The sequence below is a fragment of the Wolffia australiana genome, chromosome 2, assembly GCF_029677425.1.
Source record: "Wolffia australiana isolate 7733 chromosome 2, ASM2967742v1".
Taxonomy (NCBI): Eukaryota; Viridiplantae; Streptophyta; class Magnoliopsida; order Alismatales; family Araceae; genus Wolffia; species Wolffia australiana.
This window is the reverse complement of record NC_135836.1, coordinates 15,076,168-15,148,256: the sequence shown is the minus strand read 5'-3', so window position 1 is coordinate 15,148,256 and position 72,089 is coordinate 15,076,168. Positions and strand designations below refer to the sequence as shown.

Sequence of the window (72,089 nt, the reverse complement as noted above, 5' to 3'; positions counted from 1 at the left end):
TGATCCCCTCTCCTCGCCCTTCCTGGTTCACCGCCTGAATCCTCCCATTCCCGATCAAGCCCGCGCCCCCTCCTTCCCTTTCTTGAATCTCCGCTCTGTCCTACCTGATTCTTGAAACGCCGACCGCGTCCTCCCTCTTCCGATCTACCATCTTTCCCCTGCCGATGGCCTCCGCACGGCGTCGAAGACAAAAGGACGCCCTCACGCGCCGCTTACTCCACGCCGCCCACGGTCCGCGTGGGGTGGTCGTTCTCTGGCCTTTCCCGCTTTCGCGCGCCAGCCGACTTCTCGCCGCTCACCGTCCGCGCGGGGTGGCCCCCCTTCTCTGCCCTTCCCTCATCCGCGCGCCAAGGCCTGAGACTGAACGCCCGCCTCACCAGTCTTGACGTGTGCGGTGCGTCTTCCTGTCCGTTCGCGCAGCGTTCCGGCTGGCCATGCTATGCGCGCTCGCCACACCATCGACGGCCTCGCACCCGCCCCCAGTGCAACGTCGACCCTTTGCCAAAAGTCACCCCAAGCTCGTCGGCTACGCCACTGGGAGTCATCGTCGTCCGGGGCGCCGTCTCCTACGACTCGTCCGCGCCTACGTCACCAATCAGATTAAGAATTAACGCCGTGAACTAAGCGATCCTAAGGTCAGTCTCGTCTCCCCTCCTTCCCAGTATTATTACGTCTTCCAGTCTCATCCTCTGCTATCGCGTCCTCTGCCACAATTTTCATTATAAAATCACGGATAGGATAGCCACTATTGTCGAGAGTAGGGCTTCTTGTGGTAAACGGACTGTCATACGATTTAGACACCGAACACTCCAGGGCCGTTAGACGCCCCTCACCTAGTAGACGTCTAGTAGGTCCAACGGGTCATTGGGAGTCTGATCTTAGGATCATTCCCCTTCGTTGACTGGTGCGGCCGACGTCGTTATCCGACAAGCCCTTATCTGCTCATTCGTGTTTTCTCGTTATCTGACTTGCATCACATTTCACTAGCATCACACTTCTTGTGACGTAATACGGGCCGATCGATCCCGGCCGACACCGTATTAATCACCTACTTAGTATACCATTTTACTATTTAGAGTATTATTTGCCCTATTTCTCTTATAGATTCATTAAAAATATAAAAACAACTCCTCAACTCCTATCTTACTACTCTTCTTTAACATAATATTATAAATCTATTTCAATATTATATTTCCTTAATATATTTAATATCTATAAAAAATTAGTTATATAAAATACAATTTGTATCTTATCTTGTCTTATTTCATTCCAACTCTTACTACTTATCTCTAAGTTATCCATATCATAACCCTATTAATTATTTCCGCCCTATTTACTCGTCATCTTATGTTTCCTTAACCCTTACTCAACATTAGATCAACATCTATAGGCTAGTCCATGTTGAGATGGATTCACTGCTACAGTGCAAATTTTAATTAAAAATTCTATTTAGGAAAATTAAATTTCAAAGACATTAAAATTAACACTGCAAATCAACTTTGGACATGACTTTGGACATGTCCATGTCTTGTTATTTAGCTATACAAAATATTCATTACAACGCACATGTGATCCTTATCATGAAAGATCATGAAGATGTGCAATGACTAAGTGAATTATAAGGAGAACATAATACATTGACATTGAGTCTTTAAAATTGTGTTCTAGATATTCATATTCAAAACGTTCTTGAGAAGGACATCAAAATGTCTACAGAAAAAAAAATTTAGTCCGATCCATATGATGAGGAAAGCAGATTTCATAGCCATTTGTGTACACATAAATGACAACTAGTGGGTGATCTTTGGGCAACAAGTTCACTTACTGGATCCGTATGAATCCTTCAATGATTAACTAATAATATCAGTCCCATAAAGTTAATAGGTTATTGAACTTTTCAACTAGACTGATGCGTGTGCCAGGAGGGCTCATCACATGCATATAAGTTTTGTAAGCTGGTGGATATACACTAAGTTTGGGGACTCTTATTAGACGTTTAGAGAGACAAGGAGTAGCGTAAATTTTTCTAAGAGTCATCTGTGAAAATTTCCCTTGGTAGTATATATAAAGATGGGACGATCTCATTTGAAATTCATGTGAGCCAGTTCGAGTGCCCCATTTCTATTCTTGATCTTTCCAAGTGCTCCTTTTGTGAGATAGAGAGTAAATTGAATTTCCAACATCAAATTCCAAGGATAGTAAAGGAGGTTTAGCACGCTAAAGGTCACGTAGATACGTCTCAAGGATAGACATGTAAATGGCTATAAGATTTGTACTCAAGAAACTTAGAAATCATAGATTTGTACTCAAGAAACTCAAGGATTTTTTTTGTTTTTTCTCTTTTCTACTTTCCAGACCCACCTTCAATTCAATATTCTTCTGTGGAATTGAATTTGAATTTTGTCAATTATGGCCCCAAGGTCTCAGTAATTTTTCATTTAAATTTAAGAGGTCCTTAAATTCAGAGTCCGTCCTTCTTTACTTTGAATCTTGAATCACCCAGCACCAAAAAACACAATTCCAAGTTCTATGGACTAATTTTGATGTTAGAAACACATATCCTCCTGAAAAAATGCTGAAAATGTGCTTCAGGGAGTTAAAGAGCTCTAGCTATATGATTGAAAATTTCAAAGAGCAAGGAGAAGGGGAGCTTGAAATTAGGGCTCACAATTGTATATAGGGACTTAGAAATCTGAAATGGCATAATGGTAACTTTTCAACAGTCCAAAAGTCATATGTATTGATAATTATTAGAAAATATGAAATTGTAATCATTTTAATTTTGAATTTTTATTTGTATTATTTTTCCATAAAATACCTCTCAAGTGTTATGAGTAAAAACCAGCCATCATCCCTAGGATTTCAGTTTGAAAAATCTGAAAATTCCAGGTATGTTCATTACATCATTTTTGTCAAGATATCACCATTGGATAGTTATATCACCATGTAGCTAATCTTCATCAAATTATCAATAAGTTCAGCCTTAAATGTCCGAATGTAGTAAGTAGGAATTAGAGGAAGTTATTAATCCAATCAAATGAGGTCATATTTTGACAAATATTTGAACAGTGATATCGAATAAGTTTATCTTCATGTCATAAAAGCTTAATGTCCTAAATCGATGATTTGACCATCTCACGATATGGTCAAACTAAGTTGCTTTTATATAGAACTGTGGATTCTATTTTATCTTCACTTACAATTAGTACTTGTCGACTGAGGACTATTGTGCTTGATCACAACCCCTTTTAAGGCATGCATTACTATGAACATTCATAAAAATCATATTAAGGCATGTCACCAAATTCCTTAAAGTTTAATCTTCAACGTAAATTCTAAAAAATTTAATTATCTACATCTACAATTAAAAACTTTAATTCAATAAATTTTGAGTGTGTTTTGGAGGTTAATTGATTCTTTGATGTAAATATTAACCAGAAATACTGGTGATTATGCTTGATCTCAAAAGTCCATTTTGCCATAAACTCAAGATTATTGACATTCTTGTCTTAAGATGTAGTTTAATATTTCCCACAGTTGACACTTACTTGATGACTAAGAACATAGTCAAGGTACTAACCCATTTTGATTAATATTAAAGAAATGGTGCATAAGGAAACTATTCGATAATAATTACATGGGGTCCACCTAAATAATGATGCATTAAGCCAACCAAATATTCAATTGTAAAATCTTCCTTAAGTGTGTCTCATATTATATTAACGACACATAATCCCACCATGAATTCTGAATTATCTTCCTAGATAGGGTTCTATATCCATACTCTAATACCATATTCATAATACAATCATCCATCCAAAAGACTTCACTAGTGTTCCAAGTATGGTGATCACTTGTATGCCCAAATAACCATGTAAAGTATGATTTCATGGTTCTCATTTAAGAAAGAAATATCATATTAGTTTCATAACTTGCATAGGATAAGGCGCAAACCACATAGGACATATGGTATATTTTTCGAGAGTAAATTTTTAGTAAAAAATTAAACTCATTTACATGGGAGCAAACTAAGGAAAGACAAATTCAAAAATAATTTAAGTACCATTGGAAAGTGTTATTTTAATTTTCTATAGTTGATATAAAGTATTTTGATTTTTTTGGGAATGATAATAAATTTAGAACTACTTAATATACATTTACTGGCGCTTGGTGGCATTACATGGTAGAATGTAGGTACAGAGAAAAGGTAGTTAAGAGTGACAGACATGCATGCATATGCAGAGTGGGTGGAAGATGCAGTCAGGTTTCATTTGATACGGTAAGGCAACTGAGTTAATTCCATATCAAGCAAGTCAACCCATTTGTCCTGCTTGCCTTAGTTAAGAGTGCCGCTGCTACTTGTACTGTGAAAAACCTATATTGGCTAGCAAGGAATGAAGTTGGGAGGCAGCTTCCAATCAATAAAAACTTTCCTAAGTCTTGTTATAATAGTCATTTGGCTGCTCTTGGTGACTTTCCAAAGTTCTATATATAAGTTTCTCATATAGAGTATAATCAAACAAAAAGCATAGACAAATCTAAGTGAAAATGGTTGGAGACCATAAGGATATATGTAGAGACAGTGTCTTGATGAACTTTGATGCTTCTTCTCCATATCTCCTCCAAGCTTTAAAACAATTAGACCTCCATGCTTGATGATTCAAGATTTGTTCCAAAAAGGATGATGATGAGGTTTGTACTCTAGGAATAGAGGTCAAGAATAACACCCAAGACCCTACTATGTGGATCAGTTATAGAGTTTTTAATGTCAAGAGGTGCGTTGGGTGCACATTCTAAACCTCCTTAAAACTTTCATTTGACTCTAGAGTGGACAGATGATCCTGTAGTAATTTGTGTGGCTCTTGAGAGAAAAATCTTTCATATGCTCCCCCTTAACTCTGACCAGCCCCCTCTCTCCAGACATAACATGGTAGTTTCCCAACCTGCAGGTTTCTATGTATAGACTGGGTCATTATCAAAGATAAAATTCCAAGTTCACTCTCATCCACAAAAGTGAAAGGCATGTCATATCAACTCTTGTTTTCCTTAAGCGGAATATCTCTTATTTCCTTGGAAAATCTCCAACTTCTGTCTTTCTCCTTAAGTATATCTACTTGTAACTATTGAAATCATATAAATCATACATCTCAGTTCAAACTTAAGAAGATGTGAAAATATTTTTTTTACTCCGAAAGTCATGTGGAATTATGCTTAAAAACCATTAAAATTTTCACCAAATAATATAAATAATAATTCTTCTATCTAATGGATTAGTATTTTCAGATTTGCATTCTATCCATCTTGATCACCTAACTATTTAATGATATTTATTTCCTAGTTTACAATTCTATCTAATTTTGTCAAATAGTTTTTAACGAGGTTAGTTTTTTAATGAGGTTTCTCCTTTACTTTATTTTTCTCGAATCATCTCCATATACAGATACCAATATGTCATATATCTCTTAATCAAGATACATAAATTCTCAACAATATTTTACATTTTTATCTCTCCACATTTCAGTTGATAATTTTATCAATCATCATCTGTTTATCATTAATGTAAGGCCCCAAAGTATGTGGCATGCTCACACACAGGCCTGTGCGCCAAGCGCGCAGAGTGTGCTGGCAGCCAGCCATGGACATACCCAAGAGGAATACCCAGATACTTAGAGTCAAGATCATGGAGACCAATTCTGTTGTGTAATCACAACACACACCATGGGAGTTGATGCATGTGCCTGATGTTTAAAGGGAATGCCCATATGGTTCTTGTGCTTGTCGAGACACATGCGTGATGGATCAAGGGGAGGCCAGGGGCACACTTGGAGCGTCAGTGCTTGCAGACGTGTGGCTTTGAGCCCCAGGGTCCTGGAGTACTACTACCCAGCGGCACGACCTGCGACCCCTCTCTACATTTCTGTGATGGCCTAGTGCCCATGTAATGACTTCAGCCAGAGATATACCTTTACACTTGTGGTAATAAAATCCTAAGATGTTCTGCTAGGGGCCTGACCCAACCTCCTTCAAACCGCAAGCAATCTCACGCATTCCCATGAGACTTCCACTGCTTGAGAGAAAGCTGATCAACACTTCTGCCCCATCATTGAGGCCGGTGCACTTTCAATTTGAGCATTGTTCTTAGGTATGGATTTGATCACATGACATTAAGCACATCTCAATTTGAAATAATATATCCATCTTTCATTGATGATTACATTTCTCTTTTTTTAATACTTATTGTATGCTTCATGATTGCAGATTTATTTAGTTTGCACTATTTTAATTATTCGAGAAAACTCCTAGTCAAGACTATCTTAGTGAGCCCATTCAAGGTCAAATCCCCTCGAGGTCAACCCTAGTTAAGGTCAACCCAGTTATCTTCTGTACATTCAATCTCAAGACAGTCCAAGATCAATCCTACCCAAGGTCAACCATGCCAATATCAATATGGACAAGGAAACAAATCAAACTGAACCTTATCAAGGACAACATGATCAAAGTCAACCCTGTGTAGAAGTCACCCCAAGTCTAAATCAATGATAAGTTAATGGTATGGAGATACAACCTTTATTCAAGTTCACAATGTTATTTCTGCATTTACTTGTCTCTAGGCTAAATCATGCGTATACTGAATCTAGGTGCAAGATACATAGTATGTGTCATTTTAGTGACTCATTGTAAGCAGGAGGATCCGTTTGGATCAAATGCCCAGTAAGTACAAGAGACACGCTTCAAGCAGGGAAGCACTATTTCATCTCCCACTCTATGTTCCTAGTTAAGAGGAACATTTGGACTATCTGTATTTTCAGAGCGCGGGTTTCATTCTCTTTGATATTTCTCCCTTCTTCTCCCTTGTTCTCTCCTACCAGAACCAGCGCTGCCAAGCAGTGGCAGCGGGAATTCTATCCCAACAAATAGTTCCACAGTCAATGTGGATAAATATTTGATTCCCTAAATGATAAGACAACTTATTAGAAGAAGATATATTAACTTGATATTGTTACGTGATAATCCTTATCTTAATATCGTTGCTATTTACATAATACTGTTACTCTTGAGAGACCATATTAAACTATTTATGTTTTCGCCGCTCTTGTATTGATGACTTTCCCGTGTTTTACCGTTTTTATTACTGGGGAGGGGATGTGGGATGCGTTCCGTCAAGCGCGCAGCTTGGTCTTGAGAACGGACATAATTATGAAATCATGTACAGTGTCCCCCGTCATCAATTCAGTGAATTTTAGTTTGTCCTCTCTATCACTACTGCTCGGCATTCGAATACTTTGATAGATATCGTCAGCGAGGAAGCAACGATTTACCAAGACTGGTGAGGGCCCAACCGGGAAAAAAATTAACGCGAAAATGTGAAAGAAACTTTTCGACAACAAAATTACAATCCATCACGAAGAACGTGCAACTTATTCCATCATTCAACCGGAGCACACAACAATAAAATTCGTTGGGAAAGCCGCATCAGGCGGAGTAGTGTATTGTATGAGGAGGGACGGGAGAGAGAGGAGGCACACAGAACAAAAATTACTCAAAACTATCACACTTATAAGGGGGTGATCTCCTTTGCAGCAATTGCTAAGCCGTTCGGCGAGGGCTACGAAGGCGTCCTCTCCGCAAGGAACCTTGATGGCCTTCGCCTGGTGATCAACGCCGAGCTCCTCCTCCGCAAGTTGCAGCAGACTTTGAAAAGAAGGGTGTTTTAAGTAGGCGACGGGAACAACGAAGCGCTTGTTGTCGTCCCCGACATAGATTGGAAAGTGGCCCTTGGGCACGTCGGTGGGTGAGGAAGGCCGCCCACTGCTCAGAGTGCGCCTCAAGATCTGCCCGCCGACCTTTCCGAGCTGCCGTAATCCCATCGTAGTACGATTATCGTGCAAGAGTTTTCCGAAATGATTCCGAACAACGGGAACTTTAAAGCTGGCCATACTTACAGAAGCTTGACGATGGCAGGATGGATTGTCATCGGGTAAAGGAGAAAGCAAGACAAATCTGTCGCCTTCAGAGAAGCATATTCCGTACTCCAAAACCGGGTGCCCCGCCCCATGCTTTTCCTATCTTTCTTGAACTTGCTTTTTGTATAAGACAGGGAGTTATTGTAAGGGAGTTGGTGCGCACCAGGGCATTCCTGAGGACCACCTTATCTCAAGTACCACGTGAGAAAGAACGATAATCGATGGTCCATGACGATTATATTCTGGTACTTTATTATTTTCGTTATTTGAGATAACTAAACTCGGCATCGGCTCCATCTATATTGGAATATGCTCGTCGAAAAGTCTTCTGGAACATTTATCAAGTGAGCGTCTATGAAATATTTCAAAAACTTAATATGTAATTTATGATAAGGAATTAGATAGATTTTTTCAGGGAACCGTTTATAATAGAACGATTTGCCAATTTAATAGTGGAATCGGTTTCAGAGTTTTTCGCAATAACAATAAAAAATAGCTGGTAATATCTTGTAATGGATTACAGATGATGTTTGTTTAGGTGTTGGAGAATATTTCTGTTATATAGAAAGATGTTCAAGAGAGGAGAATTTTGTCGATATATTGATTTAATGAAGCAGATAGAAGGAAGATAAATCGAGGGCTTGGATTGAAGTAAGATTTTGGGAACATTGAAAATAATTATGCGGAAGAAATCAAGAATTTTGGAAGAGATAAAGAGGATTGAATTGAGAAAAGAAAGGGGGAGAATGAGAAGTGACATAGTGAGCAAGATTGGAAACAAGAAAGGATAAAAAGTCTCAGATTGAAGAGAAAGTAGAGAGAGATTACTGGGCTTTTTCCTACAACCTATTGGACCAACTTAGTGGACTAATTGGAGTACTTTGTGGTCTAGTCTTAGTGGGTTGGTTTGTAAATCTTAATTGGGCTGATTGTATTGCATTAAATTGGAGAAGCGCCCTAACTTACAGTATCACTGGCCTAATTTAGAGAGAGCAAATGGGATAATATTACTCATTGAAACTTTAAAAATTGGAGTTCCACGGTTCATCTGAATGATTATTTGATTCCCTGATAAATAAGACATTATCTTAATTGAAGCGCATATATTCTCCAATCTGTTATAATCCTACCCTTTTCTCCCCAGCTTATTTTAATGATCTACCACTTATGCACTTCTATATATTTTTATATAATTTCTATTATTTTAAATTCCATCTTCTCCGTTTTCCCATAATTACCGTCATCGTAATCTAGTCATAGCTCTGTTATCGTACTCCCTATCTCCATCGTGTTATTGCTTACATAATATCCTGTCTGGGTCCATCGTATTATAGTATGTGAATGAGTTTTTCAACTCTTCTTTTGACGACCCTTGTTATCATAATAACTACTAAGCACTATTTATGATCTGGGAGGAGGCATGGGAAAGCGTCCCGTCATGCCCACAGGGCCCAGCCAAGGCGTGAGAACAGAGACAGTCGCAGCCGTACTCTCTCGTCCGTCACCCATTCAGTTTATAACTGCTATTGGAACTTTCAATTGCTGCACAGATATGGTCTGCAAGAAAGCACAGCTTTAACGGGGAAACAACATACCGCGACGATGTGAAGGAAACGTTCAGACAAAACAAAGAGATGTGGGACAAAATGAAAACCGTCCATCACCCACAAGGAGCTTACAACACCAACAATGGTCAAGGAAGCTGCATCACTAGGAATAGTGTACGACAACGGATAGGAGGAGAACGGGAGAAAGGAGGCACAAAGGATAAGAAAACATAGAGAGTGACCTCTTAAGAGAGGCATATCACTTGGGAAAGGTGCTAAGCTGATTGACGAGGGCTAGGAAGGCGCCCTCTCCACAAGGAACCTTGAGGGCCTTGGCCTGGTGATCAACGTCGAGGTCCTCTTCCGCTTGTTTCAACAGATTTTGAAAAGAAGGATGCTCTAAGAAGGCGATGGGAACGACGAAGCGCTTGTTATCGTCGCCTACATAGATCGGGAAGTGCCCCTTGGGCACGTCGGTGGGTGAGGAAGGCCGCCCACCGCTCAGAGTTCGCTTCAACAGCCGGCCGCCGATCGCTCCGAGTTGCCGTAATCCCATCGCAGCATGATTATCCTGCAAGACTTTCGCCGAATGATTCTGAGTTAGATCTTCACAAGGTGGTCGGCTTTATAAACTTTAGAGCAGAGCAGGTTACACACGAATGCGATGGAGAAAGACGGAACAACAAACTTATGTCGCCTTCAGAGCTACACAATTCTGTTACCTTCCGATCAGCATATTCCGGTATATTCGTACAGCAAAACGGGGGGCTCGGCCCCGTGCTTTCCTTATCCTTTTTAAGTTCATAAGGTGATGCAGGATGACAATGACAGACACAGGATAAGACGACAAAAATAAAATATAGGGGTGATCAGGCCAGAGCTCCAAACGATCAGTTCAAACCTTAAATTTCACCTGTATTCGTCGGTCTAGGACAGGAGCACCATCTAACATCTAACGGCATTTACCCTGTTTAGTCATGAGCATATTTCACTTGAACTGACGGCAGTGGAAAATCACACGGTGTAAGAAAATCAATCACTGCAAGGGAAGAGATGACCACTGGCATTATAGTACGTCTGTACCGTGGTGCTGAGTCAATGGTTGCACGTTGCGGCGGAGGGTCGCGATTGGGTACCTCTCTAAAGTATCTTACGCCTTGAATCAACCTCTTTGGAAATCCGAGCATGGATTAAGGGAAAGGGATAATCGCCATGGTCGTAGTTCCAGCGCTTAACATACGCGAAAAGTCTGCGTGCAGAGCGGCAGCGGACGCCACGCCCCACGATACAAGTAAAAGGCAGAACTAATAGAGTGGCAAGACATGACGGGTGGCCGGTATTCGCGAGCTGCGGCCCATAAGGATTTACAGACGTGCACGAACGGCTCCACAAGTGGGCTTAACACGTTGGGGAGGGTGAACCAGAAACTAAGTTAATTTCTTTTTGATGATATGTTTTACACAATATATTTATAAATTCCAGACTCTGTAAAGTGATAAGTAAGGGTCAAACCATAGAGGTTAGGTATTGAGACGATGCATCTTTTGCTAATTTTTTTCAACACTTTCAAAATGTTATATTTCTTAGGGTTTAAGAAATTAGTTTGAATAAATCAAAAAATAAACTACATAAAAAAGTTAAATGAAGCAAAGTTATTTTATTTTTATTAAATTCTACCAATTTAGTCTACTTTTAGAAAAATATAAGGAATTTTCTGGGAACTTTTATGACAAGAAATGAGTCAAAAAATAGCTGTAATATCTTAAGTGTCAATCCAAATAAACCAGGCCACAAAAGCGGGTGGTGAAGCAAAGTAAACGGTGCGCATGCATAGGCCAGCTGTAAAGAATCTCGCAGAGATGGGAAGGAAGAGAGAAGAAAGAAGTAGAAGAAGAAAGAAGAAGAAGAAGAAGAAGAAGAAGAAGACACCAAGAACGGTGATTAGAAGATTGTTGTATTTCTCCGCGAAGTGAAGATTACATTTGATTCATTTTATAAGACGTATAAGTGGTAAAGAATAGTAAGTATCCGTTGTAACAGATTGCAATGGATATATTTGTTTAAACTCACATCTGATCTACACCGTTATAACAAAACAGGTGCACCGATCACGACCGTTGATCGGTGCAATGAGCCCTTTCTCTTATAACGTTGAATTGGTTAGATCTGGACCGTTATAACTAAATGTGTGCACCAATCACGACCGTCGATCGGTGCTGTAGACCCATTATAATCCTAGCCATTATAATCCTGTCTAGATTTAATCCTATTCTATGTTTAATCCTATCATCTAAATCTCTAAAGAGTATAATATTGATGGCGAAGCCCTCAAGCTATCTACGTCTATTTTTTTTCTTAGGTATAGTTAACTTTTTCATTTTTAGGTTAGAACTTTCCTTTAATTTTCCTCATGGGTCCTATATAAGGAACCCCTATGTACTAGAACGACAGATTTTTCCCTTTGAGAAAACAAGTTTTTGGAAGAAGAAGAGAGGTCCGAGAGACCTAGAAGAAGGCGGCTCCGCCGCCGCCGGCGCTGACACCTTCCGGCCACTCCGCGCGCCCGAGCCCCGCGTGCCCGCGTGACTCTTAGCGCGCCGCCCGCGCAAACGCCTGCACACCCTGCGCGCCCCGCGCGCCGCTCGCGTCGCCCGCGCGCCGCTGTGCCGCCAGCTCCGCCTGCGCGTCGCCAGCGCCGCCTGCGCGCTGCTGCGCTCCACGCCGCCGCGGTGCCCAGCTGCCCGCGGCGCCACGGTGCCCAGCTGCCCGCGCCGTGCAGCTCCTCGCCGCAGCCAGCCGTGCCGCGCCGCCGCGCCCAGTCTCGCTGCGCCGCCGTGCCACCCGCGCCAAGCCCAGCCTCGCACGCAGCCGCGCGATCCCAGCCGCGCCGTGCCTCACCGCGCCGCCCGTGCAGCGCAGCTCGCGCGTCCCACCGCGCACCGCACCACGCCCATCCGCGCCGCCCCGCGCCGCGCCCAATCGCTGAGCCAGGCCGCGCCACCGCGCGCCTCGGCTCAGTCGACCGGCCCAATGGGCCATTCGGCCTAATGGGCTGTGTCCAGCTAGGCAGGCCCCTCAGGCCCAGCCGCCGACACCGTGCCCCGAGGCACCGTAAATCCGTACCCCGAGGAGCCGCAAGCCCCGCACCCCTAGCCGCCCATGCACGCAACCCGAGGCGGCTACGTCAGCCCTAAGCCCTTAAGTGGGCTGGGTTAATGGGCCTTACAAAGCCCACTAGGCCTCTAGGCCTGCTCCTGAAGGACCGTGGCCCATACCGGGTCACCCGTGGCCCAAGCCACGGCCCAGCCGCGACTCAAGCCACGGCCCAGCCGCGGCACTAGCCGCGACCCAGCGTGCTGCCCCGATCGCGGCCCAGCACGCGCCCCAGACCGGAGCCCCAGACACGACCAGCCGTGGCCCTCTACGGCCGCCGCCGCCATCTCCGGCCACCGCCGCCGCCTCTGGCCCAGAGAAGCCACTCATAGCCGCTGCCGCCGCTGCCGTCGCTGCTCGATGCCACCGCCGCTCAATGCTGCCACCGCCGCCGCCGCAGCTCGATGCCGCCACTGCCGCTGCTCGATGTCAGTGCCGCCGTTGCTCGATGCCGCTGCCGCCGCCACCACCACCGCCACTGCCGCCACCGCCGCCGCCGCCACCGCCACCGCTCGATGCCGCCGCCGCCACCACCGCCGCTCGATGCCATCGCCGCCGCCGCTCAATGCCGCTGCCGCCGCAACTGCTCAACGCCGCCGCCGCCGCTCGATGCCGCCGCTGCACTGTTCGCTGCCGTTGTCGTCATTCGGCCGGTTAAATCGCCCCGCCCATCCGTAGTCGAGCCCACCAGCGCCTCGACGACTATCCGTGGAGCGTCGATCACGTGAAGATAGAGACATCCTTCGGCCCCTACGAATTGAGGACCCCCGCAGGACCATTCCAGGATCCCCCCCCCCCCAGCGAAAGCGGGAGGATGTGCAATCCAAGATGAACGTCCTTGAGAAGGACGAACAGATTGCACTCTCCGCCGCAGGACGTCGACAACTTCCATCCTGAATTAAGTATATACGTTGATTTTTACTATCTAATCTGGATTAGGTCCTAGCTGAAGGTCGCCAGGCATGTTCGTTGACTTGGCGAGTTGGCGCACTGGTCTTCTGGCGCTGACTCATTAACACCAACATGGAGGACAGGCGAGTATAGTGCACATACATGAACGAGATGATTAGTTTGTCTATGGATGAAAAAAGGGTCCCATCCAAGAGATTGGACAAATGACAAGACATAGAATTATCCATCTGGAATGGACAGTTTTTTGAAATAGGATGAAAAAACCATCTTGTTGAGGGTTCTTGGATGGCAGACAAAACAGTTTTTTCATGTTGTGGGAGTCAAGCAGGAGTCAAGAAGGAAAGCTGATCGGGAGCCTAGAGGCTGAGAGGGAAGCCAATCAGGAGCCCAGAGGGAAAACTGAGTGGGAGCCGAGTGGGAGCAAAGCATTCTAAGGATGACCCATTTTTTTCATCCTGGATGTCAGACAAGACGAGAATGTCTTGGAAGGGATGATTTTCGGAGGGACAGGACATGGACCAAAATATTGGGGACGAGACAAACTGCTACGACTGTTTGGATGAACCTCTAAACATTGGGACGTGGGACAGGACAACCATTGTCCCATCCTGTCTGGCATCCATGCCCTAATGAGTGTGTAATATACTGGAGAGTGAGATTCATGTGCAATTTCACAAGTCTAAGACCAATATATCATATGCCTAATTTTAACACGAAGCTCACAAGCTTTCACAGAGTCTAGGCTTAATGCCCCAAGGGCATTTTATAGGCAGTCCGACAATTTCATAAATGATCAATGAAGGGACTTATCCAGACCTTCTCACCTGGTTTTATATTATCTTTAGCGTAATTAAATACTTATATTACAAGCTCATACTTGTTCACTGGCTTGGGGATGCTAGGTCATGGAATATATTTCAGCTTAAGAATGCATTGTTTTAAATGATTTAACTTATGCAACAATACTTTTACATACTTCCCTTACATTTCACGAGGTAAGGGTTGAATACATTCAGACGAAATTAATTTTAAATAGCTTTAACCTAATTTTATAGGTTTTTATAATTTTGTGATGTTATATTTTGTTGGAAATAAATATATAAATGTTTATATTTTTATTTTTATATTATGACAAACACAAGCTAAAAAATTAATTTAGCCAGGGCATACTTATTTTTTCTATAAATTATTATTATAATTAAATATATTTTTTGATATATTAAGAAATTTTGAGTGCAAGAAATCAATTAAAATTGGTTGGCATATCATTGGATCGGATACCAAGGGTGGATTGTGTGGTTGGCTGAGTTAGGCAGCAGCGTGTAGAGGACAAAGAACACTATAAATTTTGCTACACATGCATTTTTTGGTTGAGGTTGATGGAGTTAAAACCTTATTTTCTAGGATATCTACTATGTTTTTTACCAAAAAGGGGAGAAAATTCAAATGAAACTATGAAAGATCACACAAAAATTGTTGTCACTTCCCGCTCGACCCTTCATAAATCATCCCCCATCCGACTCATTTCCTTCATTTTGAGAGGTCCTTTAATTCTTTCTGTTATCACATTAACCCTCAGTTACCTTAATTAAAATCATCATCATTAGCCACATTTTTTAGGATCACAATTTTTTATTATTTGCTCAATAGCAGGAGCTAATTATCTCCCTTCTAATTTCAGGTCGGAGGATGGTTGGTGATAGAGATTAAACACCAGGTAGTGGCTACCTGAGACATAAGGATCTTGATATGAGAGACATGAAGTACACCAGTCATAGAAAGAAGTGACACACCTAAGGATCATAATGTCATATATATCGAGAGGGGTGGTTCAACATTTCGTGAAAAAGATTGAATCCAAATTCTCATGGGGAGTTTTCATTCTTAGCATGTAATCGATATTTCTAACACTTCATGCAAATGTCTTCTGGTTTCATGGATGGAGGAGTGAGCGGTAGATAATTAATAATATATTGCTACAGAACTGGAATGATTTAAGTAGGGTGATATCATAAACATGTTGTCCTTGTGACACTGAAATCGGTGTCACAAAGGGTGGTAAACTGTTTGTTTTTTAAATTTTGAATATTTTTACCTTTTTTATTAATGATGAAACCCAGCGCCAAACCGTAAGTGGAGAAAGAAAGGATAACACCAATATCCAATCAGATCAGCATTCCTGATACCACTAGCAATGCATGATGGAAAGATAGAAATATCCAACAACTGGGATGAAACCAATTTCAATCATGATATTTAGAGATTTAGTTGTCTAATTCTGCCCATATTTTGAGGGTAAGATCTTCATTTAAACCTCTGTGCACCATAGTCCTGGATTGGTTAAAATGTGAAGAAGAGAGAAAGACATCGTGGAAGCTTGACACAACCTAGTTAGCCAGAAAGGACACAGCATCTGCTTCAGTCAAATTTGTCTTCCTTCTTCTATTCCAACTGTAAATTTCTTATTCTTTTGATTTTATACGTGAACGTTTCCAAATGCCAAGGCATGGGTAACACATAGATGCCGTTGAAGTTTTTTTTTAGGATTAATAGCACTTCATTGCATCCAAGATCAATATTCAAAAGCATTAAAAATGGTCTCTGATATTCTTAATCTTCATCATTTACTTAGATTCACATAAATGTTTCAGATGAACTCGAAAATTTAATCTGCCTAAAATTTTCCCTACTTTCTCTATATAGAATGATTTTGATATTTTATCTCTCTAGATTTAGAATTTTCCGATTTCACAATTCAACCATTTATCTAGCCTACATCTTCCCAAAATTTTACAAAAAAACACTCTTTCATCTTCTCCTTCGACTTCACACTCTAATTTTCCCCTTCAAAATTTTGATCAGACATCGTTAAAATTTAAAATAATCCATTTTCCATTCTACAATGTTTTTTTCCACATCAGCTGAATTTGGGCATACATTGAAGTTCTGGATATTTCTGAACAATTTCATCAAAATCCATAAAATTCCAATTATCTTTTAAATATCCTTAAACAAAACTATTTCATTTAACTTCTGTATTCAAAAAATAGGTGCATATTTTGGTGGATAATTGCTTTCCCGTGGATTCATTTAAACTTTAAAAAATTTGATTTACATGGTTCCTATAAATGACTTTTTGATTCCTAGAAAGACGGTACCTTATCTTAACTGAAGTACAAAAACTATTCAATAATTTATAATCCTACCCTTTTCACCCAACTTACCTAATTTCATGATCTCGTATATGCCCTTCTATTTGCTATTTTTTTGTAATTACTTATATTTTCACGCCATCATCTCCATTATCCCACAATCACTGTTAACCGAGTCTTAGCTCTGCCGTCATACTCCACATCTCTGTCGTGTTAATGCTTTCATAGTACCCTTTGTCTTGATCCATCATAGAATAGAATTTATACGAGTTTTTAAGTTCTCTTCTTTTGAAGAGCTTCGTGTATGTCTGGACATCTGGAGAGAAGACGTGGGACGTGTCCCGTCATGCCACGGGCCACAGCCAGATATCGAGAACAAAGACAATCAAAGCCGTACTATCTCGTCCCCCGTCCATTCAGTTTATTTAGTTTCTCATCTCTATCGCTGCTATCCCACCTTTTAATAGGTTCACAGATCTCCTCAGCAAGGACCGGTGACGTTTCGACCAGGAAAAAACCTGAGGCGACAATGAAAGGAAACCTTTCAGACAATAACAACAATCTAAAAGATGTTCTGTGGGCAGTTCCGTACTTCCCACCGCAAGGGGAATTGAATCATGTCATTACGAAGTACAACATTTGCAATGGTCAAGAAAGCCGCATCACGCGGAATAGTATATGACAACGGGTGGGGAGAGACGGGAGAGAGGAGGCACATAGAACAAAAATACGTAAAGAGTGACCTTACGAGAGAGTCATATCAGTCGCGACAGGCCCTAAGCTGCTTGACGAGGGATAGGAAGGCGTCCTCTACACAAGGAACCTTGACGGACTTGGCCTGGTGATCAACGTCGAGTTCCTCTTCTGCTTGTTTCAGCAGACTTTGAAAGGATGGATGTTCTAACAAGATGGGAACGACGAAGCGCTTGTTATCCTCACCTACATAGATCGAAAAGTGCCCCTTGGGTACGTTGGTGGGTGAGGAAGGTCGCCCACTGCTCAAAGGTCGGTTCAAGAGCCGCCCGCCAATCGCTCCAAGTTGCCGTAATCCTGCAAGACTTTGGCCGAATGATTCTGAACTGGAACTTCATAAGGTGGTCGGGTTTTTAAACCGTTGAGCAGAGCAGGTTAGACAAAAGTGAGATGGAGAAAGACAGAACAACAAACATACGTCGCCTTCAGATCTAGACAATGCCGATACCTTCCGACCAGCATATTCCGGCATATTCGTACACCAAAACGGGGGGCTCGGCCCCATGCTTTCCTTGTCTTTCTTTAACTCCATATGGTGATGCAGGATGATTATGACAGGTACAGGATGGGACGACCGAAAGAAAATCTATGGATGATCAGGCCACAGCTCCAAACGATCAGTTCAAACCTTTAAAATCCGAAGATAAATGAGGGTGGAGGCCCGTTTCTCAGTTGAGGGTTGGGAGTACTATCAAAATCCCGATTGACAAGTTAAATCATTAAACTATTCCACAAACTCTGACCGTGGTGGAAACATACAAGGGAAACACTGGATGAAATAGTGCAAATCACAAAACAGGGAAGAGAAGACCTTTGGCTTTAGAGTTACACAACACTGGATGAAATGGTGCTGAGTATCGGGTTAGGCTTTGCGGTGGAAGGTGGTCATTGGGCACCCCTGTAATGAATCTTTGGTGAGCCATGTGTGGAATGAAGGGTGACGGATGTTCAGGTGGGTCATGGCTGGCGACGCTCAACAGATGTTAAATGGTTGCACGAAGAGGGGCGAGTGACACCTAGTGTTCGCTCGTCCTGTACCTGGTATCAGATGATGGTATCGGGACGGATGCTGAGTTGGGTATCAACAGTACTGTTCCAATATCCGTTTTTACCGATATCCGGATATCGAATGACAATATCGGATATCGGTTGCTGCAGTAACAGTATCCATCCGTCTCCATCTCTCTGAATGGATGACGATATTGGATCTCAGAGTTGGATATCGTAGTTCAATATCCAACAAATTAATCCTTGTAAAAATAGATTACTTCGTTGAAACGTGTTAGTTAGAATGGGTTGGAGAGGAAATCCTTCGGTCAGCAGGTAACAAGTGAATTTTTAAAATACATTATTACATCATAAAATATATACACTTCAAAATTTATGTTTTTTTCCATATGGGAAAATAAGATTCGAAGTTTAATTACATCTATATACCCGAATCCTATTATCCCGTATGGAAGAAAACAAAACTTTTGAAGCATATATATAATATGAATTATTTTATATTTAAAACATTTGGGTGTTGTTTACGTTTAATATCTAAATTTGTGTAATGTTATACACTGTTGGCTTTTTCTCTTGTGTCCGAGTCCTATTTCTCCATATGGAAGAAAAAAAAAACTTTTGAAGCATATATAGAATATGAATTATTATTGTATTTAAAAAATTTGGGCACTTTTTATGTATATCACCTAAATTTATGTTTACTGTTGGCTTTTTTCTCTTGATACTGGATATCGACATCTGGATATTGACATCCAAGATCCATCACGTCCCTAGCCTAGTTGATATCCGTCCGATATCCGTTACATATAAGAATGTTGATATTCGTTAGATATGAGAAATCCGGTATCAGAAACCACCTTGTCATTTACCGGATATCGGATATCAGTTGTCCGATATCCAATATCGGACAGATATCGGACGGCCGATCACTAGTGACACCACACGGGACGACACAAGTGGTCGGCAGATGTACCTAAATGGTGGCACATGAGGGGCACCATACACACAAAAGGCAAATGTGCAGTTGAGAAGCAAATTGGATAAACTGATATTGTATCCAGGGAGCATGTGTGACTATTTTAGTAAAATTTATGGCTATTTTGTGACTTTTTCTTAGTGCAGAACTGCGATGAAACCTGGACATCATAGTGATATTCTTTCAGTTCACCTAGGGATGGGAAAAAAGTTTCATCCGCTCGCGAACATGCCAATGAACACGAACGAACACCCTGCCCTCTCACTCTCCCCTCCCTCGCTCGCTCTCTTTCACTTACTCACTCTCCCCACTCCCTCTTCCGTGCCACCTCTCTCTCTCTCTCTTTCCCTGAACCCCTTTCTCCCGTGCCCTGCCCTCCCTCTCTCGTGTGACAGTGCCCCCCTCTCTCTCCCCCCCCCACTCTCTCTCTCTCTCTCTCACACACACAAACACACACACACACACACTCTCTCTCTCTCTCTCACACACACACACACTCTCTCTCTCTCTCTCTCACACACACACACACACTCTCTCTCTCCTCTCCTCTCTCTCTCTCCTCTCGCTCTCTCTCTCTCGCCTGCTCCCTTCTCTGTCACTCCCCACCTACTCTCTCGTGCCCCTTTCCCTTGCTCCCTCTCTCATTTCTCTCTCTTTATCTCTCTGATCATAAAGTTTTTTTGACCATTTTTAAAAAGCGTAGAGTTCATGAAAGGTTTGCGAACAAATCGGAACAAACTGAACACAAACACAAACAATAAATTTTCCCTGTTCTTTCGTCGACAAACAGCGTTTGCTCGATGCCGAACAGGGAATTTCCCATCCCTAAGTTCACCTTTTATCATTCGGTGTTTTATGAACGGTACTGGATCTAACAAACCTGAATATGTCACTCATGAATTTAAAAGTAAAATCATTATTTCTATGAAAAGACCTTGGGATATTATGTCTGACATGATGAAAATATTTCTCAATGGAATGTGACATTAAAACATCATTATGAGCTAATTAGGAATATAAGACCATATTACTCCATGTACTCTTAGGAAATAATGTAAGATTTAAAGTGGATAACACATTTTTGGTTTCTTTGAAAGATTTCATGGTTTACCTCCAGAAGATTTATTTCCTTTTGAGATAATTTTTGTGTGAAAGATGTTTATTATATCAACTTATATGGAATTATAGTGAAGTAATGATAATAATATATTTTCTATTAAAATTGGAGGTTATAGCAAAAGACTGCTATAGGAATTTGGGTGTGACATTTGAATATTAGAATGATATAGAGAAAATAATCCCTAGAAATTTTTATGTATCAAAATTCATACTCTTAAATGAGCCATTCTTGATTTCATGGAGGGTGATGAGTTATTTAGTAGAGCTTGTGAACAATTAAAAGATTCAATTAAGAAGTGACGGCATTGCGAATATGAAGATTATCAGTTTATGTCAAACATTCTATCAAGGTTTGAATGATAAATCTAGTAATAGACCGTATGATTGATGTAGGTGCCTTTATGGGTACCTATGATATTTATCTGAAATACTAGAAAAATTGGCAGAATATAATGTACATAAAATTGGATGTTCTAGTAATAGCAGGGATTCCGGTCCCAAACAAATATTACTGAATCTGAAGAGTATAGAACTGAAAATTGAGCATGAATATTGGAATTGGGAAAATAGATAACTTGGTATTTAGTCAGACTAACATTTTTAATGTGCATAATTCTTCTTGTTCTATTTGATATAGTGATGACTATTTTAAAGGAGAGAGCCAAGGTGTCCATGAGGCGAGTGCAATGAACTCTAAATAAGGGAAAAACCAGTAGAATGGAAAGGTAAATCAGGGCTTTCAAGCTAAAATTGTGCATCCGTACCCTTCTTCCACCCTAGGCCCCAATCTTATCAGCCTCAAACTCAATCAGAATCATATTCCCAACTCAATTTTCACATAAGGAAGCAAATATCAAATCTTTAATGATTCCACATTGTAGCTGATCAGGGAGATGATGGAACAAAAATCTAAGATGATGTAAAAGATTCAGAGATGAGGAAAATTCTAAAGATTTGAGGAGCAGGGAAAAAATTCAGAGAGGTAAGAGAGTTAAAATAAACTCAAAAAAAGTCAACTTCCTAATCAACCTTTAATTAAAATTACAAATTTGATTCATCATGATCATGAATTATTATCTTCTCTGACTCTTCTACTCTAAAATGTGAGGCTATTTTGGAATTCTTAAGTTAATTTAATCGAAAGTAGTTATCTATACCTTTTGTAATAGTGTAGATTATGAAAGAGCAAAGATGGATGATGAGAAAAAAAGAAATCCTAAAGGAAAATCCATTATTAGGGATTAAAACCAACAAATAATCGACTTCCAATGCATTTTTTTGATGCCATGAAGATTTCAAAACCTCTTTGCCAGAAGTGGTGGCCTATTAAATCTCATAGTAACCCTTCCTTCGGAACCTTTTCTTTGCTTCGGTAGTTAATCACCTAAGGGGGGCAGGCTTCCATACCCATACCAAAACTGTGTGAGGCAGACTGTGGACTTTTCAGCACACTTCTATCACCATCTCTTGACAAGATGCATTGAAAAGTATTCCTAGTATTTGTAAATATGTTAAAGATATGTTCACAGCTAGTAAAAGACAGTAAATATTTGACTTCTCATAATATATTAGTTCTATTCTCTTGGATCAGATTCCTGAAAAATGAGAATATATAGGAGCCCCTTTCATTATATGTAAGATGTGATACCTTATACTTTCTAGATTCTTATTAGATTCAGGTGCAAATGTAAACATCATGGAAAAATTTCTTTCTTGAAAATTCAACTTTATACCTAGAACCTATGTGTTTGGCGTTATAGCTTGCTGATGGATCTATTGCACAACCTTATGGGAAGTTGGAAGATACCATTGTGAAAGTAGATAATATCAGGTTTCATGAAGATTTTATTGTGATAGATAAAAAGGAGATGCATAATTTGACTCAGTCTCCAATAACTTTGGGTTGACCTTTCCTTTCCAAGTCAAAAGTCACAGCTGATTGGGACAAAAGAGTTATGGAACTAAAATTAGGGGATGAGAAGCGAGAGATGAATATAGCTAGACTAATGAAGTATTAAGTTGGTGATGAGGAACTTCATTTGTGTGAGCTGATGGGAGATAGTGAATTTTTTAGGAAATTCCATTGATTTTCAAATAATTAACGAAGAGAAAACCACTGAACCTACTGAAGTTTATCTACCAAAAACCAGACTTAGAACCTTGATTTTTTATTTGAAATATTATTTCTTGATTCTAAGTAGAATTTGACCTGTTAATACTTCAGCTAACTTAAGTACTAAACAGGAGCATGATTGAATGGTTATTCTGAATTAGCATAAATCAACTGTAACCTTAAAGGAATTCCCTCTCATAGATGTGAACTTAAATTTTTTGTGCATGATTACATGTGAACTACGAAGAGAAATGAGTTCAAATTCTGAAATAGTTTGTCTTAAAGCTGAAGTGATTTATTTTATTTCAGATAATTGATGGTTCACTTTGGTGCCTATGGCATAAAAAAAAACTGGAATCACAGTTAAAAATGTTAGATTAGCTTCTAGAGAGAGAGTATGTACAAATTACAGAAAACACAATCTAGTTAAAAGAAAATATCAATATATTTTAACTTTTATAAATTAGATTTTAAAACAGCTTTCTGAGAAATATTATTTTGTACTGTTTATTTTAAAAGAATGGCCACTCAGGTTATAACAAGATTAATATTTAGAACCTACGTTTTTATAAGAATGGTCTTTATATTATTTAATGTTCATGCAGGTTTTCAAATATTTATGAATCCCATATTTACTGACTTAGAATGTGATTTTCAAATATCTATGGACGATTTTTTTAAATTTCGATTTTTTTTTGAAATATGGTTAGCTCACCTAGCTAATGTATTGCATATTTGAATTGAACATAACTATATACTAAGCTGGGGAAATCCCATTTTATAAGGCCAAAAATGATATTGCTGGGACATAAGGTCAGCAAGGCTGGGTTAGAGATACACCTCGTAACGATGTAAGTAACCTGAAGAAAAATGGGATTCCTCAAAAATGCTTGTATAGAATATTCATTCAATACTTTGCTAAGACTTTCCAAGCTTCCACTAATCTACTGTTCAAATTTTTTTATTTTTTAATTGATGATAATTTCAAGATTTTTTTCTATAGAACAAATAATGTAATCATATAATAGCCTAATCTCCAAGCTCAAGATTCCCTCAATATCTGGAGGGGACTACTAATTCCATGAAATTACCGCTAAATATCATGTATTTTACCTCAACATTTCCATCAAAATGTAATTAGGTGCATGTTATGATGGTCCAAATTGATAAAAAATACCCTTCAGTCTGCTTATATGGATTTTCCAGATTTTAAGTTTTTTTAATAATTTAGTAAAATATTAATTTTACAAGTGAAATAATACTTTTTGAAATTAATAAAAAGATTTATTAATTTTTTGAGAATTTTCATAATTTGTATTGAATTATCTGATGAATTAAGTTTTATAAAAATATTTGTTATGATTTATTTAAATCATTTCCTACATATTTTTAGGATTTAATCTATGCTCACCACGTATTAGTATGATTTGCAATACCATACTGATTCAGTCATTAGCTTGTTTTTTAATTTGATCGAAGACATAGTAATGGTTTAATCAATGAAATCATGACATGCAACCATTGTTCTATTTTTTCAATCGTGCTAAGGCTTGCTGTGCAACAAAAAATGCATTTTTTTAGTTACTAAGGCTTACAGGCCAATAAAAATGCAGTTCTCTTTTTACAATAAGAAAGAATCAAAGTTAAAAATCCAAAAATGTCCTTTTTCTCATGCACCCAGCCGATGTGACAAGGTTTACTCAGCTAAACAATGCAACTTTTATTTTTTCATGATTGAATCTTTTCTGCTTTTAGCGCCCAAATTATATCATCAAAATTTTGGATGGTAGAGAAAAAAATCAAAAGGCTACCAACAAACCAGATTGCAGCGTTAAGTACATTTGGTGCCACGTGGATGAGAGATAAGTTAGATATTACAGCTCGCAATGCACCAAATTCAAATCTAGAGATCTAACCCTTAAATATATCCCAAATTTTGACGGTAGTCTCGTATTTTGACCCTCTACCCATCTATATGGTTGGGTTCTTAAGAAAGCCTCAAGAAAAGGAAAACAACACTGATCAAGCTCTCCCCAACCTAGTTGGCCAAGAAACACACGACAGGTGCTTCAAGAGTCTAAATGTTTTTATTCCTGGATTGAAAAGTATAAGTTTCTTCTTAATCTCTTGATTTCTGTCTTGAACATAAAGGCATGGGTAACATATGCATGCCCTTATTAGATTTTAAAGGATTTAGAAAATTTTATTGCAGTCAATATCAATATTCAAAAGCATAAAATTATTCTCTAAGGTTTCTGATCTCATTCCCTATCTTAGAGTCATAGATCTATTTTACAATTCTATTGAAAAAACCATTTTCACCAATTTTCTTCCCATACTCTATAAAATTTTCTTTACTTTCTGTTTCTAGATTTCAAATTTAATAAGTCTAAAATTCAATTCTAGAATTATAATCGGTTCCCAAAAATCATAAAAATATGTGTTTATATCCGCTTTCAATTTCAAATTATGATTTTATTATATAGAATTTTGTATATTTACAGTTCCAATTTAATCTGGACTCATTTTGTTATTCAATTAAATTTTGGTTTCATCTGAAGCTTTGGTTAAACTATATTTCTGATATTTTGTGACATAAAATGAGATCCAACCATTCTCATTATTTTCTGAATATCCATTTTCTCATTCTGTTATATCTATATTTTAATAAATTTATAATTTTTATTGCCTAAGCCTAAGCTTAAACATGTGCCTATTCATGTTTAAGTAGATCAATTCTTGGCTCATAAACTCCTTGAAATATATGTTATGCATTAGATTTTGCAGTGGGAGCACTTCTAGGAAAAATGAAGAAAAATAGGCATGTGGCAATTTAATATGCCAATAAGACCGTACAAGATGTGATGGGGCACCATCACACTGACCAAGTGACGGAACGCCATCAGACCTTATTGCGCAGCTTGAGCCAACGTCCATGAACCTCGTCAAGTACTTGACATCGTCAGTGACTATGAGCTAAACATTGTTTTTTGAGTTTTCATTTTTTGGACAATTTGGATTGGCCCTCTGTTCTTGGGCTCGTCCGTTGTCATTTTATTTTCCATTGGTTCGATGTACATTTTGGGGGAAAACACGTCACGAGATGATTTTCCCATGTTTTGGCCCCACTTGGGCATCCTCCCTCCTTATTTAATGGGACGGTATGCCCAATGAAAGCTTAAGGGAGTATTTGAAATTGAAAGTTGAAGTTGAGTTTTCTTTCTTAGTTTTCCGATTAGTCCAGTAGATAGTCATCTTTGCTAGATCATGGGATCGTGGCCTCCTCTCCATGACGAGATTACTGTGGAACGTCGCCCTCGTCCGCTGGTATCGTAGTTTCTTCTTCACCATCAAGAACGCCCGTTCTTGGTTGTTGCTGTTCAAGAAATCGTCCAAGAAAGGCAATTCTTGAAGACTCGTGGAGCCTATGTGCACCCTTTGCTGCCGCAATCGACGTCGACGCCGCTGCCTCCACCTAGTACGTCGCTACCCCTGCATCCGTGCGCACCTGCGTCCACGCATCCCACGCTCGCGCGCCCTCACATTCGCATGCCCTGTGCTCGTGCACCCTTGCGCCCAAACTGCGCGGCCCCACGCCTACACGCCTATGCCCATGCGCCCACTTGCACGCCCAGCGCCTGCGTGCCCACCCATGAGCCCGCCTGCACGCCCTGCTTGCGCACTCGCCCGCTCGCCCGGCCGCGTGCTTGCCACGCGCTGTGCTTGGCCCTACCCAAGCACCCACGCACGGTCTAGTCCGCGCGCTTGCCACGTGCCACACCCAGCCCTACCCGTGCGGCCATGCCCTGGCCCCGCTTGCCCCTATCTGGTGCCCGCGCCCTCCTGTACTTGTTAGGGTCCTCAACTGGCCATGACCGTTGTTGTCGTCGTCCAAGTTTTGAGCCACGCGCGCCCTGAGGGCTTCAGGTGCCCTCCACGCCCTCCATGCACTCTGCACATGCGTTGGTGTTCCGCACGCTTTGCACGCTCTGCGCGCCCGCTCGCTGCTCCACGTGCTTTGTGCACTCCGTGCACCCTTCGCGCGCTCCACGCGCGTGGGATGTCGCCTACGCCTGATCCTCTGTCAATGACGTCAGATAACACCTGTGCGATAACCCCTTGCCGCAGACTTCCGGTTTCAACCATCAGGTACTGTCGTTTCCCCTTTTTTATATTGTAGTATTATTACTTCTTCCAGTGCTGGCTTTCGCAACTCACTCCACTGCCTGGATTCTATCAACAATTCATTAGGATTAGCCACCTTGTGTCGAGAGGTAGGGTTTTCTTGTGGTAACGGTTAGGTCATTTTTCAATAGAGGTCGTGGATACCACCGGACACGTCTTGTCCCTCAGTTTGTGGACGTCTAGTTGATCCTATCCGGTCATTGGGAGTCTAACCGTAAAGGGGTCCACCTCAGAACTTCTAGTTGATTGTCTCTCCTAGATAGCAATTGTTGATAATCTTCTCATTTGTTTTTCTCAATACGTGCATCAATTGTTCATCTCATCCATATTCCTCCTATCCTGTGTTGTAACACAAAACCATCCGATCCCGGCGCTCATCGTGTTACATCAAGATGCTCAGGCTAATTACTCTATCACACAAAATGAATTACCAGATATCATTTTATCTTAAGACAAAAATTCTATTTAAGTAAAACTATTTTGCAATCATCTTGCTTATTGTACTTAAAAAGAAGGAATACTAACCAAGACAAATTCAGTCAATATTATTATTAGAAGACTTTGATATTGAAATTATAGAAAAAACATTTCACTATAATGGTGTTGCTTACCCTTTCTATAGAGTAAATGTAACATATTTCTTTCCCTATTTGATATGTGTTTCCTGATGAGTGCAATAAACTACCTTCTGAAGTCCATATTTTGAAGTACTTTGTAACGGATAAGATTCCTCAATAGTAGATGTTCAATGTGAAGAAGTTCCTTAAAGGATATTACGAAGGAGTTTACTAAGGAGGAGGTCATTATCCACCTCAGAACTTCTAGTTGACTGCTACTTTTGGGAGGGTATAGAACTAGTTTACTAAGGAGTTGGCTAGAACATAAGGAGACGTGTACCAGGTGAAAACTAAAATGAGATATTATATATTTTTCATTCACAGCCAGGAGGAGGTCATTATCAGCAAAAGTAACATCTCATAATATATTGGGATGCTATATTTATAGCCACTACAACAAATATGGTTTTTATTGGCCAACTATATGTAAACATGCCCATGATAGTTATCTTAAATGCCTACCTTGTCAAGCCTATTTAAACTTTATTTAAAATTGTTATATACCACTAAATTTATCATAAAAGTTGAAATTTTTTATTTTCGGGGAAATTATACAATTGAAATTTGAAACTTCCTACAATGAAATTTTACCATTGAAAGTTAAAAACTTCTGATGGTGAAATTGCGGAAGAAACAAGAAGTGGATGAAAAACACTGTAAATTTTACTTCATGAGGAATGTTTTAATGTTGTTTGATGTGTTCGAAAGCTTGAAGTCTAGACTAGCATTTGGAATATTTACCTCTAGAAAATGGTGAGACAATTCAGATCGAGCATTCAGGAGATCATAAAAACCTTGTTGACACTTCCGCATGGGCCAAGTGGTGTTCTTTCTCCAAGAATCGCGATCACCCTTGAATTCTCTCTCCCACACTCGTGTAGAACAAGAATGGATCAAAGATATCAGATGCACTAGGCCTCCAACAACAAGTTGGGAGCAGAAAGCTTCAATGAGATACAAAGACAGGGGAGAAGATATTAAATAGAAATAACCTAACTCTCCCAGCCATCGGATTTAATTCCATGGGTTTGGAAGGCTAGTATTACTTGATTTCCATCATGGATCTACACTCCCTCCTTCTAAGATTTGAAAAAAGGCCTTTGAAATTCAAATTGTGGGTTAGTTCCACAATTCTTGCCTTTAGTAGACCCAGTCCTTAAGGAGGTTTGAATGGGCTTCTAGAGTTGGGCTTCTTGTGTATTGGACATCTTCTTATTATCTATTAGGTTGCTTAGGTGTCTATGTTCCTTCCATTTGTATCTCAAATTCACCATTGTATTTACCTAACTCATGTTTTTCAAACAAAACTCCAAGAAGATGTGAGAAATCCACTCGACTATTAAGGAGTCAATAGGGTTAATCTAAAAATTCAATAGAATATATAAAAATAGAGCATAGGAAAATAGATTGTAAATTTCTCATTTTATTTTTAATTGGTGAATAATGCTAGTAAAAATCTAAAAGTATATGGTAAAAAATAAATTAAAACATATTTTTATTGATCAAATTTGATGTCATCAATTTGATTATATTTTTATGTATGTTGAGTAAGCTTCTAAATGGTTAGAGCTAGAATGTATAGCTAATAGGAAAAAATGATAACAAAGGGTGAACATTTTTTACAAACATATATTTACCATGTTTGGTTGTATTGGAGATAGTATTAGTGTTGGTCATTCACATTTTAATCACTATTAATATAGAACACTTTAAAAGAGATTTGGTATCATACCAGAGTTCCTAAATCCTACCATCCCCTATCAAATGAACACGTCAAGATTTACTATACATAAATCTAAAAGATCCTTCAAAAAGTGGTAAGACCTGGTGTTAGGCCCCTAACTAGGCGGCATTCCCTGCCTAGAGGCCTGCATGCTTATTGGGAGGGCGTGTCCATTGTATTTCAGCTCGTGACATTTTTAAGGACTGAGTCATAATGGGTAGCGATGCCCAACACCTGATCTTTCAGGCCATTGCCACTGTCGGTGGTGATTCACGGCAGACTGTGCACGTGCTCGTCCTCGCCCAAGGTGGGACGAATCAGGTACGGTCCGCGCGTGCTGGGTGTGTGGGCTAAACAGTGTGTGCGCGCACGCGCCAACGCCAAGCGTCAATGCCAAGCGCCAACGCCAAGCGCCACGCGCGGGCGCCAACGCTACCTGCCAGCGCCGAGCACTAAGCGCAGGAGCGGGAAGCGCTGCGGGCGGGTGCGGGACGTGCCTGTCGGGCAGCGTGCCACAATTGTACTGTGCAGAGTTGTGCGGGGTGCCGCACAGCGGCCACGCGGGCAGCGCGCGCATGGCGTGTGCGGGGCGCAAGGCTGGGAGACTAAGGCATGTGGCGCATTGAGAACGCCGAGACGACACAACGGGCGCATACCGCTCCTACGGGTAGTGATCGGCGTGCAGCGCCCAGCTCGGCGGTGTCGCGCAGACTGCACACTAGAGTGTCGACACGGGTGTCGGTGGCGTGTGTGATCGTCAAGGCAGGGGTGGCTTGTGTGATTGCCAAGCCCGCGGGTGCGCGACACCTGGCCCGGTGCACTTGTGTAGCGACAGAGCGGGCGCGCGTGCGGGGAGCGGCGACCCTGAGGTGGTGTGGCGACATTACCTCAACGCAGGGCACCTCGTCTCGTTCGTTGTATCACCCCTCGTCTTCCCCCAAGTAATTATCCCCGATGATGATGTACTCTTTATGATATAAATGCAATGACCCTATTCACTGATGGTGCCTAGCACCACCATCTCCTCTAACCCCTTCTATGCGATCTTAAGCAATTGCAAAAGCTTCTGCTGCAAGAGATCAAGGCTGCTCAGTGTTCTGCTCCAAGCACTGAGGCCGGCACACGCCAATTCCGAGCAAGAAACCTAGCTCGAGATTTGACCTTGTGATGACTGGTATTAGAGCCAAGTTGGATCGCCTCCCCTTGTGCTTCTGAATTCTGGTTGTGGAGATGGAGTCGTTTCGTGCGCAGTTGCATGAAGAGAGACGGCAAAAGGAGTAGAGGCTGATTAATCGCCTGCTGCACAAGAATGTGATGGGTTTGAAGACCCTCGTTGACAGAAACTATGATGAGTTGAAATCAGATGTAAAAGAAGTGCGGGTGGAGACCCGCCAGAGGCAAGACATCCTCGAAGAAAGGAACAGTCAACACGAGGACACCATCCGGCAGCTAATCGAGATGGTCCTGACCTTAAAACTCCAGATGGACAAACAAGAAGAAGGCACCAATAGTCGTCCAAGAAAGGACACCGAGAGGAAGCACTCACTCCCCAAACCAAGGTTCGACAGTTCTCGTCGAGAAGACGTAGTGGCAGATTTCCTGTATGACTGCGAACAGTATTTTGGCCAAGGACAACACTCAGATTTCCTACAGGCTAGCTACTTCCTCGTTGATGAGGAGAAGTCGTGGTGGCGACAACGGGAAGAATGTGGAAATTGGCCACCCCCCACATACGAAGAGTTTGTGCGGGAGATTAAGAAGAGCTTCATGCCGCACAATAAGGCGTGGATCGCGAGGGGAGAGCTCGAAAGCCTCAAGATGACGGGCAATCCGAGGGAATACGCAGGCCAATTTGTGTCCATAATCCGTAGGATAACCGACATGTCTGAGGTGGACAAGCTCTACCGCTTCGCGAAGGGCCTTCCCCACTAGCTCCAGACAGAGCTGGGGAGGAGACAGTGCAGAGATTTGAACTCAGCCTACAAGGGCGTGGAAAGCACAGAGCTCTACCCCACTAGACCCGCCAAGACAGAGGACAGACCCATGAAAGGGAATAAGCCGCACCAAGAGCGCGCTGAGGCACCAGCAGCACCAAGCAGTCAAGGCCTGAAAAGGAAATTCAAGTAAGGCCACGGCAAGGGCCGAGACAAGGGCAAGAGGCCGAGACTGTGGAAACAGAATCCAGGCGGTGGGGGCAACAAGTTAACTTGTTTTGCTTGCGGAGGGCCCCATTTCATGAAGGATTTCCCAAGAGGGATGGCAGCGGCCACAAACGTTAATGCGATGGTCGTGTCGTCGCCCCAACCAGATGTTCCTAGGGAAACCAGTATGATGACCCTGAACCCCTTACAGTGCTTAGCGGCACTACAGGGGGGTACCCTAGTCCAGTATGAGGATCTGAACCTCTTGCACGTCCCGGTACTGATCAACGGCAAACCCTCCACGGCCATGGTCGACACGGGAGTAACGCATAACGTCCTCGCTGAGATAGAAATAATGAAGCTCGGCCTAAAGCTGTCCTCAAGTGCGGGGAAGATCAAGGCCGTCAACTCGGAGGCTCGAGACATCGTTGGCGTGGCCAAGGGGGTGCTAGTGGAGGTGGGAACGTGGGAGGGCCGGACCAACTTCATGGTGTCCCCCATGGATGACTTCACGGTTGTCTTGGGTCTCGACCTACTAATGGGTTCACGTGCTGTCATGTTCCCCCAGTACCGCGGCGTCCTGTTCCTGGAGGGATCTCACCCATATTTCATGAGGGACCAAGGGGCCCAGAAGCTGCGAAACACCGTACTCCTGTCCGCCATGCAAATCAAGGATGAACTGAGGAAGGGGGAAGAGACCTTCCTCGTCACCATACGAGGGCCAACACCCCAGAAAAAGGGTGAAAGGCAAGGGTGCGCACCAGCCCATTTGGCGGCACTTAGTTGGGGTGAGGACGACGACAACAACCCCAGTGCATCCACGGGTGGACTACAGGGGCCAATTGCGGATGTACTGCGGGAGTTTGCCGGGCTGATGCCCGCACAACTTCCCGCGAAGCTGCCGCCTAGGCGGGATGTGGACCACAGGATCGAATTGCTCCCCGAAACACGTCCCCCTGCGTGGGAACCCTACAAGATGCCCCCTGCTTACCTAGAGGAGCTGAGGAAGCAGCTCCAAGAACTGCTGGAGAGCAAGCTCATCCATTTGTCCAAGGCTCCCTTCGGTGCCGCGGTTCTTTTTCAGAAGAAGAAGGACGGGTCGCTCCGACTTTGCGTGGACTACCAAGCATTGAACAAGGTAACAATGAAAAATAAATATCTTGTACCGAATGCTGAAGAACTGTTTGACACGCTCAGTGAGGCTGGCTACTTCTCACGGATGGACTTGAAGAGCGGGTACCACCAAGTGCAGTCAAGGAGGGAGATGAACCGAAGACGGCGTGCGTGACTCGCTATGGATCATTTGAATTTTGCATGATGCATTTTGGGCTCACGAATGCTCCTACTATGTTTTGTTGCCTAATGAACAATATTTTTTGGGATTATATCGATGATTTTGTTGTTGTGTACTTGGATTATATTCTCGTATACAGCCAGAGCTTGGATGACCATGTGACGCACTTGAGGAAGGTGATGGCCAAGCTGAGGGAGCACGAGCTCTACCTCGACCCGAAAAAGTGCGAGTTCGCCTTGTAGGAGATTGAGTTTCTTAGACACCTAGTCGGGAAGGGAAGTGTGCGCATGGATCCCTCGAAGGTGAAGGCCATCAAAGATTGGACAGAGCCGAAGGGAGTGCCGCAGCTAAGATCTTTCCTAGGGTTGGCAAATTACTACCGAAAGTTTATCAAAGGCTTATCCCAACTAGCTGCCCCTCTAACGGACTTGTTGAATAAGGATGTGAAGTGGCAGTGGACAGACCAGTGTCAAAGAGCATTTGATAAGCTGAAGAGTGCAGTCTCCAGCGAGCCGGTGTTGTGATTGCCCAAGTTTAACAAGCCATATGAGGTACACACCGATGCTTCTGATTTCGCCCTTGGCGGTGTCTTGATGCAGGATGGACACCCTGTGGCCTACGAGAGCCGCAAGCTGAACGACGCGGAAAGGAGGTACTCGGTACATGAGAAGGAGATCACGGCAGTGGTCCATTGCTAGAGAGTTTGGCGCCACTATCTCCTCGGAGGGAAATTTGTGGTCTACACCGACAATGTGGCCACCAGCTGCTTTGAGTCCCAAAAGAAGCTGATCCTGAAGCAAGCGAGATGGTAGGACTTCTTGGCGGAGTTCGACTTCGACTTGAAGTACAAGCTGGGGTGCGCCAACCAAGTGGCTGACGCCCTAAGCCACAAAGAACTGGAAATGTTCGTGGCCGCACTTTCAGTAGTCCAAGGAAGCATCCTCGATGAAATCAAGTTGGCACTGAAAGATGATCCAGAAGTTGTTCACCTGATGAAATGCATTGCTGCGGGCGAGACAAGGAGATTTTGGACCGAGGAGAGCATCATACACACAAATGGGAACAGGCCGTATGTGCCGCGTGTGGGTGGGTTGCGCTGGAAGCTCCTTTGTGAAGCACACGACGCAACCCACGCCGGACACCCAGGGCAGGCCCAGACGCTTGCACTCGTGGCCAGCAGCTATCACTGGCTGGGAATGGAACGAGATGTAGAAGCCTATGTTCGTTCATGCCTGGTGAGTCAACGAGACAAGATGGAGAAGGCCAAGGTAGCTGGAACACTGGAACCTCTCCCGAGGGCAAGCAGACCGTGGGAGTCTATTTCGATGAACTTCATCACTTGCTTTCCGCGCGTAGGTGGGCATGACGCCATCCTGGTTTTCGTGGATCGCTTCTCCAAATATGCGACCTTCATCCCCACCACGTCGGAGGTGCACGCAGATGGAGTGGCTCATTTGTTCATGTCCTATGTGGCGAAGTACTGGGGTCTTCCAATGGACATCATTAGCGACAGAGACACAAGGTTCACTGGTCATTTTTGGGAGTCGCTGTTCAAGTACATGGGCTCCAAGCTCAAATTTTCTACGAGCTTCCACCCCCAGACAGATGATCAAACGGAACATGTCAATTCAACGCTCGAAGAATACCTCCGACATTACGTTTCGGTCAATCAGGAGAATTGGGTGGAACTATTGGATGCAGCACAATTTGCACACAACATCAATCGGAGCTCGTTTACAGGTCACTTGCCGTTTGAGATTGCAACGGGAAGACAGCCACTGACTCCTTCGGAAGTTGTGAAAAGGAAAGGGAACGGGCATTTCCCTGCGGCCTTCCAATTTGCACGCGACTATCATGCTCGCATTGAGGAAGCCCGTGAAGCACAGGTTTGTGTTGCTCAAAGAATGAAGAAGTACGCTGACCAGCACAGAAGGGACATATAGTTCCAAGTGGGAGACAAGGTTTTGTTGAAGACCAACGTGTAGATGTTGAAGACGAAGCAAGCAAAGCAGCGTCACAAGGGTCTGGTACCCCGCTATGATGGACCTTTCGAAGTGGTGGCGAAAATCGGACGGGTTGCCTACTGACTCAACATTCCCCGTCGGCTAGCGGTCCATCTGGTCTTCCATGTGTTGGTTCTGAAGAAATATATACAGATCCCGAAGACGCAGCGAGGAACCAGCCCCAACGTGCACCACCAAATGTGCGGGCGCACTTCGACCAAGAAGCAGAAGCTATCCTAGCGAAGCGAGAAATTGGCCGGGGAGGACGTCAATGTTGCTATCACAAGATCAAGTACCTAATCAAGTGGAAGAACAGACCAGACGAATCAACCACCTGGGAGCGCGACTCGGACTTATGGCAGCTCGAGGACCTACTACGAGCATATGAAGCAGAGCAGCGGGCGTCGACAAGGGCGTCGACAAGTTCAGGCGGCGGGGCGTGTTAGGCCCCTAACTAGGTGGCATTCCCTGCCTAGGGGCCTGCGTGTTTATTGGGAGGGCGTGTCCGTTGTATCTTGGCTCACGACATTTTCAAGGACTGAGTCATAATGGGTAGCGATGCCCAATACCTAATCTTTCAGGCCATTGCCACTATCGGTGGTGATTCACGACAGACTGTGCACGTGCTTGTTCGCGCCCAAGGCGGGACGGATCAGGTACGGTCCGCGCGGGCTGAACAGTGTGTGCGTCTGTGCGCCAAGCGCCTCACGCCAAGCGCCGCGCGCCAATGCCAAACGCCAATGCCAAGCGCCAACGCCAAGCGCCAACGCCAAGCGCCAACGCCAAGCGCCAACGCCAAGCGCCAACGCCAAGCGCCAACGCCAAGCGCCAACGCCAAGCGCCAACGCCAAGCGCCAACGCCAAGCGCCAACGCCAAGCGCCAACGCCAAGCGCCAACGCCAAGTGCCACGCGCGGACGCCAACGCTACCCCCCAGCGCCGAGCACTAAGCGCGGGAGCGGGAAGCGCTGTGGGTGGGTGCGGGACGTGCAGGTCGGGCGTCGTGCCACAATTGCAGCGCACGGAGTTGTGCGGGGTGCCGCACAGCGGCCACGCGGGCAGCGCGCGCATGGCGTGTGCGGGGGCGCAAGGCTGGGAGACATCCCGCCAGGAGACTAAGGCATGTGGCGCACTAAGAGCGCCGAGACGACACAGTGGGCACGTTGGGCTCCTGCGGGTAGTGCTGGGCGTGCAGCGGCCAGCTCGGGGGTGTCGCGTAGACTGCACGCTAGAGTGTCGACACAGGTATCGGTGGCGTGTGTGATCGTCAAGGCAAGGGTGGCGTGTGTGATTGCCAAGCCCGCGTGACGTAGGACGACTATGGGATGGACGATTTAGGGCGGATGACGAGGCTATGGGTAGGAATGGGTAAGGGATACAACAATCCACAGAAATCACGGTCGATTCTCGGACTTAAAACCGATGAAATCTGGTGGTGCAGCTCCGACCCTTATCGAGGGCGGAGTACTGTCTTCCCCACCGCGACGATGCCTAAGCACCAAATCAATACCTCAATTCACGCCGCGAAGAAACACTCGAGAAAAGGAGAGAAGAAGAGGAAATCCAGGTCTAATTCTGACGCGGTGGAAACTTCCCGAGAAAATACTGAGCGGAGAACACGCCGACACCACAGGGTTCAGGTATACCTCAGCACCGTGAGCGCGTGTAGAGGCTGCAGGTAATTCTGCTCGTGGCGACGAAGGCGGCGTGATACTGGAACGGGCGCTCCGGGCGTTGTCCGGCCCTGGTTGACAATATGAAGCGGGGACGCCGGGTCTGGCGCGACGAACTCCCGCGCACGCGAAGCGCGCGAAGGGTGCGCGGAGCGCACGGAGCAGCACGGAGCAGCGGGCGCGGGCGCGGAGCACCTGCGCGCGGAGTGCACGGAGTGCACGGAGCGCGCGCGCGGCGCCGCCGCGCTTGAGGCGCCGACGGCGCAGCGCCAGCGCATCCGCGCGGCGCGGAGGCGCACGGCGGCGCGAGGATGGCACGCGTGGCGTGCGGTCGCGGCGTGTGACCGCGCTGCGCGGCGGTGATGATGACGCGGCGGCAGCGGGCGGCGGCGGCGGCGGCGACGGTGATGACGATGACGGCGGCGACGGGGAAGGTTAGGGCAAGATAAGGGTAGGCAATCCTCCAAGAAGAGTTAGAAAGAAAACTCAATTCTTGAATTATGATTGCCTAATGAGTTCTTGAAACAAATGACCTTATATAGGCCTTGGAGGAAAGAGAAAATAACTAGAAAATAAGACACGCAAGGGAAAACGTGCATCACGTCACGCCAAAGGGCAGTTGTGGATCTGCCTTTGGCGTCGTGTCATGACGCGCGTGGAGACGTGCGCGGGTGGTGACGTGGCGGACGACGGTTGTGGCGTGTTGACTTCTTTGTTGACTCCTGTTGACCGAGGTGGGTTGACTTCTGTTGACTTCATCTTTGGATCCGTAACGTCTGTGTTGACCCCGACTGCCTGCGGTGACGTGTCCCGGGCTGATGCATTGGCGTCCTCGCCATCACCGCGGGTGCGCGACGCCTGGCCCGGTGCACTTGTGTAGCGATAGAGCAGGCGCGCGCGTGCGGAGTGGCGGCCCTGAGGCGGTGTGGTGACATTACCTCGGTGCAAGGCGCCTCGTCTCGTTTGTTGTATCACCCCTCGTCTTCCCCCATGTAATTATCCCCGATGATGATGGCATCTAAATGATATAAATGCAATGACCCTATTCACTGACGGTGCCTAGCACCATCATCTCCTCTAACCCCTTCTATGTGATCTTAAGCAATTGCAAAAGCTTCCGCTGCAAGAGATCAGGGCTGCTCAGTGTTCTGCTCCAAGCACTGAGGCCGGCACACGCCAATTCCGAGCAAGAAACCTAGCTCGGTATTTGTCCGTGTGACACCTGGTGATACAGATTAGTTGAAAAACATAGATGAAGATTTTTTGCATACATAGTGATGGGGGACCATCTCGCCATCAAGACGGAACGACGCTAGCAACCTCACCAAGCCTCACGAGCCAATGGCCACAATGCATCGTTCAAGTACCCCGCGTGAAGATGAAGTCGCATCTGTTTTCGTTTGTTTCTTTTTTTTATTATCGTTGTAACTTCTTTCGCCGGATTCTGGACTAGGCCTCTCGTGTTTTGGAGCCTCGTCCATTTCAAACCTTTTTATTTTCTCATCGTTTTGAGAGAACCGCACATCCCAAGATGATTCTCTCTAGTTAGGCTCAATTGGGCATGCCCCGGCCCATATAAGGACGGCATGCTTAAGAGGACAATAATACTGAATTGGAATTTGGAAATCAAGTGAGTTTAGACTTTCTGGTTCTTAGTTTCTTCCAGCTTTAGTTAGCCATAGGCAGTTTTGAAGTCTAGGACATGGGAAGACGTGGACACAACCCATGTCGTAATTTTGTGGAACAACGCCTCCGACCGATTAGCTACCGTTTATCGTCATCTTTCTTGCAAAGGAACACAGTTTCTTGATCATTCTGCTGCGTCAAAGAATCTCTCAAGAATCACGACCCTGGTTATATCTTGAGATTGCCATTTCTTGCCTTACAGTGTTGTATCCACGGCCAGCTGGACGTCATCACCATTGGGCGCCATTGGTGTATCACCACCCTCTCCCTTACCACTCTGTCAATCGTCGCTGAACTGCGTTCTTGGACTTCTTGCTTCAAGAATCCACGGGCTCCGCACCATTTTGCTTGGCTGGTGCCCTGCAATCCATCACGCCAGATCCTCGTGCCATGCACGCGATGACCAGACCGCCCACGCGCCTGCTGCGTGTGTCAGTACCAGGATGCATCGGCATCTTCAGCACCTGCGGACTGTCCACCCACCACCTTCAAATGCGTTTGATCGGTCGCGCTGCCACTGTTTGCCTAGGCGCTACCAGATCACGTGGGCCAACTCACCGCTGCACCTACATGTGCATGTGCTTGTCCATTTGGCTACACGCCACTCAGTCCTCTTTGCACGCATTCGCCTTCTCTCTCCTGCATCCAGACCAATTCCGGGCCTCATCTTAGTCCTCACTCTACACCGTATCTGGCCAAACTGTTGTGCTCACTCATGAATGGATAGGTTGATTGGCACTGCTACAAAATCAATGGGTATATACCCTCAAGTTATACCGTTCTTCTTCGTCTTCGCAGTCCTTTATTTCCTTACAGTATTTGTCAATTTACTTCCATGCCTTGAGAGTTAGGAACCCTTTGTTGACTCGTCTTAACACAACTTAGCAAGGGAATAGGGTTAATTTTGTGGTAAAGTTCTAACCGCTTGTCTAATGAGATTGGACATCGATGAGTAGTACGACTACCCCTCATCGTACGCGTCAAATTTGGTCCAAAGGGACGTTGGGAAGTCGATTGTGGCCAATCAAACTTCGCCAATTCAGCTAAATCTTCGGACTGTTAAATAACTCCTCATACTTGTGGTTAAATTTTCTAAAGTTTGCATCATTGTGTCAAAACACATCGTTACACTAGTCATTATCTGTGGTGTAATACGCGTTGAACGATCCCAGTTGATCACGTATTACATCACATAGGAGCTTCTGAAACTCCTTTAGTTTTATCTTGTTTAGAGTAATCTTTAGAAGCCATGTCTTTTACAATTTGAGTTTAAGCATAACACATATTGGGGTATTAAAAAACTATTTTTTTCTCTATCTGATGCAGCGAAAATCTGTTTATCCAACTCTATGAATGAATATACTCAAAGCAATGATGATGGCCTTCCATCAAAAGATTAATAAGAAGAAATTGGAAGAACATAAAAATGTATGGATTTATAAATATATAATAAAACCATTTTGTGGTAAATAAAATTCCAAGTGGGATGGAACTTTGATTATGACCAAAGTTTTTTAAAGTGGAGCAGTGATGATTATGAATCCCAAGACATTGCAGAACTTTACACATATTGCACGAAGACTGCATATTTGCATGGGAAATTAACCACTTCATGATCCAAACTCTATCTACATTGAGCAACCTAAAAAAATAATAATAATTGCATAAAAAACAATTATTATCATATTAGTTTTCAGATTTTGACTCATTTCCCTTTCTTTCCTTAGTGTTTTTTTTTGTTTTTTTCTCGAACTGTGGACTCATCAAGAGCTATATTGCACCAGAAACCAGATTTAAATATAAATCATAAAAACATGCATGAAAAAAGAAGATTGTCCATTGACTTGAGTGGTTACGATAATTTAATTTATCTCCTTGATGCACTAGGGATGATGCTAATTTTCATTTGGGGAGTGAAAGTAAGGTGACATTTTCTAAAACTTTTCTAATTATGTGTTTGTTTTAGTTAGGGGATAAATTATTTTTTTATGAAAATGTCAAAATATCATTATATCCTAGATCCAAAGAGGTTGAATTTAAAGGTTATACTCTTTGACTGCAGCATGAGCTGTTGAAATGGATACCAACCATTTCTTATGACAGCAAGTACAAGACTTCCCAAATTGTAAGGATATCTACTCCTCTAGTGCAGGTAGAAAAAATTTGAATAAAGGCCTCTATTAACACATCTGAACTCAATGGCACCATGGAATATTGAATCAAAGGTCGATCTAAAAATCATAAACAAAGATAAATACAAAGAAATAATCTCTTCAAGGATTAAATCCATGATTTATTGGTTTCTTAAGAGATCACCTCAAAGCTGTTCAGATGAATATTCTCTAGACCTATCCACTCGGTCTTTAGAGCTCTAAATCTCCTTTTCTTTCCCTCAAAGCCTTCTGTTACACATCTGATTTCCGCTCCATTAAATCTCTTTGAAAGTAGGTCATGGGAAGAGGGGTAAAAGAGCGGAGAGGGATCTCAAATAATTTTCATGTTACCAAATGAGTGTGCACTGTTATTTCTACTATTTGGTAAATTTACATAAAAGCCCTTGTCTTTGGGAACATGTAATAAAATTGCCCAAACATAGAGTATTTACATCAACTTCCAAAAATCTTCTGTGTGTGACTCTTTAGCCTTTGAATTAGTCTACTTAAGAGATCCAATGCTTCATAAACCTTTATAGGTTATCGTATTAATTTATAATGTGAAATGTACATTAATTTATAAATTAATGTATTGGCATTCATAAACAAGGGATTATGTCAACTCATGGAGTGCCAACTTACAACTCATGTCATAAAAGATATAAAGGAATGTGTTAACTCTGTCATGGAACCTTTACTAATATCACCCTGAGATTACTGAATTACTTAGGGTATGATAAGGCATCAAACCACAATCAATCATCTTGTTGAGTACTTATACATGGCAAAATCATCAAATGACAACTTTTTTGATATATCCACTACCTTGGCCTAAGATTTTATTGGATCATCTCTTTTAACTGAATATCTGATGTCAGACGTCGTCTAGGACGTCGTCCGGTCAACGAGTATGATGGCTCGGTGCCGATAAGTGATGACGGTATCGAACATCGACGGCGTCGTTGTCTGACAGATGCAACCCTAAGGGGTTGTGTAACTACGACGTGATGAATTGGTGTCCTACATGTCGTACTTGCAGGCTCCGACCCGAGGGAGGCGCCGAGCTCCAAGCTTGGACGGGGTCGCTGGGTGACGGCGACGGAGGCCTCTCGAACCTCGTTGGAGCGACGCAAGCGTCTACGGCTAAACGGACTTTATCTGTTGGGATTGCACGTAACGGACGTACTCGTCCGTATCGGTAAGACACTCACAGAGTCGTAGTTTTCTCTCAATTTGCCTCTCTCACCTACCTAGCCCGAGCGCGGAGGAGTCAAGACGAAAGTGTACTGCAAGGAATAAACTAATCAGCGAGCGAGAGGACGGCGTACCTCATCGTCGGCGTGGCTTGTTGTGCAAGGGGACGTCGACGGTTGCGGCAGTCGAAGCGGGTGTGGCAGAGAGGCGCTGGAGAGCATGGGCGGCTCGACTGGCAGCGTAGGGCAGGAGCGATTCACGAAGGTCGGAGGAGGAGAATGTGAGGGGCAGAACCAACGCGGCTCTAGCAATCGGCGGTGCTTGTCACGCGCAGCCTGGGGATTCAGTGCGAGCGAGTAGCAGCAGCGGTTGCGAGCAACGGTGGCGGCTCGGGTGTAAATTGCGGCCTTGGGAAGCAGGTAGCAGCGTGGTCAAGCGCGTCGTTGGCTTGAACTGCCGACCGTTCATGCAGGTAGACGTTGGCAATACGACACAGCATGATGGTCCACTCGAAGCAAGTCGGCACGTACGCGCGACCCTGGCGTGTCGGGTTGATGTCACACGGGGGGTGTGGAGTGCAGAATCGCCCAGCTTCGGTGCCTAGATTCGGCAGATACCAGCAGCTGGTGCGGCGTTGTCGAAGGTGCCCTGCGATTGTCGTGTAAGCCCCCCCCGTCCAGGGATGGCTGTCAGCCCCAATCGATGGAGTCCGGACTGCCCAGATGCTGTTAGGATACGGCATGCAAAAGGGTGGTCGTCAGATCCAATACGGGGGGGAGGAATCACAACGTCCTGGTGTGCCAGAGGGGAAACTCAAGATGGGGCTTGGGCATCCGCGATTTTCTCCAAAGGTGTCCCGAATTCCCCGTCACCGGCTCCCGGGTTCACATGCTCGTGTCAACGGGGGCGCCAATTCCGCACCGGTCAAAGGGCGTCGGGGTCCCACCAAGGGATGCAGACGCGGAGGCTGCTCGCCAGAGACGAGGTCGTGTCCCAACGGTGAACATCCCTACTCAAGGGCGAGCTGCCAGAACGGGGAATCGTAGCCCGCACTGCCAAGGGCCTGCCTCCTGCAAGGGGGCACACTAGAGATCGCTCTCGCTCCGCGACGGCAGAGCGAAGGAATCCAGCTTAGGATGCGCTCTGGTTCATGTGGCCGAGCCCCCCAAACCGACAAAGAAACCGGTCGGAAGGTTAATTGATCCTTTCGACAGTCGGTGGATTCTTCCCTTCTCCCTTCTCACTCCTTCCCTCAATCTCCTCTTCAAGGTGAGACCAAGATAGAGAAAAAAACAACTCACGATTCTTCTTCCTGGTCTAAGGGGGCTAGGGCGCCCCCTTCTTCCCTTATAAAGGGGTGGAGGTCAATGCCTTCCCCCCTTAGTGGGTCAACAAAATAACAAGAGGGTCCATAAGGGGGCCCTTATAAACTGGGCCCCCATTACACATAGAAAAGGGGGGGGGGGGTTCAAAACAAGATAAAATAGGAAAAATGGGGCAAATGAAGGCCCCTTTCCCTTGACAATAAAACAATGGGCAGATGAAACACGTCGTGAATGCGACGAAAATACAACGACGAGAACGGAAAAAATACAAAACACGAGAAAGAACAACGAAAAACAAAACGTGATAAATGGAGCGATTTCACCCGATCTTCGACGACGGTGGCAGGCGGCACGGACGACATCGTCGACGATCTCCGATGGCGTGCGCCATCAATATCCTCTGTTAAAGAAAGCAGGTAATCGCATCTTGACCACACAGTTACCTCATCAAAAAAAATTTGCATCCAAACCAAGACTGTTTGGAATCTCATTAATAGAGACTTGAAGGTCATAGTCAAAACACAACCATCTATCCACAATTTTTCATTGGTGTCTCAGCACTAAGCACCAGTTACACAATCAGTGCATGACTTATCATTATAGATGTTAGACGTAATGCCATGACTCATATGGATCAATTCAATGAACTCTTTCTCCAAATAGCACCCCCTTATTTGTCCTTGATTTTTAAACACACTGTTCTGGAGGGTATCATCAATCATCATCGTATGAGTGGGACTAGGCAACGATATTCTAAATGGATATTTTAATTTCTATCTTGAGTCTTATTTAAATATGAATGTATAGAACACCTACTATGAAACAAGTGATCTCTATACTATGATCACATCCTAATTCCCTTAGTCATTGCATCTATTCATAGAGATTAGTTATTTTTGATTGAACATGAATTATAATTAATATAATATATGGATGAATTTTGAACGATATATGGAATATGATATTTCCTTACAGGCCACATATATTGAAAACATGAAAATAAATGTGAATGCCTCAACCACATGTAATGGATAGCCAATCCTACTTTGAGTATAGCTTAAATATAGCAAGTTAGGGCACAAAGGTGGTTGAGTGGTGAAAGATGGGATTGGTCAACCCTGAAAATAACATGATATTGACTCAAGGAAGAAATGGATAAAACGTTTGGTCAAGGTAGTTTGAAATATTTAAAGACGTAGTCTCCATGGATATATTTTATCCATTAATACTAACATGAGTGATGTATTAGGCTTTGATGGTTAACCATACCTAAGTGCTTCAAGAGTCTCACACAATTGAAAGATTATACATATGTAGAGAATTCCTCTTGCTTGAACAAGAGTCGGATGAGAGGAGAAGGAAAAAGTAGAAAAGAAGGTAAGAGGGAATCTTTGTAATCATTGTATATTTTCCCCTTTTAAGAATCAACACTTTGATAGTTTATATTTGTATCATACTACGATATAACTGTTAAGTTACTCAACTTAATATAGCCATTAAAATGTCTATATTAGTATTTGACCTTAGTTGTTTGCAGTTTTTATGCACTAGTTTTATTAATGGTTCTAATTGACCAGGTGGGATGCCAAGTTGTCTAACTCGCTTACAACCCTCATCAATTGCAATGGCGGAGGCTAGGCATGGACGTTGAGCTTGACAGTAAGAGTGTTGAAGCAAAATTTCAGAAAAGGTTTGGTCAATGCATCTGCCAAATGGTTTTTGTTGGACACGAATTTGATCTGAAAATTCTTGCTTGCCACTTGCTCCTTGAGTAAATGATAATCAATCTCGATATGCTTGGTGTGAGCATGGAAACCGGATTGGCGGTGAGAAATGTGGCACCACGGTTATCAACCAGAGGATGAGGGATTACCAGGGAAGGAGGTGGAGTTCCTTGAGGAGAGATTGAATCCATAGGACTTCAGAAACACAGTTGTGCATGGCCTTGTATTCGGTCCCTATACTTGATTGGACCATGGTGGGATGCTTTTTCGAGCTCTAGGAGATGAGATTATTGTTGAGATAGAGGAGAAAACTACCGGTGGAGTGTCTATCAGTAGGATCACCTGCCCAATCTGCATGCTTAAAGTATTAATGGTGAAATCAGAGTTAGTGTTAAGGAGCAAGCCACAGGAAATTGATGCGGGACGTCGTCAAGACGTCGTCCAGTCGACACCGAGGGTAACGGCTCGGTATCGAATCAATATCCCAATCGGACAACGGTGGTTAGTGTCGTCCGAGAATGCTGACGGACAGATATATATATGATGACGATGAACGCAAGAGGTCCTACGTGTCGTACATGCGTGAGCCGAAGAGTGGTGTGTGCCGTTCCAGAGATTGACGGGGTCACGTCTAGTGAGGTCAAACGGACCTCCCGATCCTCGCCCGAGAGGGACTAGGGCGAGTGCGTCGCTGAACGGGGATACCCCGCTGATATACTCACACGCTTCGGGAGAACCCGACTCGTATCGGGCAGGTAAGACTCTCGTAAAATGCGTCGTTTTCTCAACCTGTCTCGCTCACCTACTTCTAAATCGAGCGCGGAAGAGGCAATACGAAAGAGCACTGAAGAAAGTAAGAGACGTAAAGGCAGGGTAGGGGAGTACCTTCGTCGCGCTGGCGACAATTTATATCGTATCGACGGGAGATCCGGAGGCCAAAGGTGCCGACGTGAGACTGGTGCAGAGCGGAGGTTGGCGTAGGCGTGGGCGTCCACGGGTGGCGAGGTGGTGACACGGTGGGAGCGGTGTGCTAGCGGGCACGGGCACAGCGAGCACACGCGCGGGCTAGAAGTGCGTAGGCAGGTGCGCTGGGAAGGCAGCGCGCAGGTAGGCGCGATGGGATCGGGCGGCAGGTGTCGACCAGCGAACGGTAGGTGTCGACCAGCGGCAGAGGGACAGAGTGGATTCGGGGAGCGGCACAGGGCGACGGCGCGAGCGCCCGATCGGCGAGGTCGGTCACCGACGGCGGGAATGGGCGACGGTGGCGAGCTGACTGTGTAGGCAGACAGCGATGGCGCGAACGGATGGCAGCGGAGTGGCAGGTGCGAGCGGCGGCACGACGGGCTTGGCAGAGAGACAGCGGCGTGGAGGGGACTGGCGGAGAGACGGCGACGCGGCAGAGCTCCGGCAGGAGGGCGGCGGCACGGCGGGGCGGCGGCGGCGGGACGGCGGCGGCGGGACGGCGGGGATCTCCTCTTCTCTCCCTTCTCTTCTTCTTCCTCTTCTCCATCCTCCCCTTACTTCTTCTTCTTCTTCTTCTTCTTCTTTCTTCTTCTTACTCTTCTCACGTACGTGACTCTTCAACTTCTTAATATGTTATAGCTTCATAAAATTCAAGAGTAAGTAGGCGGAGGCGCCCTTCCCTCCCTTATATAGGAGAGAGGAAAATGGGCCCCGATAACAACAAAAGGAAAAAAGAAAGGAAAGAAGAAAATGCAGGCCCACTAAAGCATGGGTGTGAGGGGAAGATGTCCTCATATGGGCCTTCCCCTCACTACACTAACAAAGGGAAATAAAGGGAAATAAAGTGGATAAATCGAATGCTCCGAAGATGGAGATGGCGCGTCGTCATGCCAAGTACCTGAACCCAGGGTCGTGCGTCAATGCAGCTGCTCGTCGTGTCGGCTGGACACGTGTCGGTGGCAGGCTCGATGACGGTGCTAGCTCCTCGTGTGACGGCTCGGCGGTGTCGGACGGTGCCACGCCATAAGAAATGGTCCCTTGAAGGTAACAAAGCATATGTGTGACAGCTTGCATGGCAGCAGAATTGGGAGAGTGCGTTTTATGATAGGCGCAATTCACAGCATATGTGAAGCTGGATTTTGTGAGGATAAGGTATTGGAGAGCCCCAAGGAAGCGGCTGATATAAATAAGCATCAACTAGGGTGGTAGGAGAGATGAAGGAATGAGACTGGGTGCATGGTGTGGGCAGAGGTTCGCAGGTAGCCATTTGAGAGCTCTGATGGATGGAGGCTAAATATTTACTTTCAGATAAGCTATATCTGTATTCATGGTGAGTGAGATGGATTTTGAGAACGTAATGAGTGGGCCCTAAGTCTTTAAGAGAAAATTCAAAATGAAGAGTCGAATAATCTAAATGATGGCAGGAGAGTTAAGCGAAATGATTACGATATCATCCACATAGATAAGAATGAATCTTGGATCAGGTAGAAATTTCAAAAACAAGGAATTATTGGTTTTGGAGCAGAGAAAACTGAGAAGGAGAAGAGAGGAAGTGAGTTGGTGGAACCAGGCTCGAGGAGACTGTTTAAGGCCGTAAAGGGATTTTTGTAATTGACATATGTGGGTGGGATGAGTTGGACTTCGTAAATCACGGGTTGATCCATATAAATAATTTCTTGCAAGTCAACATGTAAATTAATGGATCTTCAATTGGTGGGCAGCATATAATGACACTAGTATATGAATCATGGTATATTCGATAACCAGGCTGAAGGTTTCAGTAAAATTGAAACCTTCTTGCTGACTATAGGCTTTTGCTACGTGACGGGCTTTGTACTTGTCCATGAATTCTGTAGGTGTATACTTCAAGCAATAAACCAATTTACAGCAGATGACATGAAAGTTGGGGTGCCCCAAGTGGATAAAAAAGAGACTAGTAAGGAGCTCGGAAGCAACACAAAAGCTGCTTGAGATCATTAAAAAAGCTACAATTATGATACCGCTAGTGGATGCTATCCAACACCTACCGGCATATGCAAAATTAGTGAAGGGAGCACCCCTCGGCATAGTACTAAAAACATTCAAGTGAGAGAGAGCATAAGTTTGATCTTATTAGATCAAATGCCAGAGAAAGAAGAGATCCTGGAGCACCTTTGATCAGATGCAAGATAGGAGGCATGACTTCTACTGGGTCATTTCTTGACACATGAGCATCAGTTAACATTATGCCTAATGCAGTGCATGAATGATTCAATTTAGGGGAGCTCCAAACACTTTTCATAGAGCTAAAACGAGCAGATGGCTCGATGAGACAACCACACGCAATTATTGAAGATGTCATTTTAAAGGTGGAACGATGCCAGTTTCTCGTCAACTTCATATTGGATGACATGAAGGTGACCATGAGTTATGTCAAGCTCCAATCATTTTGGGACAACCCTTCTTCTCTATGGCTAAAACTATGATCGACTAGGATAAAGGCATAGCTGAATTGAAAGTGGGAAATGAGAAAGTAAAGTTGAACATTGCACGGCTCTTGATGTACCCATCTAGATCTATGCCTCATGTTATTGAGCTTATGGAAAGTAGTGGAGGAAACATTCATAAAGGCATTAAATCAAATGGAGAACTTGGAGAATCAGATTTTAAAACAACTTATTGAACCTAGTGTGAAACTTAAACCACTGCCATCATCACTGAAATATACTTTCTTGGACCAATTTCAAAAGAAACTGGTGATCATATCTGATCTACTTACATCTGATCAAGACAGTAGACTCCTTATCTACTTAGGGAACATAATTGAGCTCTAGGATGGTCACTCACCGACCTCAAAGGTCTAGACCCAAATGCACGCATGCATCAAATTTACCTAGAGAAGAATGCTTGACTTGTGAGGGAAACCCAATAATGACTTAACCCAAAAGTTTGGGATGCTATAAAAGAAGAAATTATGAAATGGCTGCAAGCATGTATCATTTCTTCCATCTCAGACATCCCTTGGGTGAGTCCCATCCATGTTGTGCCTACGAAAGTGGGAATTATAGTGACACGGAATGAGAAAGGGGAGGAGATCTGATGTAATATGACCTGCCGGGATCGGTCGGCTCGTATTACGCCACAGGAAGTAATGAATAAGTGCGTGAAGATATGAATGTATGCTGTTGTAGGAAATATCCAATGAGCAATAAATTGGTCGTTCGCGGGTGGGGAAGAAGGTCCTCGTCGGTCAAGGGAGAGATATTGATCCGGGATCAAACTCCCAATGACCCTATTGACCAACTAGACGACTAAGCGGTGAGGGGCGTTTGACGGCCCTAGGGTGTTTAGCGTCTAAGTCAATGAGTACCCTTTCAACCACAAGAAAATATCCTAAATCTCAACGAAGGTGGCTAACCTATCCGAGATTAGCTTGAAAAACGGCAGAAAGAAGTAATGATACTGGAGTAAATGGAGAGGAGACGGGCGGGTACCTGATGTGTCAATAGTCCACAGCGTAATTGCGTCACACCAAAGTCGAGAGTGGATCAGGCGGTGGACGGCGGAGCTGGATGACCGGGTGCAGGATTGAGGAAAACACGAGCTAGGTGGACAGCTCGGAAGCATGCACCATGAAGGCCCACGGACGCGGGTGATGGCGTGGCGGGAGGGCGCTGGTCGACGTGCGACGCACGGGCGCAGATGGGCACACATGCACGAGCGTGCGCAGCCCGCGGTCGTGGGAGGGCGCGGGGTGCCGAGCGCCGATGAGCGTGCCTGAACACATGCGGGCTGAGCGTGGCCAACGCGCTCGCGCGGATGTGGGTCAGGCGAGGGTCGAGGGTGATGCCGGCGGCCGCTGACGGAGGAGGAGTGATGGGGGACCATCCCGGAGGCGTTACGACAAGACAACATCAGCCTCGCCGAGCTGCTCACGCCGATGCTCGCCACCAGGGGTTCAAGTACCCCGCGTAAGCATCCCTATCTTCCTTATTTTTGTTTATGTCTTTTGTTTGTGTTTTTGGATTTCATGGACTTGGCCGGTGTTGGGCCTCATCCTCGTCCTTTACCTTTTATTTTTTCAGTTTTATTTTCAAATTTTAAGGAGAGGCCGAACCACGTCTCGCGACGGTTCATCCTTCCCCCACGTTCACTTGGCACCTATCCTCACTATATAAGGGGATAGCATGCCCAAGAGAACCTTGAGTCATTTGTTGAAAGGAAATCCAACTTGTGTCTCCACTATCGTAGAGAGTAGAGAGTAGAGAGGTCCGGCTAGCCTCGCCCACGTCGAGACCACTCCGTGGTTAGAGCCCTCGTCATCACGTCGAGATCACTCCGTGACGACGTGTCCAAGCGTTCCGTCGAGATTACTCCGGGACGAGTAAAGAATTCAAGAAGTCGTCGCCGCCTGGAGCTGAAGAAGCTTTCGTTGAGATCACTCCGAAGGTGCCCGAGGCCGCAGGTCCGACGCCGACGCTCGCCTTCCACGGGATCCTCAAGATCCTACCAAAGCTCCCCAAGAATCGTCCAAGAAACCATCATCTTGAAGGTTTCTTGGGGCAGTTACAGCTCAAGAAGCCCTTTCATGGGCTCGAGATTCGATCCGCCGCCGCCGCTGCCTCCGCCACCGTCACCTTTCACCGCCGCCGACCTCCGCTTTCGCCAGCGCCTGTGGGCCCGCGCGCCCACCCACAAGCCCACGCGCCGCTCGCGCCCACAAGCCGCCCGCCCCCACGAGCCGCCTGCGTCCGCGCGCCGCCCGCTCCCGCGCGCCGCTCGCGCCCACGCGCCGCTCCAATGCAGGAACCTCCCGTCCCGAGGCGCCACCGCCACACTACTACCGAGCTGAAGACTGGGAGTATGACCGCGGCGATCGACGAAGATCCCCTCCTCGGGAGGAGAGACCAGCACCACGCTACTATGACGAACGTTCCTATCCTCCGGATAGGAACTACTACCCTACCGAGAACCGGAGTTCTCGGCGTTATGACTACCTCGAGTATCCCGATGATGGGGCCCCCAATCCCAACCGCATACCGGTGCGGAATGCACCGCATTACTCGTCCCGATCGGGTAGTCCACGGCAGCCACCCGTCACCCAGCGACCGGATGTCGTCACTTATGGTGACAGCTCCGCGTATCCGCCTCACTACAGGACTGCACCCAATCACGCACCGGACCCATACGAGGAGGCCCCGGCACCGCCCAGAGCGGCGCTGAGATACACTGCAGATTACGACCGTCCCCCACGTCGGGATTATTCCCCCGACGATTTGTCTCGACCTAGGAGACCCCCGGCATACCTCCCTCACTGGGAACATGCTTATCCAACGCACGCCCCGTCGCCACCGAGACGACCTCATCACGATGGATACCCGGTGGAGCGGCCACCCTATCACTCGGCACCTCGCCGAGACGCTTACTACGAGGATCGACCGGATCATGTCTATCTGCGGAACGCACCCCGTCGCCCACCTGCTCGTCGTCACGAGGACGAGCACGAGCGACGTAGAGAGGCGCATCGCGCCATGATCCAAAAGAGTGTAAGGATCGAGGTGCCCATCTTTGAAGGGTCACGGAACCCGAAAGACTACACGGACTGGGAGTCGGACCTGGGAAGTTATTTCCAGTGGTACGATATGGATGATGATTTATGCGTTGCATACGCTGAGGCTCGACTTGGAGGTCAAGCTAAAATCTTTTGGAAGAACGAGAAGGAGGCGGCCCGACGATGAGGAGATCCTCCTTTCTCATGAGATGAGATGTCACGAAAGTTAAAGGATAAATATATCCCTAAACTTTACATGACACGTCTCATGTTAAAGTGGATGGACCTCAAACAAGGAAAACGAGGTCTCCGACTGCATCGAGGAGTTTAAGGAGTACCGAATGCGATGTAAATTTGTGGATAGTCTGCAAATTCAAATCACATTCTTCGTCCATGGGCTTCGCCCTGACCTAGGGGCTCGAGTACAGGAGCAGAACCCCTCGACCGTCGACCTTGCTTACAGCCTTGTTAAGAGCAACAAGCTCAGTCACCACGACGTTGTGTCGACCACCTCCTCGGCACCCCGGCCCGTTCATTCGACGGCGACGTCCACGACGACTCGCACCACCGCAGCATGGAGCCGGAGTAGTACCGCCACTCAACGACCCTCGGCCCCGCCAGCGACACCGGTCCCGACGCCGACACCACCCACGCCATCGGCGATATCCACGGCTAGATCCCCAAATGCTCCACGCGAGCCAATTCAGTGCTTTAAGTGCAAGGGCTTTGGGCATCGACGGACTGACTGCCCTACCCTCATGGTTATGGACATACACGGGCAACCGGTGGAGGAGCAGCCCGAAGACGACCTCGAGGTAGACGAGTATCCTACCGAGTGCCCAGATGGCGAGGATGTGGATGACCCGCTTGGGTACATCCAAATCACACCGATCACCATGCCATCGACATACCCCATCGCCACCTTGGATACCACCGGGGTTAGGAGCACCACCAATGGTGCCCGGGGCAACCCGGCACCGGCTAGTGCCACCTTGGCTTCCCGATCGGTGACGTCGCTCAGCGCACGTCAATTTTCTACACGTACGTCAAGATTGGTGGACATACCTACAAGCTAATGGTCGACAGTGGTAGCTGTATCAACGGCATCTCCGAGGATACTGCTACTCGTCTCGGACTTCCTTTGCTTCCTCACCCCACTCCATACAATGTGTCGTGGATCGATGCATCGACCATCCCGGTGAAGATGCAGTGCTACGTGCCCCTGAAGATGAGCACGTACGACGAAAAGGTCCTATGTGATGTACTACGAACGAAAATTGGTAGTATTATCCTCGGTCGACCTTGGTTGTACGATCATGACGTACAACTATCGGGAAGGGCAAACACGTGCTCTTTCATCTACGGAGGTCGTAGACTTATATGGTACCCCTCGGTACGGCTACCATCATTACCTACGCAGTTGAGGACGGCGCCGTCCCGCACTACGCCCTCCGCCATTATCACTAATGGCTGCACTTTCCAGCGCGAATTGGAACTTGACTGGGAGTCATCTCCCATATGCTACGCAGTTACACTATCGGACGGAATTACTGAGTTGGAGCACGAGACTCCGCCCCCAGAGATCGCCCGACTCCTCGAGGAGTATGCGGATGTCTTTCCCGCCGAGCTGCCGAGTGAGCTCCCTCCCTTGCGACATATCCAGCACGCCATTGACTTGGTCCTGGGAGCCACTCTCCCTAACCTTCCTAATGGAGGACCATCTTGAGGACGACGCCACAATGACAAACAACCATCTCGAGGATGACGCGACGGGACGTCGTCAGCCACGCCGAGCAGCTCACACCGACGCTCGCCACCCGGGGTTTAAGTACCCCGCGTAAGAACTTTTATCTTTTTACTTATGCTCATTTTCATGTGTGTTTGTATTTTTGGATTCGTGGACTGGGCCAATGTTGTTGGGCCCCGTCCTCGTCGTTTTTACTTTTTATGTTTGGCTTTTGAATTTGTAAGGAGAGGCCGAACCACGTCTCGCGACGGTTCATCCTCTCCCACATTCACTTGGCACCCATCCTCACTATATAAGGGGATGGCATGCCCAAGGAACACCTTGGAAGTCATTGTTGAAAATTGAGTTGCAATTGATCTTCCCCCTATCGTAGTTCTAGTGTAGGGGGTTTGGCTAGCCCCACCCCACTTCGAGATCACTCCGTGGGTAGAGTCCACGTTTCTTCCGTCGAGATCACTCCGGGAGGATCGTGCTGAAGCGTGCCGTCAAGATCACTCCGGCACGGGTTAAAGATTTTCAAGAAGTCGCTGTCCTTCAGGGCTGAGAAGAGTCTCCGTCGAGATCACTCCGGGAATTCTTGGAGTTTCCTGAACGTCATCGACGCCGCGACCAAGCTGGGAATCCGCTCCGTCGAGGGAGCATTGCCCCGACCATCAAGAACCCGATGCCAGCCAGGTTCTTGATCCCCCCCCTGGCCATCTTCCACCACATCCCCCCCCCCCCTTCTCCTTCATCCAGCCCATCTCGCCCACATTTCCTTGGACGCCACCCCTTCACCCTCGCTTCTTGATCATCTAACCCCATTTCTTGATCTTTCCCGCCGATTCTTGAACGCCACCCATTCTCATCCTCCATTTTCCTAAAATTCTTGATCGCCTAACCGCTTCCCCTACCCTTTCTTGATCGCCCTCTCCCCTTCCCTTGCCCTTCTTGATCACCCAACCACCTCTTCTTGCCTTTCTTGATCGCCCTCCCCCTACCCCTACCTTTCTTAATCGCCCACCCTCCTTTCCCCATCGTTTCTTGATTCCCAACCGCCTCCTCTTGCCTTTCTTGATCGCCCACCCTCCTTTCCCCATCGTTTCTTGATTCCCAACCGCCTCCTCTCGCCTTTCTTGATCACCCACCCTCCTTTTCCCCATCGTTTCTTGATTCCCAACCGCCTCCTCTCGCCTTTCTTGATCACCCACCCTCCTTTTCCCCATCGTTTCTTGATTCCCAACCGCCTCCTCTTGCCTTTCTTGATCGTCCACCTTTCTTTCCTCTTGATTTCTTGAATTCTTGATTTCTTGATTTCATGATTTCTTGATTTCTTGATTTCTTGATCTCACCATATCTCCTTGATTCCCCTTCATCCTTCCCTTCGCCCTCCCATCGCCCTCACCTTTCTTGATTTCTTGACTCCCACCCTCTACGCCATAACCGATTTCTTGGTTTTCTGCCCCACCCACACGGCTATTCCCACGATACTTGGTTCGCTGTCTTCCCGCCCACATGGCTGCGCAGTGCGCCAGCCAAGCGCGCGCCTTGTGCGCTGATGGAGGACCATCTCGAGGACGACGCCACGATGACGAAGAACCATCTCGAGGATGACGCGACGGGATGTCGTCAGCCACGCCGAGCAGCTCGCGCCGACGCTCGCCACCCGGGGTTTAAGTACCCCGCGTAAGAACTTTTATCTTTTTACTTATGCTCATTTTCATGTGTGTTTGTATTTTTGGATTCGTGGACTGGGCCAATGTTGTTGGGCCCCGTCCTCGTCATTTTTACTTTTTATGTTTGTATTTTGAATTTGTAAGGGAGGCCGAACCACGTCTCGCGACGGTTCGTCCTCTCCCACGTTCACTTGGCACCCATCCTCACTATATAAGGGGATGGCATGCCTAAGGAACACCTTGGAGTCATTGTTGAAAAGTTTATTCACAATTCGCCTCCCCTATCGAGAGTAGTGTAGGGGTTTCGCTAGCCCCACCCCACGTTGAGATCACTCCGTGGGTAGAGCCCACGCCTCCCGTCGAGATCACTCCGAGGGAGATGTGTTAAAGCGCGCCGTCGAGATCACTCCGGTGCGAGGAAAGAGTTTCAAGAAGCCGCCGCCATCAAGAATCGAAAGAGGCCTTCGTCGAGATTACTCCGGGGGTCTTGGGAGATTCAAGAAGCGTCGCCGACACGCCATCAACCGGGGAAATCTGCTCCGTCGAGGGAGCACACCCCAGATCCGTCAAGAACTCCTCTTTCTTGGAGGGTTCTTGGTTGTTACAGTTCAAGAAAGCCATTTCTTGGTACCTTTTTCCACCCTTCCACCATTTCTTGATCGCCCACCCCCCTTTCCCCATCGTTTCTTGATTCCCAACCGCCTCATCTTGCCTTTCTTGATCGCCCACCCTCCTTTCCCCATCGTTTCTTGATTCCCAACCGCCTCGTCTTGCCTTTCTTGATCGCCCCCCCCTTTCCCCATCGTTTCTTGATTCCCAACCGCCTCGTCTTGCCTTTCTTGATCGCCCACCCTCCTTTCCCCATCGTTTCTTGATTCCCAACCGCCTCGTCTTGCCTTTCTTGATCGCCCCCCCCTTTCCCCATCGTTTCTTGATTCCCAACCGCCTCGTCTTGCCTTTCTTGATCGCCCCCCCCCCTTTCTCCCATCGTTTCTTGATTCCCAACCGCCTCGTCTTGCCTTTCTTGATCGCCTACCCTCCTTTCTCCCATCGTTTCTTGATTCCCAACCGCCTCGTCTTGCCTTTCTTGATAGCCTACCCTCCTTTCTCCCATCGTTTCTTGATTCCCAACCGCCTCGTCTTGCCTTTCTTGATCGCCTACCCTCCTTTCTCCCATCGTTTCTTGATTCCCAACCGCCTCGTCTTGCCTTTCTTGATCGCCCACCCTCCTTTCCCCATCGTTTCTTGATCCCCAACCGCATCCTCTTGTCTTTCTTGATCGCCCACTTTCTTTCCCCTTGATTTCTTGATTTCTTGATTTCTTGATTTCTTGAATTCTTGATTTCATGATTTCTTGATTTCTTGATCTCACCATATCTCCTTGATTCCCCTTCGTTCTCTTCTTCGCCCTCATCTTTCTTGATTTCTTGATTCCCACCCTCTACGCCATAACCGATTACTTGGTTTTCTGCCCCACCCCCACGACTATTCCCACGATACTTGGTTCGCTGTCTTGCCCGCCCACACGACTACGCCGTGCGCCAGCCAAGCGCGCGCCTTGTGCGCCCTCTGCTCCGACTTTTGTTGCACGCCACCCGTGGACTCAGCTCTCTGCTGGTAGTTACGACCGCACCGTCCGCACCCGGTTTTGTCCTCGCCAACGACACTCATCCGCACGACCCGACACTAAGCATCCGCTCGACGACTTGGACGCCTTGGACCAAGCGATACAAAGGTCAGTCTCGTCTCCCCTCTATAAACTCCAGTATTATTATCTTCGACAGTCTCGTCTTCCCCTATCGCGTCCGCTACCGTGATATTCTCGAACATCATCGGATAGGACTAGCCACCTTGTCGAGCATAGGGATTCTTACGGTAGACGGACTGTCATCCGACTTGGACGCCGAACGCTCCACGGCTGTTAGATGCCCATCACTTAGTAGACGTCTAGTAGGTCCAGCGGGTCATTGGGAGTTTGATCTTAGGTTCACTCGTCTCTCTTTGATCGGTACGGCCGACGTCGTTATCCATCAAGTCCTTATCTGCTCATTCGTATTTTCTCATCATTCGGCTTACATCCCATACATTCGCATCATAACCCTGTGACGTGAAATGCGCCGATCGATCCCGGCTGTCGTCGTTTCACATCATGCGCCCTCTGCTCCGACTCTTGCTACACACCACCCGTGGACTCAGCTCTCTGCTGGTAGTTACAACCGCACTGTCCACACCCGGTTTCGTCCTCGTCAACGACACTCGCCCGCACGATCGAACACTAAGCATCCGCTCGACGACTTGGATGCCTTGGACTAAGTGATACAAAGGTCAGTCTCGTCTCCCCTCCATAAACTCCAGTATTATTATCTTTGACAATCTCGTCTTCCCCTATCGCGTCCGCTATCGCGATATTCTCGAACACCATCGGATAGAACTAGCCACCTTGTCGAGTGTAGGGATTCTTGTGGTAGATAGACTGTCATCCGACTTGGATGCCGAACGCTCCAGGGTTGTTAGACGCCCCTCACTTAGTAGACGTCTAGTAGGTCCAGTGTGTCATTGGGAGTTTGATCTTAGGATCACTCCTCTCTCGTTGACCGGTACGGCCGACGTCGCTATCCGTCAAGCCCTTATCTGCTCATTCGTATTTTCTCATCATTCGGCTTACATCCCATACATTCGCATCACAATCTTGTGACGTGAAACGCGCCGATCGATCCCGGCCGTCGTCGTTTCACATCACTTCCCCACTACCGGATGGATCCGGTTAAGTATGAAGAGTTATACTCCCAGGTGAAGGATCTCCTAGCTAAAGGCTTAATTAGAGAGCGCCTTAGCCCGTGTGCCGTACCAGCCCTTCTCGCCCCAATGAAGGATTGTACTTGGAGGATGTGGTGCGACTCGTGGGCAATCAACAAGATCACGGTGAAATACCGTTTTCTGATACCACGAGTTCAGGATCTATTTGATGAGATGGTAGGCGCCTCTATCTTCTCCAAGATAGACTTACGGAGTGGTAACCATCAAGTCAGGATTAGACCCGGCGACGAATGGAAGACGGCGTTCAAGATAAAGGATGGCTTGTTCGAACGGAACGTAATGCCGTTTGGATTATCAAATGCACCTAACACCTTCCAACGCTTGATGAACGAGGTGCTACGACCATATATTGGTAGATTTGTCCTCGTATACTTCGACGACATTCTAGTGTACAGTAGAACCAGGGAGGAACATGCACAACACCTACGTCACGTGTGCACCTCACTACGCCAGGAGAAACTATACGCACACCCGAAGAAGTGTACCTTCTTCCCCTTCGAGGTCTCCTTCCTCGGCTTTATCCTATCCACGAACGGAGTGGCCGTCGATCCGGCCAAGATCGATGCCATCGTCTCCTGGCCCAAGCTTAAGAGCATCCACGACGTCCGTAGTTTTATTGGACTCGCCACCTTCTATCGAAGGTTCATTCCAGGGTTTAGTGGAATTACTGCGCCAATCACTGATATCCTCAAGGGGGATAAGTTCGAGTGGACACCTACCACCGACTAGGCCTCCGAGCTTCTTAAGAATCTCATGACCAAGGCTCCGGTCCTCAAGCTCCCGGATTTCAACAAGGTTGATGTAATACGGTACGGCCGGGATCGACGGCTCGTATTACGCCACAGAGATGCTCAATGGATGTCCAATATGCCAATGAATGCGCGTTAAAATCCTCAAGAGTGAAGAGGACGGGCCGACGGTGGGGCGACAATTTAGAAAGTTCTAAGACGGCGGCTTAGTCTAGATTGACTCCAAGTGACCCACAGAATCTCCCGATCGAGCACGTCGTGAGGGCGCTTTACCGCCCCCAAGAGTTCACCCTCAACGACTATAATCTGAACGTCAATCTCAAAGAAATCCTATCACTCGATGAAGGTGGCTAGCCTAACCGAACGATTACGTTAACAAGCAACAGAGGAAATCGATAGAGAAAGACAGCACTGTAGGGAGCAATAATACTGTCAAACGGGAAGGGATGAGGGAAGAACCTGAATACGCTCTGTCAACAACGGACGGTCGGTGAAAATGGACGTGTGATGCACGAGCAGCCAGCAATCGCGACGGGAGGGCCCTCCCGAAACTGAGAAGGCTAGTGGCCGATCGAACGTCGTGACTAGTTGAGGCAAGATCTGTCACCGACGGAGATTGCAGGCGGTCCTTTCTTCAGCAGTGACCGGCGCGGGAGTCCACCGTTTGTGGCGCGTGAAGGGTAGCTGTTCGACACAGGGCGGGCGTTCTCTGGTGGATGGAACCGCGGAGACATGTTGCGCCTCGGGGAGACGGTGCAAGACCTGGGGCGTCACTCGCCCAGAGGATTAGGCAAAGGCGCGGCCGCGGGGCGCCTGACCACGGGGGGGCGAGTGGGGCAGGATCACCGACGGGGAAAGGAGCGCGCGCGGAGACTATCGAGCGGGCACGCGCCAAGGGGAGAGCCGTGAGCTCCCAGGAACACATCGAGCTGATGACCGGGTGGGGAGCGGCGACTGCTGCGGCTCAGGCTGGGAATCGCGGAGCGGCGACAGTCAACGGCTATGGCCGGAGGGCGTTCCTCGGCTGATGGGTGTTGCTCCGACGGACGGTGGGGCGTCCTCACACGCAGGGGGAGGGCTAGGCCGAGTAGGCTCCGTAGACCGGCGGGATGATCCGGCAGGTGGAGGGGCAGATCCACCTCAGGGACCCTGGATTGGAAGTTGAACAGCCTCTGGCAGCAGGCCATAGGAAGAAGAAGGGGACTTGCTATTTTATGAACTAACGTAGAAGGAATAAGATAATGCAGACTATCGTTTTTTTTTCCAAAAGACTCTTTATGCTCTTGGGCATGCCTTCCCCTTATATAGGGGGGGGGAAGGGTCCCAAGAGGCCACACAGAGAGGAGCGGGCCGTCGCATGACGTGGCCCTCCTCTTTACATGTAATGAAAGAGAACGATACGGACTAGGCCTAACACACGGCCCGGTCTGAATATTTATCACAAATAACCAAATAAGCAAATAAGCAAATAATAAGAGACTTACAAAGAGTACTTGAATTCGGGGTCGCGTGCGTCGGCACGAGCGGCTCGGAGAGGTCGAACGCGTCCCGTGGTGAAGTCGGTGTCGTCGCGATGGTCCCCCATCAAAGGTATTTGAGGTCGCATGTGACGCATCCGTAGTCAGAATCGGAGGAGTACTCAGCCAAGAGGGACACCATATCGAGTACTTCAGCGAAAAGCTCAATGATACTCGAAAATGGTACGACAACTACGATCGAGAGTTCTACGCTCTCGTTCAGTCTGATAACACCCGCATTTTGGTCTTTATTTCATGTTATTAGCATGATTTATGCATTTAAAAGGCTTAAAATTGGGTTGTTATCATATATTTACACGAAAATAATGCTTTCAGGTAATTTCTGATTTTTCCCTAATTTTCTGTTAATTATATGAATTTGTTAGAATTTATTAAAGCTCGAAATAATTATTTTTGGATGAAAATGGCACATTAAAAATTTTATTTCGACATTTATCAACATGGGAATGAATCAGGGAATTTTCTAGAATTTTCTAGAATTTTGTAGAATTTTTCAGGAATTTTTATGAATTTTCTGGGATTTATTTCAAGAAGAAATGCATTTATTCTATTAAAAAGGGCATATTTATAAGAGAAAAAAATGTATTTATGCAATTTCTAGACTTTTCGGGGCCTTTTTGCCACGTTTCGTTGCAAAAGACCCTGAAAACAGCTCTCGGTCGCCATGGTAGGCGTAAAGATCCAATTTAAAATCATTCAGGGTTTATTTGCAATTGCATTATTAATTTTAGAGAAAATCGGAGGAGAGAGACTGCCCAAAGGACATATATACAAATACCTCTGGGCGGCGTCAGATATCAATAATCTGTTTTATGAAGGGCTTTGTTGAAAAAGCGCGCCGGTGCCTTCCGCCACGTCGACGTGGCGTAATCATAGCCGTTGGATTAAAATCCAATGGATATGAGATGTGCGCTACACGCAGGAGGTAAGTACACCGCCCGTGCAGCGCATACAAAGCGCGTGCACGGGTGGTGACGTGGCGACAGTTTAATGGATAAGGTATAAAGAAACGCACCGGTACGTGCGTAGCGATGCATATGCAAATCCCGCTTTTTGATTTTCTTTTGTTTTTATTTTTTTTCGCAGGTGGGGTACGTGGCGCGACGAGAGAGAGCCCGCCAAAGAAATTTGAAATGCGGCAACCAATAGGCTGCCGACACGTCATTGCATGAATTAAGAAATAAATCAATTTTAATCCAATGGTTAAAATTGGTTAAAATTGATTTATTAATAACTTTTGATCCTGAAGTCCGATTGAGATGATTTTTTTATGGATTTGCTCGTCTTGATCCCCTCTTTATATCTGTATGGTTGGATCATTCAGATATAGCCTACATGGATGGATAAAAATTAATTACTAAACGGGGGTAAAATGGTGATTTTCACCATGTAACCTAGGTATAAAAGCTGAATTTCGAGAGGAGGGGCTCATTCTAGAGGGTGCTTCATCACAGCTGCAAGACAGAGAGGAGTCCCAGCCTGGATCAACAGTTTTGGCTTTTTTTTCTTTCATTGTATTCAATGTTTTGTGCATTTTGAATGAAATAGGTTAAGTTGTTTGTTTCTCCATCTCCATTCTAGTCTGAACTTCTAAATCGCTTGGCTTGAGCGGCATTTACAAGCCCTGATTAGGATTGAGAGGAGAAATTGAGAAGTTTTACCTGGGCATTCAATTGCATTACAAAAGAAAATTCTAAAAAACTTAGTTTTAATTCTTAGAATTCTCAATTTCCCCATTTTAGTTCTGAATTATCAATCTGCAAAAATCAACCCAACTCATTTTAAGAACCCTCTTTCAACCTCTCTAAATGACTTCTTGGATCCTTTAATTAGGATCAAAGAAGGAAATTTAGAGCCCTTAATTCTTCTTGTCTTCTCATCTCTTCTATCCCCCTCTCTAAATTCTCACCTAATTAGGGTGACTTGATCCTCATTGAAGATCAAATTCACTCTAATTAGGATCTAAAACACCAAAAATAAAATCAAATTGAAATTCCTACTTGCCTCCCTTGGATGGCAGTCATACTTATCACTATACATATCAAGTAGAGTTTTATAAATTTTATTGCATAAGCCAAAAATTCACAACGACAAGGGCTAAAAAATTTTGCATAATTTTCACCCCTATTTTCGAGTTATCAATTGGTGCCATTGCCGGGGAGGCAACACTTAGGAATTCAACATATTTTTATTTGTAAACACATTGGTCAATTGTTGCTCACGAGTTTGTTAAGTCTCCTTATTATTCATTTTGATTTAAGACGGTATTTGGTTTTTAACGACTAACGAGTGTTGTGTTTGAATTAGTGGTTTTGTATGAAGCTTAGGTCTGGAATTGAATGAGGGAGCAGTGAGAGAAATCCCCCTGTAGTAGATTCCACAACACCCGAGTCGTCTTTCACCGAACCCACATTCGTAGAGGAGATATTGATTAGACCCATACCAATGGACCCAATAGGTAATGGAACAGGAAACCCTGAGGTAGTTAACAATGGACGGAGGAGGATTAGAGAGTATTCCCCACCAGCAGAAACCCCCATCTTAACCAGGATATCTGCCCCGATTGGAGAAGATGTGATGTTTAGAATCGATCCACACCAATTTCAGCTATTACCGTCCTTTTTGGGGAAGGCAAACGAAGAGCCCTATGACTTCTTAGAAAAATTTTACGAAGCATGTGATAGTTGCACTTACCCCAGAATTTCCAAGGAAGTTGTGAGAATGAACTTATTCCCTCATGCCCTTAAGGATAGAGCCAAGGATTGGTTTAGAACATTGGGAACAAATTTTGAATCATGGAATGATATGGAGAAGAGCTTCTTAAAAAGATATTATACATTGGCTAGGACAAATTCTTTCAGAAGAGAGATTAGAAATTTTCAGCAGGGAAATGATACATTTAGCGAAGCATGGGAGAGATTGATGGGGCTCATTAGGAAGTGCCCCCACCATGGCATTCAAAAATGGGAGTTAGTGCAAATTTTTTATGAAGGCTTGAATGATGTGGAGAAAGGCAGAGTTGATATCTCAAGTGGAGGAGCAATAGCTGACATGTATGAAGATGAAGCTATGGCACTACTACAAAAAATGTTTGATAATTTAGCCTATCACCAAGATGCCTCCGATCATGTTGGGGTTACCCCTCGGAAAGGTCAACTGTTGGATGTTAGAGGGGTTGAACCCCAGATTACTATGGATAGAATTGAAAAACAGATAGGTGTAATGATGGGAAAAGCCATGGAAAAGATGAATGAAAAAATGATCTCACTATGGCAAGGTCAGAATAGCGGAGGAGCACCCAACCAAATAAATCGATGTGAAATGTGCTCAAGTGATACCCACACCGGAGAAGAATGCCCTATGATATCAGAAGTGAATGCTATAGGCAGGCAAGAAGGGAGCAATGTCCAATGGGGAACTAGAGGAAACTTAGGAGGACAGGGATGGAACAACAACAACCGACCACCCCAACAATAGTTCCAATCCAAGGCGAACAATCCCCACCACCAACAACATTATCAACCTTACCGAAATTTTTCAGATCCCACTAATGCGACTGATGGAGGACCATCGTGCCGATGACGACCTGATGATGGCGACGACAACAGCCGGACGACCGACGACGACTCGCCAGCAGCCACGTCGGACAGCTCGTGCCGACGTCCGCAACCCGGGGTTTAAGTACTCCGGGTAGGTTCGAACAATTTATATTTTTTCTATGTGTATTTTCTTTGCATTTCGAATTATGGATTGGGCCAGTATCGTAGGGCCCATCCTCGTCTTTATTTTCATTTTAAGATTGTATTTTGATTTTGTAAGGAGAGGTCGAACCACGTCTCATGACGGTTCAACCTCTCCCCACGTCTCCTTGGCACCCCTCCTCCCTATATAAGGGGAGGGCATGCCCAAGGGACTACTTGGAAGTTTTTGAATTGAAATTGTTTCAAGAATCTTCCCCCTATCGTAGTCGTAGCGTAGGGGGTTTGGCTAGCCCCACCTCTTCGTCGAGACCACTCCGAGGAGTAGAGCCCACGTCCTGTCCGTCGAGATCACTCCGGGCATGACGTGTTCAACCGCATCGCCGAGATCACTCCGCACGCTGAAGATTTTCAAGAAGCTGTTGAAATCGAGAATCGAGAGCACCCATCGAGATCACTCTGGGCGTCCTTGAAGGTTCGCGACGACTACGGCGCCGCGCTGCATTCGGTAAATCATCTCCAACGAGGAGAACCACCCGCGACCCACCAAGAACTCACCCCGCCAGGTTCTTGGCTCTACCCATCCACCCCCTTCTCCTTCATCCAGCCCATCTCGCCCACATTTCCTTGGACGCCACCCCTTCACCTCGCTTCTTGATCATCTAACCCCATTTCTTGATCTTTCCCGATTCTTGAACGCCACCCATTCTCATCCCCATTTTCTTGAAATTCTTGATCGCCCAACCGCTTCCCCTACCCTTTCTTGATCGCCCTTTCCCCTTCCCCTGCCCTTCTTGATCGCCCAACCACCTCTTCTTGCCTTTCTTGATCGCCCTCCCCCTACCCTGCCTTTCTTGATCGCCCACCCTCCTTTCCCCTTCGTTTCTTGATTCCCACCCGCCTCCTCTTGCCTCTCTTGATCGCCCACCCTCCTTTCCCCATCGTTTCTTGATTCCCAACCGCCTCCTCTTGCCTTTCTTGATCGCCCACCCTCCTTTCCCCATCGTTTCTTGAATCTTCCTCTTCACCCTCATCGTTCTTGACCATCTTCCACCACTTTCCATCGTTTCTTGAATCTTCCTCTTCACCCTCATCGTTCTCGACCATTCCCCACCACCTTCCATCGTTCTTGACCATAACCACCCCATTCTTGCATCACCCTTTGGCTTTCCCCCCCCCCCTTTCTTGATTCGACCGCCACTTCTCCCATTGCCGCCCCACCCAGAACTCTGATTCCCGACCACCCGCATCACCGCCGCGTCGGGACCCGCTCTGCCGCGACCCCACGCCGCGTGGACCCATTCGCGCCGCGACTCCGCGCCGCCGCGCCGCCAGCGCGCGACTCGCGCCCAGCCGTGATCCGACCGTGCGCCGCGAGTTCGCGCCCCGCCGCGGGTCCGCCAATCGCCATGGTTCTGCCGCACTCTGTGGCTCCACGCCGCGCCGAGGCTTCGCCCCGCGTCATCAACCCCCCTGCGCCGCCGTTCTGCCCTGTACCGTGGCTCTACGCCACCGCCACTGCCAATTGCGACCGGTGCCGCCCCGTCACTTGCGCCAAGCCACGTTGATCCCTCCCGGCATTCCGGCCTACGACAAGATGAATCCGTCCCCGGAACGCTATCTCTACGCCCGTCTTCGATACGCCGTGGACTACATATTTTAAGGTCAGCTCGTCTCCTCTCCCTCCTTAACCAGTATTATTACATGTTCCAGTGTCGTCCTCCGCTATCGCATCCTCTGCCGCCACTCATCACTCGACGACGGATTAGGAACAGCCACTGTTGTGGGAGCAGGACTTTCTTTAGGTAAACGGTCTGTCACTTGATCTTTAAATTCCAAACTTATCAGGGCCGTTAGACGCCCCTCTCATCTAGACGTCTAGTGGTCTTGAGGGTCATTGGGAGTCTGACTTTCGGATCAATCTATTTGGTGATCGTCACCGTCCATCGCGTTATCTCCTTGTGTCTTAACTGCTCGATCATAAAATCTCATTGTGTTTGCATCATATCATCATTATTCCTGTGACGCGAAACGCGCCGCTCGATCCCGGCCGTCGGCGTTTCGCATCAGCGACTCTCACCAAGGTCATCGAGGAGCTGCAAGAAGACAAGAAAAGGATGCTCAAGCTTTTTGAAGAAATGGAGGAGAGGCATCGGAGGGAGATGGAGAAGCTCAAGGCGGAGATCGGCCTTCACAGCGGTCAACAATTTGCGCATGGGGGAACACCGCAAGGTACGTGTGAAGACCCTATGAAGATGGGCGCCAAATCAGGTAAACTCCCTACTCAGGCCTGTATTAATCATAGCAATTTACTTTATGTTGATGACATGTGTAGTGTAGTTAATGAGCATATTCATGACATGCATGCATTGACTGAACAACAAGAAATAGGAGAGCTGAGTGCTATATCAAAACTTAGGAGTGGGAAAGAGTTGGCTAATCCATTTGCAACTATAGAGAAACGAAATGAAGTGGAGGATAAGTTGGAGGAAGTAGAAAAGGATGAGGATGAAGGGGTAGAGGAAAATCTGGAAAAGGAACCCAACCCCAAAACATATTGCCCACCTATCCCTTTCCCTAGTGCCTTACAAGCGAAGAAAGAAAAATCGAAAGACAGCCCACTTCTTGAGTATTTGAAAGAGGCTACGGTCGAAATTCCTGTTTTAGATGCGATCCAGTACATCCATGATTATTCTAAATTTGTGAAAAACCTGTGTACACCTCCTAGGAAGCAAAAGAGGATTCAACTTTGTGAGAATATTAGTTCATTTTTTCTGCATGAATTACCTCAAAAGCGCAAGGATCCAGGAGCACCAGTGATCAAATGCGAAATTAGGGGTGAAGTATTCACCAAAGCCTTACTGGATTCAGGAGCAAGTGAGAATATCATGCCTAAGGCCTTATTTGAGACTTTTAAATTTGGTGAATTACAACCTGTAAATTTAGAATTGCAGTTAGCGGACGGATCAATTAGAAGACCGTGTGGACAGTTGGTGGATGTGGTGATGAAAGTAGAAAAGTGTTCATTTCCTGTCGATTTTATAGTAGTGGATGTAAAAATTTCAGGAAAAATTTGTCATGCACCGATTATTTTAGGACGGCCATTCCTAGCTACCGCAAGAGTGAACACAGATTGGAATGCAGGAAAAATTAAATTGCGCATGGGAAAAGAAGAGGTTGAGTGACCAATCTCTCAATTGATGAAGTATCCCAATAGTAGCCAGGAAGACATTTATACATGTTCCCTAGATGACGAAAATGATGAATGCCATGCTATAGGGAAAGTAGTATATGAGGTGATGGCGGTGAATGAGAGTGCTTATGAGGGGGAGAAGGATGACCATGGTGAAATGAAGGGTGAAAACATGAATAACTACAGATCTACGCCCCACTGTAATTAGAATTGAAACCTCTTCCTTCTCACCTTAAATATGTTTTTTTAGGTCCAAGAAAGACATATCCATTAATCATCTCTTCAACCCTCACTTTAGAGCAGGAAGTTAACCTATTAGATGTATTACGACAGCATAACAGCGCTATTGGATGGACCATAGACGACATCAAGGGAATTAGTCCTGATATCTGTCAGCATAGAATTTTTATCGAGGAAGGATCCAAACCATCAGTTCAGCATCAACGTAGATTAAATCCTTATCTTTACGATGTGGTGTCGAAGGAGATTACCAAATGGCTGAAAGCAGGATTCATTTACCCAATTTCAGATAGTAAGTGGGTGAGTCCAATTCATGTGGTACCTAAAAAAACAGGGATTACTGTCCAAAAGAATCAGGATGGAGAAGAGATCCAGACGAGGGTAGCATCGAGTTGGCGAGTATGCATAGATTACCGAAAGTTAAATCTAGCAACAAAAAAAGACCATTATCCTCTACCTTTCATTGATCAAATACTTGAAAAATTAGCTGGACAGAGTTTTTATTGTTTCTTGGATGGGTACTCAGGATATAATCAAATTAGCATTCATGAAAGTGACCAAGATAAAACTACGTTCACGTGTCCTTTAGGAACATTTGCTTTTAGAAAAATGCCATTTGGACTTTGTAATGCACCAGCAACCTTTCAAAGGTGTATGAGTGCAATGTTTTTTGATCTAATTGGTACATGTCTTGAAGTTTTCATGGATGACTTTTCCTTGTTTGGTGAATCTTTTGAGTCTTGTTTGTCTAACTTGGATAAAGTGTTACAGAGTTGCGAAGAAAACAAGTTAGTGCTCAGTTGGGAGAAATCCCATTTTATGGTGGACAGGGGGATCCTCCTAGGTCATCATATTAGCAAGGAGGGGCTGGCTGTGGACAAGGCAAAGATCGAGATCATCAAGGAGCTTCCACTTCCATCGACCCTAAAGCAACTTAGGGGTTTTTTGGGCCATGCCGGCATTTATCGTCGCTTTATTAAAGATTTTGCCAAAGTGGCTAAACCTCTCACTTTGCTTCTATCTAAAGACAAAGAACTTATTTTGAATGATGAATGCAATTTGGCTTTTAATTTGATTAAAGAAGCATTAGTTACGGGTCCCATCTTACAAGCTCCAAATTGGAGTGAACCCTTTGAGATTTTTTGTGATGCTTCAGATTATGTAGTGGGAGCTGTTTTGGGACAACGCAAAGACAAGAAACCGACAGCTATTTATTATGCAAGTAAGATTCTCGACGCCGCTCAGGTAAATTACTCTACCGCAGAGAAGGAATTACTTGCAATTGTCTTTGCTTTGGATAAGATTATAATCTTTTCAGATCATGCTGCACTTAAACATTTGTTAAGTAAGAAAGAGACAAAACCTAGATTAATGAGATGGATCCTACTTATGCAAGAATTCGACATTGAAATTAAAGACAGGCGGGGAGTGGATAATGGTGCGGCTGATCACCTCTCCCGCCTATCATTGCCAGCCCTAAGTCCCATCACAGATTATTTTCCTGACGAGCATATTTTAGAAATTTCTACACGGAAATTGCCTTGGTATGCTCATATAGTAAACTACTTAGGAACCGGGCAATTGCAACAAGGTTGGGATTATGATGATAGAAAAAAGTTTTTTAAGGATATCAAGTATTACTATTGGGATGAGCCTGAATTATTTAGATTGGGCGTCGATCAAATTTTTAGGAGATGTATACCCGAGGATGAACAATGGAGAGTCTTGGAATCGTATCACTCATCCTTGTGCGGAGGACACAACGCCTCCAAGATAACGGCACATAAGGTCCTACAATGTGGATTTTATTGGCCTCATCTTCATCGGGATGCATATGAATTCTGCAAGAGATGCATTCGATGTCAAGCGGTGGTCAATGTAAGTCGCAATGCCTCTATGCCTTTAAACCCTATCCTTGAAGTTGAGTTGTTTGATCTTTGGGGCATTGATTTCATGGGACCCTTTCCTCCTTCTTTGGGCTATGAATATATTTTGGTAGATGTTGATTATGTCTCTAAGTGGGTAGAAGCCATACCAACACGAAAAAATGATCATAAAGAAGTTGTTAAATTTGTCAAGGATAATATTTTCTCTCGGTTTGGATGCCCACGAGCCATTATTAGCGATGGTGGAACTCATTTCAATAACAAAGTCTTTAAAGAATTGTTAAAATGATATGGAGTTCATCATCGGCTTACCACTCCGTATCATCCTCAAGCCAATGGCCAAGTGGAAGTCTCCAATAGAGAAATTAAAAAAATCTTGAAGAAAAGTATTAACCCTAATGGAAAGGATTGGTCGAGCAAGTTGCCGGATGCGTTATGGGCATATCGGACGGCATATAAAACCCCGTTAGGAATGTCGCCGTTCAGGTTCGTGTTTGGAAAAGCTTGTCATCTCCCTTTAGAGATCGAACATCGCGCTTTATGGGCTATCAAGAAACTTAACTTATCGTTAGATGATGCAGGTGACCATCGCTTATTGCAGCTGCATGAATTGGAGGAGTTGCGTAACGAAGCATACAAAAATTCACGCATCTACAAAGCCAAGATGAAAGCATTCCATGATCAACACATACACAGGAAGGTTTTTGCCAATGGCCAAAAAGTATGGTTATATAATTCTCGGCTTAAACTGTTTCCAGGAAAGCTTAAATCAAGATGTGATGGACCTTATGTAGTATGTCAACATTTCGACAATGGGTCTGTTCTCCTTCGAGATCCAACACATGGAGCTGAATTCAAGGTCAATGGGCAGCGTTTGAAACCCTTCCTTGAACACGAGCCGCACCCCCCTAATGAAGACATTTCTTTAGAAGCGGCGACATCACCCTCTACTTAAGAGCATCAATAAGATTTGTTTTCTTTTCATTACGTTTTAGGATTCATTTTTTCTTTGCATTATTTTCTTTTACTATTATAGCTCCTTACTTTTGTTGCATCTCTTGTGGTAACTTTGACCAGGTTGCGGGAGTATGTAATTCAGCAAATCCGAGTTATCGCCAGGATCTCTTGTTCATAATGCTAAAGGGCCCATATCCTCCATATCACTGTTTGCCCCTCTAACCTCAATTTTATTCTTCATGATTTTAGTAGCTTTGCATTGAGGACAATGCAGGTTTTAGTGGGGGGGAGATAGTTCATTTTTAGGTGACAAACTATGGTTCATGCATTTAATTTTACAGAATTCTACATGAATTGAACCTGTTTTTTTTTTAACAATCTTTAGCATGCACAGTCATGAATTAATTTTATTTCATCCAATAGTTTGGGAACAAGTGTGGAGAAGTTAGGCTCCTAGAGCGGATCAAGAACATGTTGAGGTGCAACACAAGTGATTTTGGGCGATGTGGATTCAATTTCAAATTGGGGAGGGTGTCTAGTAGGTGATTAGATGATGGAAAGTCAAGGGTAGAAGCTCTATGCTTCAAAGGGGAGTGATGAGTGAACTGAGAGCCCCCATTCCATCAACTCTAATAGCCGATCCCACTTACGCATTTCGTCTCCCCATTAGCCTACTTTCGTCTCCCCATTAGTGGGGGGGAGATAGTGAGCAGCCATTCTCCGAGTCCTATGCACGGAATCCACCACCTCATTCACCTTATTGTTCCACACGCTTCACGCCATATCCATCACAACTTGACTCCACCACCTTGCTTCCGCTACCGAGGATATGCTTATCTCCCAAGTACGTCTATCTCCCTTTCCACGGTATCACTACGATACTGCCTCTTTGTATCTTTTCTGTCAATAATTCGCTCTGCATCATCTAAATCTCGTTCTTCTATCTCTTCTCCCTAGACGAATGTGATTGTTATGACACTCATGCTAGTTGTGATAAAATATTTGAAAAACCATTCAAGTCATGGAAAGTGTTTCATTTGTTGTTATCCTCCTTGTTTGATATACCAAAAAAAAAAAAGCGAAAAAAAAAGAGTTTAAAAAAAAAAAAAGAAAAAAAAAGAGACAAGAGGAATGAGAAGAAGACAAAGAGAAAGGAGGGGTTTGACTTGCACCATTTCTGGTTTTGACTTTCAATTCAGGGCAAGATTGTCTTTATTCTCTATATCATCACATTGGTCTCATCTCTTCTATCTCCCTCACTTCTTCTAAAAATCTTGGGAGTAGGTTATCCAAGGTAGCACCACACCCGTTGGACCATAAATCTCTCATTGTTCATGCTCACCCTAATTCTTTCACAAAGTCTCATTCTCCCCCATCACAACTCTATCATATATTCTTCTCGTTGTGTTCCATATTCTGTGCTCAACAGGAGGAGGAAATGGCTTCTTCTATTCTTAGGAAAGAGAAAAGGCTAATGGAGAGGCAAGTACTAGGTGGCCGCCACCCCGGGAGAGAGTGATCTTGCTCGCTAGAGATGTGAGGCCAGCTGCACATGAGTGGAGAGAGTTTACCAGAGGAGTATAGCATCATACCTAGAAACAAGTACACTCCCTTCTCATCCACTTAGGCATCCAAGCCAAGGAGAAAGAAACCCCACATTCCTTAAAAGGTCGGAGCTCAAAATGTCATTTAGTGTTTTAGTTCGGCTTGTGATTGATACACTTCACACTTCCCACACTTGTTGTCTGACCTACAGGATGAAAGAGATGATAATTCAGCAAAGTAACTTAAATGTTGCTAAGGGACTAGCAATGTCTAAGTAGGGGGGTATATGATAACACCCTAATTTTGGTCTTTATTTCATGTTATTAGCATGATTTATGCATTTAAAAGGCTTAAAATTGGGTTGTTATCATATATTTACACGAAAATAATGCTTTCAGGTAATTTCTGATTTTTTCCTAATTTTTTGTTAATTATATGAATTTGTAACGATTTATTGAAGCTCGAAAAAATTATTTTTGGATGAAAATGGCACATTAAAAATTTTATTTCGACATTTATCAACGTGGGAATGAATCAGGGAATTTTCTAGAATTTTCTAGAATTTTATACGAATTTTTAGGAATTTGTTGGCATTTATTTCAAGAAGAAATGCATTTATTCTATTAAAAAGGGCATATTTATAAGAGAAAAAAATGTATTTATGCAATTTCTAGACTTTTCGGGGCCTTTTTGCCACGTTTCGTTGCAAAAGACCCTGAAAACAGCTCTCGGTCGCCATGGTAGGCGTAAAGATCCAATTTAAAATCATTCAGGGTTTATTTGCAATTGCATTATTAATTTTAGAGAAAATCGGAGGAGAGAGACTGCCCAAAGGACATATATACAAATACCTCTGGGCGGCGTCAGATATCAATAATCTGTTTTATGAAGGGCTTTGTTGAAAAAGCGCGCCGGTGCCTTCCGCCACGTCGACGTGGCGTAATCATAGCCGTTGGATTAAAATCCAATGGATATGAGATGTGCGCTACACGCAGGAGGTAAGTACACCGCCCGTGCAGCGCATACAAAGCGCGTGCACGGGTGGTGACGTGGCGAGAGTTTAATGGATAAGGTATAAAGAAACGCACCGGTACGTGCGTAGCGATGCATATGCAAATCCCGCTTTTCGATTTTCTTTTGTTTTTATTTTTTTTCGC

At 45.3% G+C, this 72,089-nt stretch overlaps 2 protein-coding genes, 2 long non-coding RNA genes and 1 other non-coding gene across 5 annotated transcripts; 2 read left to right on the top strand and 3 right to left on the bottom strand.

Annotated features, from left to right (window-relative positions):
- Positions 1–16,975: 16,975 nt before the first annotated feature.
- Positions 16,976–17,615, bottom strand: LOC144715380 (uncharacterized). Its single transcript, XR_013584612.1, has 2 exons — positions 17,477–17,615; positions 16,976–17,246 (listed from the first exon to the last, which is right to left on the bottom strand). It is a non-coding gene; the product is annotated as an uncharacterized LOC144715380 (long non-coding RNA).
- A 13,863-nt stretch (positions 17,616–31,478) lies between these two features.
- LOC144716361 (uncharacterized) lies at positions 31,479–34,600 on the top strand. The gene is made up of 6 exons (XM_078591488.1): positions 31,479–31,820; positions 31,932–32,609; positions 33,257–33,316; positions 33,470–33,561; positions 33,679–34,187; positions 34,359–34,600. The coding sequence occupies exons 1-6, from the start codon at positions 31,479–31,481 to the stop codon at positions 34,598–34,600; spliced, it is 1,923 nt and encodes a 640-aa protein (XP_078447614.1).
- Positions 34,601–40,859: 6,259 nt separating this feature from the next.
- LOC144716958 (uncharacterized) lies at positions 40,860–42,671 on the bottom strand. The gene is made up of 2 exons (XR_013585031.1): positions 41,500–42,671; positions 40,860–41,421 (listed from the first exon to the last, which is right to left on the bottom strand). It is a non-coding gene; the product is annotated as an uncharacterized LOC144716958 (long non-coding RNA).
- A 9,311-nt stretch (positions 42,672–51,982) lies between these two features.
- On the top strand, positions 51,983–52,633 carry LOC144716355 (uncharacterized). The gene has a single exon (XM_078591478.1). The coding sequence runs from the start codon at positions 51,983–51,985 to the stop codon at positions 52,631–52,633; it is 651 nt and encodes a 216-aa protein (XP_078447604.1).
- Positions 52,634–62,264: 9,631 nt separating this feature from the next.
- LOC144700362 (small nucleolar RNA R71) lies at positions 62,265–62,370 on the bottom strand. The gene has a single exon (XR_013580732.1). It is a non-coding gene; the product is annotated as a small nucleolar RNA R71 (small nucleolar RNA).
- Between the last annotated feature and the right edge of the window lie 9,719 nt (positions 62,371–72,089).

Coding starts and splice junctions, on each gene's coding strand:
- LOC144716361 (XM_078591488.1), top strand. CDS start 31,479: ATGGCAGCGGCCACAAACGTTAATGCGATGGTCGTGTCGTCGCCCCAA. Junction 32,610..33,256: donor TGAAGAGCGGGTACCACCAA/GTGCAGTCAAGG, acceptor GTCTTGATGCAG/GATGGACACCCTGTGGCCTA. Junction 33,562..33,678: donor AGCCACAAAGAACTGGAAAT/GTTCGTGGCCGC, acceptor GGGCGAGACAAG/GAGATTTTGGACCGAGGAGA.
- LOC144716355 (XM_078591478.1), top strand. CDS start 51,983: ATGGTCGACAGTGGTAGCTGTATCAACGGCATCTCCGAGGATACTGCT.